Consider the following 72,089-nt stretch of genomic DNA (forward strand, 5'->3'; position numbering starts at 1 on the left):
AATTGTCATGTTTCTATGGCAAATGGAGCTTCTATGAAAATAAATCCAGAGAAATTAAACAAAAGAATGAATGTTCTGAGCTTGGATACAGAAGGCAACACTAGAATTTTAGGAAAGGCATTCAAAACATGTTTCTATTGTTCATTTATTTAATGCAGGTGCAAAAGTAAAAGTATGTGGGATTATTTGGACAGGAATAATAAGGTTGCAAATGTTTCCCCACAGGGAATTTTCAACACCAGTTCCTGCAAAATTTGTTTGGTGGATATGTTAATAAAAGTAGTTTAAAAGAACAAAAGGTACCCTCATACCTGCCAGGGGGGGTAATAGTAATAGGTAATTACAATGTACTTTTCTTAATAGCACAAACACAGACGTCCCATAACACTTTACTTGCATATAAATATATATAATTAAACTGAAATAGCAGACAACACAAACATCTTATAGGGGTTTTAGACTGTATATGCAAAATGCGCACATTAAAGGTATGTTGTTTATGAGGTTGCAACATGGCACCATTTGGTAAAAACATGTTAAAGGGGCAATAAAGCCCATAGTTTCAGGATATATGTTGCAAACCGTCTTTGCATCACTGATGCAGTCTTGTGGCGGATGCCTCCAAATGTTGCTAGTCTATAAGACAACACAGAACATTGGGGAACTACGCATGTACAGGTAACACGTAGACATTTCCACCGCGGCCGTAAAAGCTAACGGTACTCTGCCTGGAATTGCTTAATAAATACACACACTTAACTGGGATGGATTTGTGAAAGGCTTGTAATTTATGAAAGCGTAAAAGACATGATTCATATAGGAGGTTGTAGAGTTGTTGATACAGTTGACATTTTACACAATTGGGTGGTGTTTGCACGTCAGAACAAGGAGAAGACCTATCTCAGCTTCCTCACTTGCTTTATTCACTAAAGGGAGAGTTTTCAGGAAAGTTAGGAATTCAACTCCCACACTTCACAATTCATTAGGAAGGGCCAACGTTGGAAAGTTTCTTCAGTGGCCCTGTATAAAGCATAACTTAACGAGTAAGCAGACTTTGAAGGAATCAGATGAGCAGAACATGACTACGGGTTATAACTTTATAATACATAATCAAGAAGTTAAAACCACATTTTGGATAACCATGTTTTAGAACTTTCTTCCCAACGTCTTTACTTTGACCTGGGGGTAGGGGGAGCAAGTTGTTCCTAACAAAGGATACTCAATGGAGCAGAAATCCCTGAAAAAAGGATGGTGGAAAATAGAAACTCACCCATTATAGAACATAAAAGATTTTTTTTGACAAATGGTATTTAGCAAACTAGTTGGTCCTGTCAGCGATTTTGGAATTATTTAATATTCGTAAAATTTAGTGCAAAGTAAAGGTGGCTACTAGAATGTTAAATACTTTATAACAACTAATTGGTCTCAGTCCCTTGCCAATAAAAACAGTGTTTCTTCATTGCAAAGAAAAAATATTCCTGGAGAAACAGAAAAAACCCAGAGTAAAACGTTGTTTCTGTTAATACTTTATTAGTGTAATCATTTATTCCAGCTTTTCAGTTGGAGAAAACATAATGCAAATGGCAAATAAAAACATGGTTTTTTTTTCAACCCATAAAATTTAGCACAACATTCGGTTTTGCTCTTTGTTCAGAAAAATAAAATTAAAGGAAAAAAGGGATGGAAACAGTATTGTTAGAAAAAAAAAGTTAGGCACATAGCTAACATTTACTGTACAAAGGTATTGTCAAACAGTTATATTTGTTAATATAGAGTATTTAAATACTTGGAGGGACCGTTGAACCATTCTCTAAAAATGCAAAAGACTAAGGAGCGATAAAGACGACTTTTAAAACAAGTCCTGAAATAAAAAGAAAGTGGCGCATCAAAACGAAGGAATGTACGTTGCAGAGGATGGAAGGAGATAACCATGTTTAAAAACATAATTAAATCTGTATTTCCACCCTTACAAAATGAATGATACACTCGTTTAGTTAACCATGCGTTTAAGCAGCAGTTTAACCCCTTGAGAACTTTTAGTTATGCCGCAGATCGGATGAGCCTATCTGTGTACGCAGCGCGTTATTTACAAATGTTTTCGCTATAGAAGAAAGAAAGGGCGAGCGAAATGTGTCAAACTTGCCTGAACGCTAACAGAATGGCTCCATTTACCGTGAAGAACTGTATGGCTATTGCAGACTGTTTAACAAATTGACATGCTATTTTTTTTCCAGCATTGTTTCAATCTCAGCATTCTTAACTCAAAGTTTACGCTGAAGTACAACTGCGTATGGGAATGAGAATATTGCACTTTTGTTGTTGGACTTCAAATTTTCTACGCTCTTTTCCAGCATTACAAAGGTTTAGCAAATATCAGCAGCACAAGTTTGGAAACCAGCTAACGGAAATGTTTCATTCCGTGGTATGTTATTATTTTTTTTTCTTTAACTATTAAGGCTAAAACAAGTGCATTTATTTTCAACAATGGCACAATAATTTCCGGCAGCTCATCAACGCACCCGTATGCTAAGTGATACTTGGCCAGCCATAAGTCCTTCATACATGTAATATACAATCAGTTTGCAGGGTTTTACAGTTCATTAGTAGGAATTTCGCACAATTTCATAGTCTGGAACATAATATCATTGGCTACATCATGGTGATTCCACAATTAAAGACATCTTTTATTAAATAGGATAAAACTTTTTCACTTAAAAATTAGATCAGATCCTTCTACGTCAGAAGATCTTGCTACACCCAGAATTATGCAAATTCCACACAATGTGTAGGGACTGAAACAGAATGTGACATCTTAAAGATCTGCGTCATGCGTAGTCTATACGATGGCAGTACGCTTCTTTCTATAAGGCTGAATCCATAGGCCCCACCATCGTGAGAGAATGGGAAAGGTATGCCTGTAACACGGTCCCTGGCAGCTGTGGCCCACCTGCTGTCGCACTATTATTCCCCAAAACCCTCTGCTGCGGCATCAAAGGCTGGCTGAGAAAAATAGTAGTTGGAGTTGAACAGCTGTGGGGTTCCAGATGGACTTGACAATAGGAAGAGCAGCAGAACGATCTGTGGCATTATCCATGTTCTACACAAAATGCTTTCACGCAACCAAAGAAAATTGTAGCAATGCACACAGCCCTCTACAAGATTCAAACATGTAGTGAATGCTGTGCAAAAGGTGTATTTTGTACGTAAAAAAATAAAATACAGTTTATTTTTGTACTAAAATTAGCCGGGGATGTCCTAATACAGTTCAATACATTTCATGTGCAAAAATACAATGCTTCTAACACAGAGTCATCAGAATAAAGGAGTGCTATACATATCTACGATGCAGACGGATGGGAAATAACGTAACGGATAACAGAGTTGCTCCATTTGAGAGTTTCTTAAACACACATATACACGTTCAGAAAGTTAGCTTTTATGCGGATATGACAACCCCAGAGAAATCCTTTCTACACCAAAGGTGAACCAAATATTAAAAAGGGTGAAAATCAGGTTCTTTCCTTAATTTTACAACTATATATTTTCAAGCACATATTTTTTGTGAGTACAACTCCAAACCAAAGGTTTCTTTACTTAGTAAAGACAAACACCACCATGGTCCTAACATCACTGTCAGGCCAGCTCCAGCTTCTACAATACACGGCTCTATTATGTTTTAAAAGAGCAACGCATTAGTATTGTGGGTCAAAGGCATGCACTGAGCACATTCATTAGATCCTAAATTCAATCTGTATTAAAGTTTATTCATTGATTTGTTAAAACCGATTTGTTGAGAGGGGGAAAAACCTGCACTGGTGACCACCAAGCCTGATGAGAAAATGATGGAGAATATAACTTACTCCTCATTAGGGTTAAGCTATTAAATAGGCTAAAAACCCCAGGCAGGGACTGTTCTGCTTTCAGCAACTGACCTGTGGAAACAATGTGAGATACTACTAAGTATATCGTCACTTCTCGAACTCCGTGGGATTCCAATACGCAAACTCACCTCATCCACATCAATGCTGACCTAGACCTACCAGGCCACGATGTGAGCATCACAATGAATGATACTAATCAGCAGTTACATTGCACAATCTCCCAGCTCCAGCACATGCCAGCTTGACTCTTCAGCATTCCTCTGTATTTGTGCTTGTACTTCATGTAGAAAAATACAATCTGGCACATCTCCAACACCAGAAATCCCACATTCTCATTCCCCTTTGTCAGAAATGAGAGGCCCAACATTGCAAGCTGAACATTTTGTAGATCAGCCGTCTTCTCAATGTCACAAATGCACCAAGAAACGCTTAGACATACAAACCCAACCAGATGATGATCGAACAGTAGGTGAGAAGAGTAACACGTTTTATGGATGTGTTCGTAATATCTATGACCGTAAATGACTGGTGCAGAAATATCAGGAGATGTTTCTAGGCCCCAGCAAACATCCATGATATTGTTCAGCATTTCTTGGATCAGTCTATAGGGCAATGCTTTTCTATTTTTATTTTGGAGTGTCACCTTTTCTGTAAGGAAGGCGCTTGAGAAGACTGTAGTCTCTGTTTATATTTCCGCATTCGTTCTGACCTGGAGTGCAGTTTATTGAACAGCTCGCGGAATTTATACTGTGAAAATAAGGTCTCCAAGAAGCCTTCTAAAAAAACATACACAACTCTCCGGTTCAGCTGGTTGTGCTGAAACATTTCAAAGACCCGAAGAATGCCTTTTCGCGTTGTTTCTGCCCCGATAATGTGTTTTAGTTCATCTAGAGAAACAAAAAAAAGCAAGGTAAAAACACAACTATGCCACATGTACACATTTCAGCATAGCTACGAGAGATAATCTACATAGATGGGATCTACTGTAGACACAGTAATGATCTTTGCAAGAAATAATACATAAAATACACAAGAAAAGTTAGGATTTATAAAATTTGTGTTTCTAAATTTCCTACATAGAAATGAATAAAACAAGAGAAAAGTAAACTGTATTCTTTTAATTGCAGGTGCTCTTTTTCTTAAAACAAACACGATAATGGCTTAGGCTACCTGGCATGATCTCCAATAGCTTTGTTTTAGCTGCCACTCTTGTTCTCATACGAATGCTCCGGTCTCTTCGTGGAGCCGTCTCGGCTAATATCCCATTTGGCCAAAATGAGTCCCTGCAAAAGAAGAATATACAAATGAATCAGACATGGACGGCAATCTGCGGGATAGGCCTCTTTAGGAAGAAAAAAATCCTTGGATTTAAACTTAGGCTGCACAACAACAACTACGGGGGCAAAGTTTGTGTTCTGTCATAAACCGTCCTGTCTCCTCTCCAAGCTATATGTAGAGTCCATGGTTGTTGCCACTCATAGGCTTTTTAGCTGGCATTTCATAAATAGGTACCGAAATTCCACAAGCCCTGTATGGACACTATGCCACCAGGTTACACACACACACACCATCTCTGCAAAGCCTCATCCAGTCTTCCGGTACACAACAAGATGTCAAGATGAATTATAAATATAAAATCAATACCCAATTCTGTTATACAAAAGGCTGTGGGGCTATTGGTAGGGATGGCTGTGGCTAAAGGGGAGGGACATTCAGCAGTGCTAGAAATGATGACATTAATGCAGCATTTAGTTTTAAATAGGTTAATACATTTCAATAACACATCCTTATATAGCATACTCATATTTTAGACGCCATTGCTTATAGGTATGCCTAGTCTGGAAAGAGAAAAAAAAATGGGTAGATGTCCCTTTTCAGTAATGAGCAGGTGAAAAAAGATAAGGTGATCATAGCCAACGGCATAACCACTTAAGAGCCCCAGTGTGAATGATCATTTCAGTAAAGAATACATATGCATTTCATTATAAACATCCATTCTGAATAATATTATCCCTATGAAACTATTTAAAATGTATCTTTCTTGCCTTCACCTAAAATCTATACCTGAAATGCTTCACATAATCTGCTACTTGGTCTGGTGATGTCATCGATTCCACATGATCAACAATTTTCCTAAAGAAAAAATGAATATTAACATTTATCAATGTGCCATTTATCAGGATACTTCATTTCAAATTCACTTAATGAATGACATTCCGACTACAGAGTACATTATAAAAGGGTGACTAAATATTAAACAACATACATGTATTCTAATTCCATGTTATCCCGACAGACTGCAGAAGACACTTACTAATGCAAAATGGCTAAAAACTGAACTTCAGGAAATCACAAGGAAAAAAATCACGATAAGCATGACTCTAGACACTGACTGCAATGAAGAGGTAATGTAAAGTAATATATGGCACGCAAAAGATAAACTAAACTCAAACCTATTAATTGTGTCTCCATATGTGGCTCTAATTAGCTGCTGAAGGAGGCTTGTAATCTGCCTTCTTAACCACTGATTTCGTTCTTTTAGGTCAAAGACTTCATCCATAAGGAGCAGCATAACTCGAAGAGGAATATTGTCATCAACCTATCAAAATAAGATTGCTTACAAGTTAATCTGCTTTTAAAATTATCAGTTTAGAAAATGTTTCAAAATAAGTATTTATATATATATATATATATATATATATATGATTTTTTTTTATTACTGTTAAAACTATTTAGAAAAAAATCTCTAGTAGAGTCAGGTAATTATTTGAAGCATAAGAGAATAGATTAATTTTAAAATTACATCTTTTACTAGATATTAAACAACAGTTATACATAAAGTTGTTATAACAAACCAGTCAGTAAATAAGACATACTGCAACATTAAAAAAAAGAAGATGCAAAAACATCCGGAAGAACAAGTGGCCCCATGACCATTTTACAGCCATGACGGAAATTCCAAAGGACTTTAATACACAGTCATTTGTCAAAGTGATGGGAACATGGGTATACCCAGTAAGACATCACGGAATGCTTTGATGTGACATATAAAATGTATAGGAGAAGACAGGTGCAGAATTAATGACGATGACCAATATGCATAGAATCGCCAATCTTTGAGGCACAAGTTCTAGTTAAAGATAAAAGATCTCCTATTGTATTCTCTGAGCTACGAAGGCTTCTTTCAAAAACACGGGGGGAAATTCCACATCTTCTTTTAAAAATGACAGCATTTTTTTCTTCTAAGCCAAACACCTATATTAGTTACAAAGTTATGTAACCTATGCACTGTAAAAATAATGACAGTGCATCAGATAAAGATTTAATTGGAATAATAAGATACTTACATGAACTAAATGCATTACAAACATCCCTTTAACACCTTTATTCACCCACAATTAATATTACCAATCCCCCAAAGATATAAGGAAGTTGTGAGGGAGATTTACTTAAATACAGAAGGAAAACTGTTATGTTTACTTTCAAATTAGTTTACGGTGTTTCATGGTTCCTAAACCGCGTAGTTCTAATTTTGGGCGTTATCAGGGTAACTTTGTCACTGTATGCACACATTCACATTTTGTGCTTGTTTTATTGAGTTTGTTCTAACATATCAGGTAGTGCGCCGTGTATTTGACCCTTCCTGATATCTTGTACTTTTGCATATTTGTTACACTGAAATGTTTTAGATCAAACAAATTTTAATATTAGACAAAGATCACTTGAGTAAACACAAAATGCAGTTTTTAAGTCATGATTTCATGTGTAGAGGGAAAAAAAGCTATCCAACTCTACCTGGTCCTATGTGAAAAAGTAATTGCCCCCTTAGTTACAAAATCATCCAATTAACTAATGTAATTAATTATTGGGTTGAATTTCACTAGACAGATGAGAAACAAAGTCATTATGATCTATCAGTTTGGAGAGGGTTACAAAGCCATTTATAAGGCTCTGGGACTTCAGTGAACCACAGTGCCAGCCATTATCTACAAATGGCGAAAAACGGAGGGGCCGGCCTGCCTAAATTCCTCCAGGAACGTATTGACGATTCATCCAGGAGATCACACAAGAGCCCAGACATCCATGTAAAGAAATGCATGGGAGAGTAGCAAGGTGAAAACCACTGCTGATTAAAAGGCTCATCTCACATTTGCCAAAAAACATCTTCATGACCCTGAAGACTTTTGCTATGATATTCTGTGAACTGATGAGTCAAGTATAGCTTTTTGGAAGACCAATAAGAACATTATACCAGCAAACACGTTGTTGTCTGGGGCTGCTTTGTTGCTTCGGGACCTGGGCAACTTGTCAATTGATGGAACGATGAATTCTGCTCTCTACCAGAATATCCTGAAGGAGAATGTCCGGCCATCAGCTCATGACCTAAAGCTCAAATGCAGTTGGGTTATGCAGCAAGACATTGACCCGAAGCAAGTCCAACTCTGAATAGCTCAAAAGAAACAAAATGAAAGTGGTCTACTCAAAGTTCTGACTTAAGTCCAACTGAGATGTTGCAGCATGACCTCAAAAAGGGAGTTAATGTTCGGAAACCCTCCAACATGGCTAAGGGCCAAGAATGGGCCAAGATTCATTTGCTGTGATGTAAAATACTAATTGCCAGTTATCGCAGCCAAAGGTACACATGGGTGATATTGGTCTTGATTAACTCTTTACCTTCGATAAATGAAATGATCATGTAAAAAAGCTGCATTTTGTGTTTACGCAAGTTGTCTTCTATTAAAATTAGTTGGATGATATGAAACAGTTAAACGTGACAAATAAGCAAAATAGAAACCAGGAAAGGGGCAAATGCTTTTTCATAGCACTGTACAAATTATATTTCCTATAAAGATGGGGTAATTACAGAGAGGGAATTTATTACAGATATCTTGAAGACAACACAAGTAGGTTTTTCATTTATTTAGGATACGGATAGTCCAGAAATAATTGCTCTGTAGCAAACAGCAGATTCTCAAAGGGAAAACTACTTAAAAACAGAATCTCAATATTATATCAGAAAAACATAATTACTATCAAAGATAGAAGTGAATTATCAATAACTGTATGTTATACAAAACTTTAATTCATTTAAAAGAGGTTTAAAGCTGAAACTCACATTGTCATCCAGCTGTGCTGATATTCTAAAGTGCTCTGGATCATCGGGTTTTGGTACAAGGATAGGAGCCTTTGAGGTAAAATAATATTTAAATGTTATGTCATAGCTACACATACAGCTACATATTTAAATAGGTCATCATAAGTATAAAGCAAAAGAACCACAGCAAAATCTTGCATACTAAAGCACTATTACAACGTTAATAAGACAGGGACCAGGTATTTAACAGTCTCAAAAGGTATGACATATATAGTCGGCTTAGACAAAATCTAGCATGTTAAACAAAGAAAGCCTTGGTGGTGATTTTTTTTTTTCAATCCACTGAAAACGTAATCTTGCAGAACAAGTACTGAAACATTACAAATGAGGAAAAACTGACACTGTTAATTTGTGTGTGCAGGGTTTGGATGTTAGTACTAGATTTGACTTTTTTTTTTTTTTAATAAAGGTTCAGGACAGAAGGTGGAATAGCACCTTTAAATGGCATACAGTATTGGGTACAAGCAGTAGGAAATCGCTATTGCTAGGCATCGCACCCGGCACCTTGATGACGTAAACTAGGTAGTGATTAGTGTCAGGGTGAATAGGCAAGTGACAGGTTACTGTGCTGAAGGCCATCGTCATGCTCACTCAGACAAAGCATGGGTTAAACACCAGAATATCAGACAGCCACATGGAGCCCAGCACCCACCGCCTACCATGTGTCACCCGACTACGTCCAAACACCAAAAATATAGTACAGATACACAGTTGAAGTATGGGGACCAAACATACACTTATAGACGTGCCTTTGACGTCGAGAACCGTTTTTGAGCTGCACGTACCTTAAAAAAGGATTGCTTTAAATCTTGCCCTATTTTTTCTGACATTTTACCCATGTTATCAGACATTTTATTCATTCCTTCAGCCAAGCTATCAGGGATTGATTTAACGGCATTGGAAACATTCCTCATAGAATTGCGTAACGGATTCACAAATGTGTCCATCTAAAATAAAAAATAAACAGAACCTCAGAATGATAGATGTAAGTGAAGTCAAAGGAGATGCACAAAGCCCAACTTTGGCAAAGAATATTAAAAGAACTACTTTTTTTATACATTAAGACTTAAAGTTCTTGACATAATTTGATTGATGTTGGAAGTTTTGTTAGAGACCAGGTACATGGAATTCACTGCCAGAAGAAGAGGATGGCATTGACAGTCCCTGTTCCGTAAAGAAAAATAGTTACATAAATGTGTTTCAACATACTTAAACCCTTCTTTTCTCTTTAAACAAATCACCACATTATCTAATCTCTCTCTCTCTCTCTCTCTGAGGTCTAGATTCAAAAAAACACGTAGGTGAGCAAAACTGAGGCATCTACTGATTAAATTATAATGATTTATAGTGCTGAATATATCCAGTTATTTAGTGCACTAAAGTAGGTTTTCTGCCCTTGGTAGTAGTACCAACTACAAATGAGACACCATAGAGAAGCGCCCTGGCTCCAGTTATGGTGCCGTTTTATTATATTTTCTATTAGACAGAAATTGTGCCCCCTGGTGTTAAAATCATGTCATATTTTAAGGTTACAGCAAGCAGAGGACAAATGTAATCCATGGCAACAACATACTGTGGGATGTAATAAAGAAACAAAAAGAAATAACGCTTCAACAAGACCCTTTTCATAGTTTCACTGGGACCATTAAAATAATTTTTAATGAATTGTGACAAGTGTTTCTTTAAAACAGTTCTTTTGGCAAAGACTGGTCTCTCTGTTTTTGATATAATTAAGACACACTATTAAACTAATAAAAGGACACGTTCACTTGGTCCAGTGACACTTAAATCCGTACCATAAGGACCCATATACGTCCCATATCAAAAGAAACACAAAGTACCAGACACAATACAAACATACAGGCTTGCAAAATGTGCTTAAAGCCACACAAAAAAAGGCAGAAAAAATACAGGCTGCAGGCGGTCACACACAGTCTTAAATGTGTAACTGTTACTAAAAAACACATTCTTGCAAGAAAACATTTTAATGAGGGTGAAAAAAACAAAACACGTAGGTGAGCAAAACTGAGGCATCTACCGATTAAATTATAATGATTTATAGTGCGGAATATATCCAGTTATTTAGTGCACTAAAGTAGGTTTTATTTTATGTAGTTCCAATAAACCTTTATCTACAGACCTATAGGCTGCCATTGTAGGCAGTAGATTTGTGCATTCAGATCCAAATTTTACCTGTAACAAAATTTGGCAATTTCGTTCATATGAGGGACCCCCAATAAAACAAACAAAAACAAAGTGGAGAGCTCTGAATTTTCACTTGCATCTTGGAGTACTTCCGCAAAAGGGGCAGAGCCATGGGCACTGCCTTTCCACCATTCCGCCAATCAGACGAAGAAAGAAGACAGAAGAACAAGAAGAAGCAAGAGAGGAATCGGAGCGGTGAGGTCAAGGAGACAAGGACATGGAATCATTCGACGGACAAGGTGGAAACACATTGAGAGAAAGTGCGTAAGACTGACATGTAGACTTTGAAATTGGTCATTATAAATTCATGATTTGACAAGCCTGCACATACAACTTTTATTGTTCAGGAACGGTGTCTAACTTTATCGCGGGAATTACCGGTTTGTTTAGCCTTTTTAACTGAAATGAAATGGAAGCCATACCTTGCGTGCAAAGTCTCCTTTCCCCTTATTATAGGCTTTGTTCTCCAGAAAGTCCATTACGTATGGAGCAAGTGCCGGGCATGCTTTTATCAGCTCAGGGTTTAATAATAACTAAATAGATTGAAAAAAGGAAGTGTCAAGACAAACGCTGTATCCGACGACACATGAACATGAATTAACAAAGCAAAACAAATTATAAGGTTTAATGCAAGTCTATTACTCTTGAACATGGTAAGGCACAGTCCTAGAACATGCTATTACGAAATGGAAAATATTTATGCCTAAAATTAGTCAGATGTCGGACAATTACCTGTAAATATGCGTTCAGATCATTTTTTCTCTTTTCTAGAAATTCCTTATCCATATTGTTGAATGTTTTCTTCCCTGGAAGCTTCAACAGACTGCCAAGGTTTTCAAACTGAAAACATAATTTTATTTTATTTTTTAAAAGAAAGCCCTTGAAAGATAACATGGGAGATATTAGAGTATAACTGGGTAAAAAAGCATCAGAGGACAGGTACCAAATTCTAGTATATTCCCAAGCTGGAATCATCCGCACAGAAAGACATACAAACATTCAGCACAAACTAGACTAAATAAACACTGTGGGAACGGAGAACAGTCATTCCGATTATAGAATGTTTAATGTGTGTTTATAGTCTCCCTGAGCATTTTCCTGAGGTAGAGATGCTTGCTGAAAACCAAATCCTGCACTTCAACAATGAATGCAATAGAGGATACAACAGAACAGCTTTTAGAGAAGATTATCATCTTCAAAACGTATACCGGACAGACTTCATTAAGTTACAGACTCTGAACCGTTATTATAAATGTTTTAAAATGACTGATGAGGGCTTGAACCAACACAATCATTTAAATGCACGCTTTAAAGAAAGTAGTTGAGATATAGAGCTGCAGTATGATACTGGTTGGTCACACTGATAGCCCTGAACAACATGGCCTGGCTTACATCACGTTTTTGCCAAAATGAAGAAGCCCTGAACACAGATGCACTACAGTAAGCACTATATAATCTGAGAGCGGATTCAGGTCGAGCCGGGGCAGGCAACCTTTTGCTCTCTAGCACCAGCATACTAGAACTCTCATGACATCCTGACAGCAATATGTCAGCATAATGAGTTGTAATCAGTAGCAGAAAAAAACCCACCAAAAACTACCATCCTGATGCTAATCTGAGCATCTAGTAGTATATAACACACTGTAAGGCAATAAGCAACACATGGATGTGTTTGGTGCTTTGGTCTAGTGTAAGAGCCGACACTCAATCCAGTGGGTAGGAACTTGTGCTAAGCCCTAGGATCAGGAGTTTATGGACAGCTGGAAGTACAATGTGTGTTCACATTGCCTCATTCACTTTAACAATGGCTTCGGTGAGTTCATATGGGGTTCATATCTTTGCTGAAACTATTTTACAACCCAACTGTACCCAATTCTAATCTTAAAGGAGGGTCTCAGGGGTTTATTTTAATATTACAAGGGGAGCTGATTCTACTGCAGTGAGGAGATACTGAACACCTACTCTGATGGTCCATTTTGTCAGAATGTAAAAAAAAAATACAACATTATAGTATACGGTATATTTGGATTAAGAGCAGACCAGGATTAAAAGAAAAAATGTACAACTAAGTGCCTAGAAAATGCCGATTAAATGAAGAAAAAAAAAAAGAATAAAATGACAGAAGAGTTAAATGGTTAATCGGCCACTGAGCCTCCTAAAACCAGGGTGAATTGCGTTACACGGTATCCATTTCCACCATGCTCTGAGCTTTGATCATTTTGTAGCCTGATCAATCAAGCTCATAAGACCATATCTTACTGCACAGTTGATAAGAAATTGCCCTGCTCTTAACCCTCAAGGAGGGCCACTTTACTAATGAAGGCATCAGAGGGAATGTATTACTAATCTCTGACATGAAGTAATCATCTAGGCATGGGTATGACAAACACCAGAACAAACTAAAAACGTCAGCTCGCAGTCAGCATAATAAAACTATTTCCAATGCTTTAGTGTACTTACAACTTTTATACATCCTGGGACTTTGCCTTGAGAACATTTGACTTGATAATGTGTAATTGCTTTTAGACTATTACTAAAATGCCTGCGTGTGTCCATTTTGTGATATTTAGGGACATTAAACCCCTTCCCCCTCCAACATGGCGCCACAGCACTTCCACCCAACTTAGTCTAGAGCTTCATTATTCAGTCTCTGCTACACCGAGTCTCAGATAAACTGAGATCACCTGAGTCTGGGAACTAGTAACTAGAGATGGGGTAACTGGGGATGAAACGCAGAGAAAGACAACAGCAGTGTTTTAGGAAATTAGAATAAAAATGGAAACAAAAGGCATTCCTCCTATATAGTGAAACTATGGAGAGAAGATGATAGCAGGTAGGGCGTGGGACATCTTCATCACATAATGTCCTGCCCCGTACATACCATATTGCACAGGGAAACCTGCTATTACGATTGTAAGAGTGCAGAATCCATGTGAGCTACAGGGAATAGATATCAAACTTTTCTTTTAATTTGATCTTTCATATATTTGAAAAACAAGCAAAAAAATTAAATAAAATAAACATACATTCAGATACTTCAATACATAAAGATGCTTAAATGTATTTTAAGAATCTGCTGGTGCTATGCACTTACCAAGTAGACATATTTTTTACTCAGGGCTCTCATCACATGTATCGTATTAAACGGCTTCACAACAGTGTCTTGTATCTTAATTAGAGGTTAAGCTTTGTATCTAAAACATACTTCTAACAGGCCCCTCTTCTGCTTTTGTACCAGTATATCATTATGTTTGTGAACGTTATCGTCAATTGTAACTGCTGCCACGCCTTAAAAATTGAATTTGCAATGCTTTGAGATTAATAGGCCAGCTTCTCAAATCCTTCAAGGTATGGAAAATGGCCTGCGAAAAATATATCTGTGTTCCAGATAACTAAAGAGAGAGCAGCAACCCAAAAGTCGTGTATTTTAACAACTCAGCGCCAATGGAAAGGGTTTAGAAAGTTCCATAAGACCGTGCACATGATAACTACATGTAATAGAATGAAACAGGAAAAGATTTACACAAAAGATACTAAGTCTATTACAGTTTTAGGCAGCCAGAACGTAGATTATAAGAAATGAATAAATGAAATACAACAGTTTTGCATGTCGGGCTATGACCATAAAGAATGGCCACTCAAGCGCATACTAGCCTGGGACTGAGTTTGTATTTCATGTATTTGAAGCAATGAAAAAGGCAGATTTCTGTTGGTACACAGGCATGTCCGCAGCTGTCTTGAGCCTAGACCTCACAGATCCGTAAGCTTTCACCTAAAGCCCGTCTGATCAATTCCCAAGCTCGGTTTTTACATCCTAAGCTCTGTGACCAATACAACAAACGACCCAAACCACTGTTACACACCCATTACTCGCTTACTCAACATTCGTCTAGATCTCTGGACTAATAAATGACCAAAGGACTTATGTTACAAGAAAAATAGAAATTTACTCTGCTGCAAAGCTCTGCGATACATTATTGTCAAATTCCATAAGTATTATACCACGAGAATGCATTCCCTGATGAAAAATCAGGAGTGCAGAGGAAAAAGAATACATAAATTCAGGCACTGCATAGATTCCGTCTGTTGCCAGAAAGCTATTTCTGAACTATAAGTAAAGGGGGCTAGAAAATGTGAATGTTATTGTGTCCCTACACGGTGCTATAAGTATGTGCTAGAGGTGTGAAGCAAGATGTTTTGCAATACTGGAGTCTATCCACAAATAACAGAGAACGCCGAGTTACAATAGCAACAACCTGAGAGAATCTATGTCAACTCCAGCTAACCAACATATGGGGTTAATACCCTAGAATTGGCATGCTTTTCTGCCAAACTTACCCAACTAAATATACACTATATGGACAAAAGTATTGGGACCCCTGACTATTATACCAACAGGAACTTTGACATCATATTCTAAACACATAGACATTAATACGTAGTTGCCCCCCCCCCCTTCTATGCAGCTATAGCAGCTTCCACTCTTCTGGGAAGGCTTTGCACAAGATTTTGGAGTTTCTGTGGGAATTTTTGCCCATTCATCCAGTAGAGCATTTGTGAGGTCAGGCACAATCAGTTTTTAAGCCCAGAGGATTTGGGGATTTACCTGCTCAGTGATCCGCATGTGGAAATCATGGAAGTCACTGTAGCGGCGATAGGTTTTCCACTGATCTTCGAGACCTTCCAAGCTTCGTCGCTGGACAGTGATGGCGTACAGTGCGTAAGTTTTGCCGTGCTCGTTACAAACCCCTGTCACAGCATATGGGTCACAGTCAGCATGGACTATCAATGTAAATACAAAACATAGAGAGAAAATGCATGGAAATAAAAGTGAAAGGAGAAGAAATAAACAAGGAAATGGTTGCAGACCTGGGTATGAGTGTTTAAAACAGGAGAAAGGGATTTGTAAAAGGTTAATGGATAAATTCTATCCAGTATGTAGATGACAAAAAAAGGAATCAGTGTGGCAATACTTAAACATAAATATATTGGTTTATATATTTTAACCAAAATACGTAAATAAGGCCACTATATTGGTAGTCTACCTTCAGAACCTCAGTGGTAACTATTTGCTGTACTAAGCATTACCTTAACAGTCTACTGAAGGCCAGAGACATTTAAAGGAACCTCAAGAATGTGTTGGCTTTTGATCTGTTTAGTCGCCGGACACATATTTCATGTAGAGCTGTTAGTTTCATCTTCCATATGGTATTTGACTTGAAAATTAAAAGATTTATGGTTCGAGGAGAAACATTTAACTGTCAGGAACTTTAACTGTATTTCAGCTAGTTAGATTATACGCAATTATTTCTTATTCTTTCATACACATAAACTGCATAAATCCGAGGGCACGTGTAAATACAATCTGACGGCACAACTTGATTAAAAAATAAAATGATGATGTACTTTAGCTTTACAAGATAACGAGAGCAAAAGATGGGAAAGGACAAGGCCAGTGCGGTGACGGAAACATCCAAATGGTTTCTATGGCTCGATATAGTCCTCTGGACATATTTAAGCAGCATTTTTTATTTCAGCAGGACATTTTCTTAGTCTTAGCATTGTGGAAATCCACTTTGATGTAATTTATTGTTGTTGTTTGGTCTTTTCGACCTCAAAGGGTCAGTCTTACCATAGCATAACACGAGTCTCAAGAAAAAAGCCAATTATGAAGAATGAACATAGTAGATTCACATTGAACACACATTTATTTTGTGTGTAAGGCGCAATGAAGTACATTGTTAGGCCACTTTTCCCCACAAATGATTTCCAGATCTTTTTCCACAATTTACAGAAATTCACTGTTCAGCTAAGGCACTTCTCTCTTTCCCAATTTAAAATACCTTTCTTATAAAATGGTGCAAAACTGTATTATATAATGTATGTAATAATACACATACATACACACACAGGATAATGTATAAAAAGAATGCAATCCATAGCTACAACTGCTCTTTGGGATATTCCATTAGTTGCTATGGTGGCAAGTCCACTTTCACAACATTGTGCCAGAATGGCAAAGCATGTCTATCAATTAATATGGGTTACTTTGCTTCCCATAAAGTATAATATTCCATTCTCCATTGCTGTTCTCTAGGCATGTTAGTAGCAGGTTGACGGCTTGATTTAATCAGGGATATATACGTATTAAATGAAGAAAAATAATAATCAAGGTAACCAATGATTTCATGCAATTCTGCTAGATTTCTGATGTGTGATTACAATTCATGGGCACATCTGTAAACTCTATGCATGTACTATGGATACAAGGTAAAAACAAACGCATACAAAATCTCTACTTGTTATTTTGGTTTTTACTATACAGATATATCATGGATAGGGCTGCAACTAACGATTATTTTAATAATCGATTAATCGGCCGATTATTTTTTCGATTAATCGATTAATCGGATAAAAAAAAACAATATGCAAATTTTTCGTTTATTTAAAAGAATTTAATGAACTGGATGTTAAAAAACAACTTAAAATTTACATTAACATTCTTATTTTGTTATGATGTAATAAAAAACAATATTTTCAAAGTACAAGAACCCAAACACAATATTTATGAAACAAAATAACCCCAAACATTCTGAAAAGAGGTGGACTATTACTGTTCAAGAAACTTTGCCCCAGCACTTTGCACTTTGCACCCAGCACTTTGCACCCAGCACTTTGCACCCAGCACTTTGCACCCAGCCCTGGCACTTTGCACCCAGCACTTTGCACCCAGCACTTTGCCCCAGCCCTGGCACTTTGCATCCAGCACTTTGCACCCAGCATTCAGCACTTTGCACCAGCACTTTGCACTTTGCACCCAGCCCTGGCACTTTGCACCCAGCACTTTGCACCCAGCCCTGGCACTTTGCACCCAGCACTGGCACTTTGCACCCAGCACTTTGCACTGTGCCCCTGCACCCAGTCTCTAACTCTGCCCTGCACCCAGCCCTGCCCCCACATTCTGCCCTGCCCCCACACTCACACTCTGCCCTGCACCCACTCTGCCCTGCACCCACACTCACACCCTGCCCTGCATCCCCACCCCCACTCTGCCCTGCACCCAGTCTCCCACTCTGCTCTGCACCCACACTCACACCCTGCATCCCCACCCCCACTCTGCCCTGCACCCAGTCTCCTGCCCTGCACCCCCCACCCCCACTCTGCCCTGCACCCCCACCCCCACTCTGCCCTGCACCCACACTCACGAACCGCTCTGTGCGAATGGAGCCACTCGCACAGAGCGAACCGCTCTGTGCGAATGGAGCCACTCGCACAGAGCGAACCGCTCTGTGCGAATGGAGCCACTCGCACAGAGCGAACCGCTCTGTGCGAATGGAGCCACTCGCACAGAGCGAACCGCTCTGTGCGAGTGGAGCCACTCGCACAGAGCGAACCGCTCTGTGCGAGTGGCTCCATTCGCACAGAGCGATTCGCTCTGTGCGATCCGTGCACATAGACATGAAGAATACTTACCTCCGGAACGCGTCACATCCGTCACGTAGCTAAAAGAAGGCGGAGACTGCAGAGCGTGTAGCAGAAGCGGGGAACGCTCGCGGAGGTAAGTAAAAGGAGCCGAGTGCTCCAACAACGAATTGATCACTCGATTAATCGATAACGGAAATCGTTATCGATGATTTCCGTTATCGATTATTATCGATTTTATCGATTCGTTGTTTCAGCTCTAATCATGGATATTTTGGTAAATCACTTTGAATACCTCTTTTTATTTAGGATTACCCTAAATTTTTTAAATAGCAATTGTTTACATGGAATATGGAATAAGGTTTGGCACCATTTTGTAAAAAAGGCAATGCTAAGGAAGCATGAACACGAGCAAGCACAAAGGTACAGCGCTGCAGAATATGATGGTGCTATATAAAACAATAAATAATAATAAAGAGGCAATGCAACATGAATAAAAGTAATGATAAAAAACAATGAAAACAATAAACCTGTGCTTACATAAATAAAATAACTTACCAGTGTCGGAAATGTATGCACTAATTTGCACTAGCTCGTCAGGACTGACATTCGACAGGTCATCCAGAGACTGAAAGAATATAATGATCGTCATTTATAGCTTCCAGAACAGGAATATATTTTATATATTAGATATATGTATATATTAGAGACACACATGCATATATTTTTACTTAAAGGCACTTAAACAAATCCAAATGCCTGCATGCAAGATCATTTTCCTATTAAAAAACGGCATTTTACAATTACAACTTTTAAGCAATGTGTGTGTGAGGAATTTTCATTGTGACGATGAATGCATGCAATATAATTATAATAAAAACAAAAACTAGAACATGATGTCTTTTGAAACAGTTTGGAAGTTGGAGGCTTTTTTTTTTTTAAGCAACTTTATAAGAAAAAAACAAAAAACTGTGGAACATCCCTTTGAAATGACTGACCTTAGGAATGCCCTTGTCCCTATTCATTGCCTGCTCTGTTTATTGTAACCGCGTGACACAGGGGAGCTGTATTATTTGAGTAGGCATTTACTCCAGACATGGAATCACGCCAGAAACAACTAATCTGCTGGTGTTCAAACACCTGCACAAGCACGGCAGTCCCAGAATAGCACTAAACATTACAAACCAAGGGAAAGTAAAACGTTCCTTCATAGATATATACACGCTATTGTTTCCCAGACCTCATACCAACACCAATGTTTCCTTCACACCCCGTGAAATAATGCCTTTAATTCACAGGACACAAAAAGTGCCATTCAAAAGGGCAACCTGACACCTTCCTTTCCCGGAACGTTCTTACACCAAACAGGATGGTAAGGGCTCGGTTTGATTACTTGTGCACAAGAGATCAATTAGATCAAAAAACAGATATATTTTAATTACATAGAAAAGTTAACTATCAAATTGCCAAATTTTACCTAGCTAAGGAAAATCGTTGCAAGCATATTAATGTTAGTTTCATTAATAAATGTGTTTTTTTTTTAAAAATCACTATAGCTTTCATAGTCATTTCACAACCTATTTCATTTTTATTTTATAGCTATGTATTTTACATAACATAGTGGTTTTAGCTCCAATGAGAAGTAAAGACAAGAAAAATTAAGATGTAAAATTTTATATAACTACAAAACATTAAACAGCTGTGTGTATGTATGTGTGTAATATATATATATATATGTATATATATATCCACACACACACCAAATATTAAAAACATGAATTTATTGTATCAACATTAACAAAGTATTTCAAATAAATGATTAAAGATAAAAAAGCTTACCAAATTTATGCTGCCTGTTGGAGACCCATTAAAAGATTCTATGGGAAAAATAGCATGTATTTTTTAGTGCTTAAAAAAACAGCAATTTTATTCGACGCTTACTCAAGGGTAATCAAATCACGTCAACAAAACATTTCTAAAAAAAAATAAAGAAATTATGGCACACAATCTGAATTTCTAAATCTCATGGCCGCCAAGCAAAACATCTCAAAGAAAATGTATGTGGCACCTGCAACAAGCAAAGAAAAGGGCATTCATAAAACGGAGAGTGCTTCATAGGTTTCAAACTCTGGTCTTTGATAAGGCCGTCTTATATTACAAGAGAAACAATTTAACTGTTCTGTTTCTGGGAAGAGCAACATCTTATAAAGTGTACAGAAAAAGTGAACAAGTTACAAAATAATCTTTTATATAACAGGATGCAAACTGCACCACTAGGGGGCAACAAAACACAAGCGAACACATCAGAGTTCAGTATTTCCATACACGTAGGTAACATTTATAAAAACAACATATGTCACCGGCCCAAAGTCATCTCATAAACCATTAGATAACAAATATTTTTAAAATATAGAGTGCATGTTCTTGCTGGTGAATTTATTTTTAAGTAGAATCACTCCCATCCTTTCACGTTTATCTGATGGTCTAATGAGAAGTATATTCGGTCTAATGGCCCTCATGTGATAAGGGACACCGCAAGCATTTTAATACCTGTCTATAAGGACCAAAATCAGCTGTACAATTGGTTTACCGAGTAATATTGCGAAAGATGAAGGTTACCATACAAAACAAACAATGACAGACCACCATGTGAATAACTTAAAGGCAAACAGAACCACCTGCCACTTTTAAGGATTTGGTTCTCAGGATTCATGCTCGACTTTTAAATAAAAGAGTTAATATTTGCTTTGGCGGTGCATCTTACTTCCTTAAATAGGTTTACAAAAATGGGGCGTATTCACTAAAGGCAGAGCCGACAGAAGAGTTTTGGTTTTCCAACTCTGTCCCTTTACCGGTCATTATGAAGGGCTAACGATGGCAGGTTTCTCTAGCAAGAGGAGTTGACTTAACTTTTATTACACAAGGTCAGCCATGCTCTTCCTGCACCTTCATAATGTAAAGCGAGTACAAATAGTACAAGTCAGAGTAACAACTTCTTCCCAACTGAAGAAGGAAAGCTTTGGTTACGGGTTCCCTACTTTAAAACGGGAGCATGATTTTTAAATGGACATCTACTGAATAGTATTTTGACAATATCCGACTATCTCGGGTGGCGTAGACAACATTTCTATAGCTTGTATGATGACGGACTTGAAATGTGAGGGGCTGTTGATATAATAATAATGTTGGTGAACAAAAAAAGTAACATTTGCATAGTCTGTGTTCCAAAGCAGAGGTAAGCCCTTAATAAACAAACACTTTTTCAGAGCCAGAAATTATCTAGGTTTAAAAAAAAAAAAAAATTACGTTCCATATGACTAGTGCATAAAAAGATTACATGCAAAAAATACGTTAACCAATTACCTCCATCGCCATCATCAGATCCTTTAAAACTAGGCTCTTTTAACATGTCTAACTCTGCAAGCATTCGGACATAAAGAGCATTGTAACGGAAAGAAGGGTAAAACCGCTCGTCTCGCAGCATCATGTCGTACACCTGGTGGTAAAAAAAATAAAATAAAAAAAAAGCAAAAAAATAAAACAAGACGTATAAAAGGCTATATACAAAATTCAGATTTGACACTTTAACAAAGTGTTGCATTTTTAAGAAAGCCAACTATGATAATGCCGCTATTTTAAACCACACTTTTGCAACCCAAATATATTAATAAAACAGACTGGCAGCATCCAACATTAAATTGAAACAGACTACTAAATACTAAAGAAATTAGGAGTTTAACGTACAAAACCTCATCAATGCACAAGATTTCACTAAACGGTTTTCACTAAACTGAAACTTTACATCAATTTGCAGAAGACCAAAACACTTCAACTCCATAGCAGCACTATACATTATTAAGAGCCGTACAAGGTAAACTTGTCTTGCGAGAAGGGCTGAGCCGGCCTGAATAATGCATATCAGTAAGATGACTTTCACTTAAAATATGCATTGTCTACCCATCTCCTCCAAACCATTTCCACTTAGGGGTGTACTCACTTTTGTTGCCAAGGTTTAGACATTAATGGCTGTGTGTTGAGTTATTTTGAGGGGCAAATCTACACTGTTATACAGGCTGTTCACTCACTACTTTACATTGTAGCAGAGCGTCATTTCTTGTTGTCACATGAAAAGATATAATAAAATATTTACAAAAATGTGAGGGGTGTACTCACTTTTGTGAGATACTGTGTATTCACACTCGTTCCGCAATATAAATAACACAACAAACAATGCAATGGGATTGGCTTGTTACATCTATGTGCAAGCGAAGAGCCGTGCGGATCAATAGACTTATCAATATTGCTTCAAGTAGACTGACCTTTCTCTGTATATCATCAAAGATCTCAGGCGTTGGGTCATCACTGCTCAGTACAATCTCCAATTGTGTTAACAAGTACTCATCCGTGTGAACTCTTGGTGACGCCTGTTACAGATTTTAAAAGATATAATAAACCTTTCTGATTTTATCATTACATTAAAGAAATATGTAGAATTTCCTAGGGAGGAAGTAAACAGCTCACTTCTATTTACTGGAAGCTCTATCTATATTCTGTTGATACATCTACTCCCACTGTGCTGCTTGCTATAGCTTATCTTGAATTTCATATTACTACTCAAGTTGGTGGCTATAAAGTCCGACTTTAGCACTAGTGACTCATATCCTGAACAGAAGATAGGACAGATGATTGAGTAAGTAGAAAATAATGGCAGACTAGATGAGCTAAATGTAAAATAAGGAAACATTTATTCGTCCAGACCCAACAGTTAATCTCCTGCACATAGGTCAGAACTTCTGCAGCAATGTATCTGTACCTTCTCAGATAAGTACTGGTCATAGATCCCGACAGCCGCTGCTCGTAACAGTCCCTTCGTTTGGTTGGTCTGGTGCTTGCCATCCCTTTGTCGACTAAGTAACACCTCAAGCTGCTGCTTCGCGGTGACCCGGTAACCTTCCACTGTTAGCCAGAAAAACAGATGAGCTTGCCCTCCGGTCTGCTGCATAAAATCTATGGGAACCAAAACATACACAACTGAGACAGATCACCGTTTTATAAAGTGCTGCACTTGTGTCTTAGGTCACTGTTATAGGAATGACAGGTACAATTATATAATCTGACTCTATAGATGGGTATGGAAGTAGAATGATCTGATTATGTTTGATAAATGTAGACTACCAGAACAGAAGAAGCTTTAGTGTATGATACAAAGAGATACACAGCAACGGGTCATTATAAAATATTTGCAGGAAATCCAATAAACCAAATTAATATTCCACTTAAATTCCAATATACTTCTCTCATGCCTTGGAAAATAAGAATCTACCAGAATCCAGAAAACATCTACCATGCTGGCCTCGCTGCTTTAGAGTAAGAGCAAAACGTACTGGCAAAGCAATGGACACAATTAATATTTAAATAGCTAGCCAAGAAAATGCTAGCCAGAATTCTGAAGATGCCTAGTAAAGGTACCACTGCATTTTGTGTATGTTTATTCTGACTTATGTTAAACACCATAATTAATAATTACCCATAAAAAACTGTAGTGCAACATTGTCTACAAGAATTTTGTCCAGGGGGACTGTGCAAAGTTTTCCAAAGTTTGCAGCCAACTTCACAGCATCGATTTCCTGGAGTAAAAACATATTAAAAACACATATTAATTAATAAAATGAAGGAGGGAAGTCTGTGCTGCTTATATACACGGGCGCAGTGTGCACACCTTTGTTTCACTACATACTAATTCATTATCTACACAATTGTCATGGTCAACAAAACAATTCAAACTGCTAATTATTATCAGATAATTCTGCACATTCACTTGAATTGTGGCCGCATCGGATGTTTTTTATAGTCCAAGAAACTTGCTGCAGAAAAGGGCACAGATTCTTGTGTGTTTGGGAAACTACTGATTTTAGCTGGAAATGATGAGAATCTGCCACATGTTAATCTAAAGATTCTTGGCACTTATTACCTTGAGGGCTTGTACAGCAAGATGACATCATAATACACAAATGTGAAAAGTGCAAAGTAAATTCCCTTGCCTCCCATGACTTTTTTATTTAACAAAAAACTAATTGAAAATAATACAAAGTGTTCTTGCAGCAAATACTAGTTTTGGCACATTGACACACCTTGCTGGAGTTCCAGGATATAAACCCAGAGGCTCCTAACAACCATAGTTGACATCATTTTAGTTGACAAACAATAACTAGTAAAATCAAAGCTAAGAAAGCATATCCCCAAACTTAACAAAACTGTGATAATAAATTGAGCACAGGGTATAACAATAAATCTGAATATAAGACAAAAAAAGCAAATACTGTTATTATTGTAGAGCAATAGATTGTTTTCCTACAACTTACTTTTCCAGACTGCAATCTCTGTATTCTTGTTTCACATACTTTCTTCACAAATAATAAACTGTTTATTTGATTTTTTATCATGTTGATATCTAGAGAAACAAACAAAAAAATAGAATGTTGGTAGTACGGAAAACATCTTCCTTGCTGTTGAAAAACAGTGGCTTTTAGATTATATGTGTTCATATGTACATGTTGTTTCCAAGAATTCTTGAAGTATTGCAAAAAGTATTTCTAAAATGTCACTCTAGATACACATTTCCGCACTGACAGAAGGGTTTACTGTTACTTCTAACATGAAACTATTTAACTCCTTAAGGACAATGGGCGGTCCCTAAACCCATTGAAAACAACGCATTTTGAGCCCGTACATGTACGGGCTTTGTCATTAAGGGGTTAATAAAGTAGGCAGCATATCAAATAGGACATCATAAAGCCAAATGAATCAATGTCCCAACCTGGATTTAATTTGACAGTAGTGTTTCCCTGTAACCGATTATGAATAGAGCATGGAGCAGGGGCGTAACTAGAAACCTGAGGGCCCCGGTGCGAGAATCTGTTAAAGGCATTCCCCCACCCCCATCTATCCCTTTCTCACGATCTACCCTCTCCCTCCCTACCCCCCCTTCTCACGATCTACCCACTCCCTCCCTACCCCCCCCCCTTTGTAGGTCACTTACCGTCAACTCCTGTGTTGAGAGCGTGAGGCGTTTGTCTCGGGTGCCGGCGCTTCACTGCCGAGCGCTGGCATATGACGTCATATGCCGGCGCTCAGCGTGAAGCGCCGGCACCCGAGACAAACGCCTCACGTTCCCAACACTGCACTCTGGGCAGCGCTGAGGCAGGCAGCGGCGGCAGCAGCGGCGACGGCGGCAGCAGCGGCGGCGGGGAGCGGAGGCATCCTGGATTTCTGTCAGTCAGGGGGGCCCAAGAGTTGCCGAGCGGTCGTTTTCAGCAACCGCTCGGCACCCCTTGGCCCCCCCTGACTGGCAGAACTCCAGGGCCCGGTCGCAGTCGCGACCCCTGCGACCCCGGTAGTTCCGCCACTGGCATGGAGAATGAATACATGTATGAAAAGCCATTGGGACCGTCTAACATGTGTTTGCAAAATAAATCTAGTGATTCCTAACCCAACCCTCAAGACCCAGCAGTAGTCCAAATCTCAGTACTGGATCAAAATGGGATGACCACCCTGTTCGTGTGCCTTAAGGGCTGAGAACCACTATTCCAGTGACATGATCAAAAAAGAAAAATGGTTCTGTCCAGTTTCTTCCATACAAGCATGCATGTAAATCACTCACATAGATATTCTTAATGGGAGAACAGCAGCGAACAGGATCTTTTGGTCTCCCCAAAGTAAGTCAGGAAAGACAAACTGAGACCTCTATGAATTATACGTGCTCATGTCCTAAAATCCTTTATTATGTTTTCCATTAATTTAATCATGTATGGTGGAAGAGACTGGAGGAAATGGGAAAACCTATACTGTAAGGCCTTCAGATAAGATGGATTCCATATTCAAACTTTTACTTATGTTGCATACCATCTCCCCCTGTATCCAATGAACGAAGATACTGCAGTTCCTCTGCAGATTTGTCTCTCACAGCTTCCAATTCACCAACATTATCACTTAACTTGATAACATTCATGAAGGCCTCATAGTTGCAATTGGAGTCATGAATCTGGAAGTAATGAAAGAAAATTTCTTAGAAAACAAACGTTAAAACTATATGGAAATTTGAAGAATATTTGCAGTACAGAAGTCAATGAATTACTGAAATGTACAGGCAGACGTTTCAGTACATGAAGTGCACATTACACTAAGTGGTGGGATGAAGACTTAAGGTGACCGCATCCTACTAACACCACATTGTTTAGTAAACAAAGCTCTTAACAAAATTATTCTCAAAGAGACCAAAAATGTAACGTCATACAAAAAAAAAAATATCTATCCCAGAAACCAATTCTGACATAAAACATAACAGTATCATGATTAGGTAACAGGGAATAAACCTATTTAGTAAAGACCACTCCTACTAACTAAGCAAAATAAGATGAAAGAAACAAAGCAGGCCATCAATCCAAAGTTCTGGTCTGAAGTAAATACAATAGAATATAATTGTATCAAACCCCCAAGAAACAGTGCTCATCAGCGAGGATATAATGCCCATTTATAACGTGACTGCAGCTTTTTCTACGTTGGCACAATAAACCCGTATCACCCACAAATAAAGATCCATCTTTTCTTAAGCCATTACAAATATAGCCGTTTTCCTTATTAGGTATAAGAGTGAACTGAAACACTTAAATAGATGGTAAATCTTGGATCCTCTCATTCAAGTTCCACAATTATTTGGGTCCAGGGGGGATCTTAAAGTGCAATACCTTAAAAAAACATTAATATAGTTTCATGGACCCATTATTTATGCCTCCTTATATTTCCTGAGCTTCCATAATCCCCAGGTTAACTAGCCAACACAAAACCCCGCCTGTCCTATCTTGTGCCATAAAACCCCAAAGTATATTCATTTTATACAGTATCATTATTCTAACCAGGTTTTATGGCTTCTTCTGCAGCGATAAGAGCAGATATTTTACCAGCCTGCATCATTGGTCAATAAAATGATTTTCCAGCACAAACATCGAAAGGGAAATGAAGGGCAAAAATCTGAACTCTATAGAACTTGTCAAATTCCTTCACTAATCAACAAGGGAGGTATGAGGAAATTGTGTTACGTACGAAATAACGTTTCCATTTCCCAGTTCACTTCCTTTCTTCTTCACCCCTTTAACTGTAACTGTATATGCCTTCCTCTTTCGTCAGCATTATTTACCCGTACTCGCTTGCTGGTTACGTTCTGTATCCCTTCACTCCATTTCATTGCCTAAGCTAAGCACGGAAAACATAACCGCTTATAATGTGCACTCATGATTCACGTGTGAACAGGGGACAAAAAACACAATTGTCTACGTATGATGACTCTTTCTCAAAGCACAGCGAGTGGTGCTTTCGTTTACTCACCATCCAAATGATATATTGATTAATATAATCAGGATCACTGAGTTGATTTATTAACGGAAGAAGAATTCCTTTTGAAAGGACTTCCTAAATGAGATGCACAGGAAAAACAAAATAAATACAAAAACTTTCACAGGAGTTTCAAAATTACAGCCCCAGGGAAATGAGCTCAGTTTCTGTCATCATTTGCATTGCCTGTATGGTGAAGTAGATATCACGGGATTGCTTGCGATGTCACAACACATGTTGGATTCATCAATGCTCCCGAGGGAGTTAACGGGGAAGCAGCATGATGTCCACAGTAATTCCCGGTGCAGCATTTTTCCATGTTTCATCCCGCTAAATTTAAAATATAGTCCTGCCCTCACTCAACATAAAATTCTATGAGCATACAAAGTACGGTACATGCGATGAATAATATACAACAGTACAGGGCAATCTTAAGAACCTTTTAACTTGGCCTACTCACTAACTGGCTGTTCCTTGTTTACTTTTCCTTAGCCTCTCAGGTTATTACATTATTCAATAGTCACTAAAATATGAAATTAAAATGACTCTTGGCTCACCCCAAAAAATTTGGACAGCACTGCGATAGTCTTACCCTCACAAAGTATCGCATGATCTTATTTTGGAAGTCTCCAGGAGGTAGCAATAGATACAGTAAAACTTCACACAAATCCTTTAGGAAACCTAAAAATACATGCAAAAAGCTGTCACTTCCACCTTCAGTAACACAGATATGTAATCAGTATTAGCGTTCTATGCCCAGAGCCACCTGGTTTCATACAACCTTCTTCGTCTTTGGAAGACGTGCAGACGAGATCCCGGCAAACTGTTTTTTCCATCTCAATTTCCACTTCAAAAAAGGTATCTACTAAATCTTCGGTCACATCTGCAAAATACAGAAGGGAAACAAGCTGGGTCATATCAAGCATATATGGGCTTTCAAATTATGAGACAACAGTAGATTCATACAATGTTGAGTAGGCTACGTCTTGGTTAGTAAAAGGAAATGTACCTTTCTTTTGCTCTTCCTTTTCAGCCATGCGTAGCTGGGCTTTTCTAAAAACTCGAAGGTGTGTGGCAAAATCATCCACCAAACGTGTAGTAAAATAAGGTTGCCAATCTATTTCTTTTGACCTTATGGGGGGAGGGGGGTATAAAAAGGGCTATTTAATACAGCGAGAGCAATTCCAAATTTCTATATTACATACAATAAAAGCAGCTGATATTAACTTACCGAGTAGAAAACTGAACAAGTGCTTTCTGTACAGTTTGCCTGATTTCAAGGAGAAAAGATTCGTCCTCACTCAGTGTATAATACCAATACTGGACATAATCTCTCAAGGAAAACTGTATTACCTAAAGCCAAAACATACATGTAAACATTAGCCCTTCTACAGACAACGGATACATTCCTACATAAAGCCAGCGGTTCACACATACAACACAAAAGTGACTCAAAATGTCTACTTATATATGAAATATAATTGGAGAACGTATCGGTAGCAGTAATCTGCCGTTATACACTTCTAAGTTAGTAATTTGACATTAAAATTAATTTTGCCGATATAATATACAATGTGCAGCAGGGTGGTTAAGACGACAAGTCTGTTCTATTAATATTAATGTTTTTCTTTGTATCGTTTTTAAACATTGGGCATTGACCTCAAGATAGTGTCTCCTAATCCTCCTATTTAGGAAATTATTCACAAAACCCATGTGTTTGTTGGTGAAATGACAATTCCGGGCTTTTCCTTTTAGGAGCGCCTCAACAATTGTGACTTATGTATACAAATGTTTTAGGCAGGTGTAAACAAATGCTTTCAACTAAGAATACTTTCAAAAATAGACATGTTGATGGCTATTTTTCATCATTTAACAAAATGTAAAGTGAGTGAACTGAAGAAAAAGATGTCCAATCACTATCTGCTGTGACCAACATTTGCCTTCAAAGCAGCATCAATTCTTCTAGGTACACTTGCACAAAGTCAGGGATTTTGTAGGCATATATTTAGATTTATGATTAACCAATTATAACAAACAGACGCTAATGATCATCAACTTAGCATGTAGGTTGAAATACAATCTTTAACTGAAACAGAAACAGCTGTGTAGGAACAAAACTGAGTGAGGAACAGCCAAACTAAAAAGAAGTTGTTAAAGACAGTTTAACCTCAAAAGTCATACACATTGGCAAGACTGAGCACAGCAACAAGAAGAAGAAAAAATATGGGCAATGTTGAGGACTGAAGATGCAGTGGTTCTGCTAAGGGAACCGAGCAGATGAAAGACACACCATGCTCACTTCTCTTTGCAATCCGATGTCTAGCAGTGCCATCAGCTCAGCGTTGGCAGAAAAGAGAGGGACCCTGGTACACCCATCTACTGTCCAAAAAGTCTGGCCAGAAGTGGTCTTTATGGAAGACATGCTGCCAAAAAGCCATACCTCTGACACGGTAACAAGGCCAAGTGACTCAAATATTCACAAAAACACAGGAACTGAGGTGCAGAAAAATGGCCTAGAAGAATTGATGCTATTGTGAAGGCAAAGGGTGGTCACACCAAATATTGATTTAATTTTGATTTTTCTTTTGTTCATTCACTATGTATTCTGTTTAATGATAAATAAACTATTAACATATATATTTTGTTACTTTATAGTATATATTACACACAGACATTAAATCATTTACCATTCACACAGTTTATATATGCACAATTATTTTCACTAGCATTTCAGGTTATATAGACAAGTTTTAACCAATAGTGTAAAGTGCTAATAAAAAGGAATATAAGTATTATAAAACCGGACATCAAGGGCTAATACCACTTCAAAAGGTTTAACTAACCAAAACCACAAAGCAAAAGCACGAATGTCATATCTATAAAGGGAGACCTTGCTAAGTGAATCATTAACACAGGATCTGACTGTTTAATGAAGAAACCACTTTGCATGGCTTCGCCTTATGAATGAAATGACGCATATACCTCAGATGAACAATATAACATTTAGGAGTCAAGACAAAAACAGCAGGTGGAACGGGTGCTTCCCATACAGATCATAAAGAAGTAGTCCTAAAAATGTAGGTCTCAGCAGTAGCATTCAGAAGCTATGACTATCAGTGTCCTGAGATTAGTGCAACATGGCATCACAAGGTTCTGAACACTACTGGATCACGTCACTTTTTATTTTCTTTTATATCTTTTATTTTCTTTTTATTTTCTTTTTATGTGCTGTTATTTCCATAGTAGTTTTAATATTTCAGACACACTAACCAGGCATAGTAACGTTAGCACAGGGCTTGACAAATTTGTTGTGAATCTAGGCGCCAGCTAAAAAAAGTTAGGAGCCAGGATATTTTTTTCAACTAACAGTTGGTTAGGAGTGATCTGATCATTATCAGCCCACTTACTAAAATCACAGCATTTGACCTGGAAGCACCCTGGACTTTCAGGTCAGTGCTGGTTTTTGTTGTTTATTTTTTTTTTTAACGCTTTCAATGCTGATGTTCCATTGGAGCACAGCATTGACTGATATTTAGTCCCCACAAGCTTGTGGGGACAAATGTTAACCTCTGCAATGCCACGAATGTGTTATACACAATTGTGGAATTGAAGGGGTTAACGCTGCATTGTCGCTCTCATGGAGCGATCAGGCAGCAGGGGGGGTGTTGGGGCTGGTCTCTACACTCACGTGGAGACCAAAGAACCCTCTCCCCCTGTCCCTGAAGCTGCCTCTGGCAGCTGGGATGCAATTGCTGGTCTATAGACCAGCCATTGGAGGGGGGAGTCTCTTTGATGACTGCTGTAGGCTTCCATGCCTACAGGAGTCATCACAGGGCTTGTGGGGGCTCGTTTTTGCTGTTGTTGGCCTGCCTGGGCTTCCAGGCAGACCACCAGCAGCAGAGCCCCGTACAAAACAGGAATTAACCCCTAAAATGCCGCGATCATTGAAGGGGTTAACGCTGCACTTTCGCTCTCATGGAGCGATCAGGCAGCAGGGGGGTGTTATGTCAGGTCCTCACACTTGTGTGGGGACCCAATCAACACTCAACCCCCTTTCCTGAAGCTGCCTGTGGCAGCTGAAAACGCGATTGCAGGTTTTCATGCAATCGCGGTTTCAGCCTACAGGATCACTCCGTGGGAGTGATCTCAGGCTCGGGCTCTGAGTGGCTGTGCCCCCCCGCGATCACAGGCTGACAAACACCTAGGCGCCAGGACAAAATTCTGAGTCGCCATGGCGACCTGGGATTTGTCGAGCCCTGCGTTAACAAGTTAGAAAATAAAGTGTACCTTTCAGATCTAACTTCAATGTTAGGTCATATCTCTACAAGCACTGCATTTTATTATGTTCTCATAATATGAATCAATGAATAATTGTAACCTATTAAGCACTAACCTGCTGTAGGGGTTCATCGATCATACTGGCCCCTGTAACCCTTCGGTCAATTTTAATAGGTCCAGCTTCACGTTTCATTTCCTCCAGACACTGACAAAAAATGAAAAAGAGGTCAATAAAAACAATTTGTAATATATTTAGTGCTAGTTAAGATGTGAACGGTTTCCAAAATATTAGAGAAAGAAAGAATTCTTACCTGGGAATTCCTTTTCCTTGTCCATTTCCAAGGTGGCACATGAGAAGAAGGCTCCGCCTACCAGGTAGGGCAGGAAACACTATAAAAAAAGGAGACCTCCCCCTTCCTCCCCAGTGTGGTTAAAAAGAAAGACTCAGACAAATAAAAGCCAAAGAAAGTAAATTTAATGGGTGGGAGAAAAAGTGTGCCACCTTGGAAATGGACAAGGAAAAGGAATTCCCAGGTAAGAATTCTTTCTTTCCCTTGCCATTCCAGGTGGCACATGAGAAGAATTAGCAAGATAGGGAGGGAAGGATTCCAGTCTGTAGGACACGACGACCAAATTGAGACTCGTCTGAGAGATGAAGATTCAGCCTGTAGTGCCTTACGAACGTATGAATCGACCTCCAGGTCGCAGCCTTACAAATGAGAGACGGAGACACCCCGGAGAGTTCAGCCCAGGAAGTCGAGACGGATCTGGTCGAGTGAGCCTTCAGGCCGGAGGGAGGTGCTCTTCCCGCGGAGACGTAACATAAAGTGATTGCGTCTTTAAGCCAGCGGCTCACGGAAGCCCCCGCAAAGGACAGAAAGAGAGAATCGGATTTCTTCCAGGCAGACGTACGTGAGAGATAAGACAGGATACATCTCCGCAGGTCTAGCGAGTGGAGTTCCAGTTCTTTGGGATTCTTGGGATCCGGACAGAGAGTAGGCAGGACGATCTCCTGATCCGAATGGAAAGGAGAGACTACTTTAGGGAGAAACTCCGGTGGCAAACGAAGGATAATGCAGTCCGGCAGAATCCTGAGAAAAGGTTCTACTCTGGAGAGAGCCTGGAGCTCGCTCACCCTACTAGCAGAAGTGAGGGCTACTAGGAGGACAACCTTGTAGGTGAGCAGCTTTAGAGAGGTATCCTCTAGAGGCTCGAAGGGAGAAGTGGTGAGTTGGTGCAACACAAGGTTAAGGTCCCAAGGCGGGACCGACGGACGGAGCCTAGGGCGAAGTCTACACATTCCCTTAGAAAATCTGGAGATCCAAGGATGGGAAGCCAGATGGAAGTCCAAGAAGTTGCTCAGTGCCGAGATCTGGACCTTGATAGTAGCAGGTTGGAATCCTTTATCAAAGCCATCTTGAAAAAAGCGCAGCACCTCACGGATAGATGGAGAGGATACTTCGTGCACATTGCACCAGGCGATGAATGTTTCCCAAACCTTCTGGTACTTGGCGGTCGTAGAATTTTTGCGGCTGGAGAGAATGGTGTTCACCACTGGTGCAGCTAATCCTTTAGAGGTCAGGATCTCCCTTTCAGAAGCCATGCGGAGAGGTTGAATCGGGAGGGATCTGGGTGGAGAACAGGACCTTGAACGAGAAGATCCTTCACCTGAGGAAGAAGCATGGGTTTGTCTATGGACAAGGTGGTAAGGTCCGAGAACCAAATTCTTCGAGGCCAGAAAGGAACAACCAGGATGACTTTTTGAGGATTTTCCCGAATCTTCCGGAGCACTCTGGAGATTAGGGGAAGTGGAGGAAAAACGTATGCGAGATCGAACTCCCAGGTCTGCGAGAGTGCTTCCAGGCCTCGGGGACGGCCGACTGGTGAAAGAGAGAAAAACTCCTTTACCTGAGTGTTCAGATGCGTGGCCATCAGGTCTATCTGGGGAGTACCCCATTTCTTTGTGATGAAGGCGAAGACCCTTTTGTTTAAGGACCATTCTCCCGGAGGTACTGAGTTCCTGCTGAGGTAATCCGCCTCCTGATTCAGTGAACCCTTGATATGGACCGCGGAGAGAGTACAGCGACTGAACTCCGCCCATCGGCAGATCTGAGCAGTCAGGGTCTGCAGGCGTCTGCTTCTGGTGCCACCCTGCTTGGAAAGGTAGGCCACCACGGTGACGTTGTCCGAAAGGATCCTGATGGACTTGTGCCGCAGGATTGGAGACCAGAACCTTAGAGCCCTCCAGACCGCCAGCAGTTCTAGAAGATTGATGTGCAGGCTTGATTCTTGAGGAGACCAGGTTCCCTGGGTAATAAGGCTTCCCATGACAGCACCCCAGCCTGTCAAACTGGCGTCGGTGGAGATTACCACCCAATCTCTTGTCTGCCAAGGGAGTCCCTGTGAAAGCTTCTTGGCTGACAGCCACCAATGGAGTGACTCCCGAAAGAAGGGAGAAAGCCGGACCTTCTTGTATAGGGACGTCCTGGAGCGGTCCCAGTGATCCAGTAAAAACTGCTGAAGAGGTCTTGCGTGAGCCAGTGCCCAGGGAACCGCCGAGATGGAGGAGGTCATTAGACCGAGCAAAGACATGACGGATCTGAGGGACACTGACTTGCTCTGTAGGACCGCCTGTGTGAACTCCCGTAATCTTAGGATTTTGTCCTGCGGGAGAAACGTCTTCTGTACTTCTGAATCGAGGATCATTCCCAGAAAGGTCCGACGTCTGTTTGGGAGTAACTTTGACTTTAGAGAGTTCACCAACCATCCCAGGTTGTGGAGAGTCCTGAGGGAAAACTCTAGATGGGATTGGAGCAATGATGCTGATGCCAATCGTCCAGGTATGGGACCACTTTGATGCCTCTTTGCCTCAGGAAGGCCACGACCACTGACATGAGTTTCGTGAAGATCCGTGGTGCTGAAGCAATTCCAAAAGGAAGGGCCCGAAACTGAAGATGACGAACACCTTGAGGCAGTGTAACGGCCAGACGGAGGAATCTCTGGTGGTCTTCCCTGATGAGGACATGTAGATAGGCATCCCGAAGGTCTATAGTGACCATGAAGTCCCCCGATGAAATAATCTCTGTGGCGGACTTCAGGGATTCCATCCGAAACTTGTTGTATTTTATACAGGCATTTACCAACTGTAGGTTGATTATTAATCTGAATTTCCCGGATGGTTTTGGCACGACAAAGACGTGGGAATAGGTTCCCTCTCCTATTTCTAGATGAGGTACCGGGACTAGAGCCCTTTCGTGAATTAAGTTGTTGAGTGTGGAGAAAAATCCCGCTCTTTCCCAAGGATCTGCGGGAGGCATGGACAGCAGAAATTTCTGGGCAGGTAGGTGAGTAAACTCCAGTGCATAGCCTTGATAGATGATGCGAAGGACCCAGGGGTCTGAGGTGATCTCTTCCCAGGCATGAAAGAACCCGGTTAACCTGCCCCCTACTTGAAGCCTGCTGGCGTCAGAACCTTCCTGATTTACCGTCCCTGCCTCTGCCTCTTCCTCTCTGAAATCTACCTTTTGCGTAGGGTTTACCCCGAAAGGACTGGTAGTCTTGATTGGAGGTAGAGGGCCTGTAGAACTCCCTGTCTCTTGGAGCTCTATAATAATTAGACCTGAAACGAGGTGGTCCTTTCCTCTGAGGTAACCAGTGCTTGTCGCCCGTGGTGGATTCTAGAATCATGTCGAGGTCGCTGCCGAAGAGGTGATTCCCCTGGAACGGAATGCTGCACAGCTTGTGTTTTGAGGCATTATCTGCAGACCACGACTTAAGCCAGAGCGCTCGTCTAGAAACCGCTGAAAGTGCCGTAGCTTTAGCAGATGCACGGACAGATTCAATGGAGGCATCGGAGATGAAGTCAATTGCTAAGCAGGTGTCGGACAGGTTTCTTGCGACCTGCTCAGTTCCTGGAATAGATGCCAGGTCTTCCACCGCTTGTTGAAGCCAGATCTTAATGGCTCTAGAAGTTGACGCTATTGCAATGGCTGGACGAAAGTTCGCCGCTGCTGCTTCAAAAGCCCTCTTGGCGGCATTCTCAGCCCGCCGGTCCATGGGGTCTTTGAAATGGGACGCGTCCTCCATCGGAATGGCTGTTTTCTTCGTGGCCTTGGCTACTGCGGTGTCCACTTTCGGAACTTCCCAGGCATCAGAATTCTTACCATCAAAAGGGAACAGCTTTTTTATTCTGGAAGACGTGAAGAATCTCCGGTGAGGATATCTCCACTGCTCCGTGATTATTGCTGAAAGTGAATCGTGAACTGGAAAGGTCTGCGGTTTCCTAGAGTGACCCTGAAAAGGATCCGGTTTTGAGACTGGTATGTCATCCTGTAGATTCAAAGTGGATCTGACTGCAGAGATGAGCTTCCCTGTTTCTTCGACTGGGAAGAAAAAGGTTTCCTCCTTAATTTCCCCCTCCTCATCCGAAGACTGGGGGTCATTCGACTGGTAGTCGAATTCCGAAAAAGGAGCCGAATAATCTTCCAGGGTATCTGGAAGAACATTTGGTGGACCCTGCTGGTAAAGTTGATGCTGAGGCACCGGGGCCTGAGTGGAGCTTGCCATGGCCCGAAAACAGTCAAAGGTAGACTGAAGTTCTCCCTTCAACCAGGAGGTAAATTCTGTTGCGGAAACGTCTTTAGGCCGAGAGCAGGAGCTGCACATTTTGGCCGTAGGGTCATGTAGGGTCTTTTTACAGGAAGAGCAGGCTTTGTGTTTCGTTTTTCCCACAGACTTCCTATGTGGGGAGGCCTCAGGAGGGATGTCTGGATTTTGTCTGACATGACTGAGGAGAAAAAACACAAAGATGAGACCACAGAAAGCAATGGAAATAGGCAATGGAAATCTCCTTACAACCCAGGAGGGAAACACCTACTTGAAAAAGGCAATATACAATCCTCAGGCACAGGCAGGCACAAAAAAGGAGTAGAAAATGCAATAAAACAGCACAGGAACGAGAGCAAGGAAAGATCTCACCCATTCTGGCGTTTTTATAGAGGCATTTAGGCGCCCAGGCCCGGAAAACGTCACATCCGGAAATTCCCCGTCAATTGACCTCTCGTGACCCCGGACGCAGTGCCGGAAGTAATGCAGATAGGAGAATAATGAAAAAACGGGTGCCGTGAAACCGGCACAGCCGGCTATAGAGTCCCGCTCGCAGCGCCTCCGGAGCGCTCTCCTGCCGTGCCTCACGCTGAGGATTCCTCCTCCCCGGGACGGAGAGAACCGGAGCCCGGGGATGCACGTCCCAGTGAGCCCCCTGGGCTGTGGGCAGCATATAACGAGGACTGAGCCTCGAGTAACCGCGAGGACCGCGGAGTTACAGCCTCCTGGATCCACCGGGATCACTATCGGGGATCGGAGAGAAAGGACGCCCCCCCGGGGCTCCAAGAAAACAAAAAAGAAGAGAAAAGGTAAGCTACAGCCTAACCGCTACCTGAGTAGGGCAGGAAACAACACTGGGGAGGAAGGGGGAGGTCTCCTTTTTTTATAGTGTTTCCTGCCCTACCTGGTAGGCGGAGCCTTCTTCTCATGTGCCACCTGGAATGGCAAGGGAAAAATGTGTATATATCTTGGGTTAACGATTTAAACCGACCATAATCATCCCAACACTACAGCTTCTAGAATATTTATTTCCCCAGAAAGGACACATTAAGGTTTCTCTTGTTTTAAAGTACAGGATGTCATGGAGAGCATTTCCAATTGAAACAATAAAGTACACTGCAATACGCTACACTTGTAAAATCATTAAACAGAAGGAACAGAGTAAAACTGAACGGACCAAAGTAAAAAAATAATATTGTCAGCGTTCCTACAGCTAGATCTCATTAATCGAGGAGATGACTTCTATAAAAATGATTCTGATCTGAAGGGGCAGTTTACCAACATCCCCACTAAAGAAGGTATATTAAAGTACTGTGTAAATTCTTTACCATTCATTCCTCAAAACATAATAAAGGGCTTATCTGAGGTAGAAGCTGCAGCCCCTGCACAGCATATAACTGGTGGATGGGGGAAATGCAGAATCCGCCCCCCCCACACACATTTGCAAGAGGGGCGTCAAACATTTAAAGGGATCACACCGCTACATCTGCACTAAAGTGAATGTGATGGCTGGAGTTTCATCTTAACCGAGTACTGTGCAGGGTCAGCTCTTCCTACCCGTAAAGCTCAGGTTACAAAACAAAAAGTTGGTGATGTTAAGATTCACAACATAATAAGATGTCATGAGACAAAATACAAAAAATGAGAGTGCACTGTATATCTCCTGGACCTTAAATGGTTAAAAGAACCCACAATACCATGCATGGCAGCTGCAGTAAGATGTGTGTTAGGGTATGCAGCACCATGATTACGTTCATGAAAACTTACCCTTGAGATTCCAACAGATGTTGGAGGAAGAAATGAGTGTTCACACCTTTCAAGGTACCTCTCAGAGTTTGTCTTTCCAAACAGCATAACAACTAGAAATCCCCTGGGCAAAACAAAATAAAATGCATTTACCATAAATAATGCTAGAAAGGAATATAAATACACACACACACATTATATATATATATGCTTTTTTAAAGAAATTTTTTTTAATAGACATGCTGCCACTGTCCCCCCCCGAGATATGCTACCACTGTCCCCCCCCCGAGATATGCTGCCACTGCCCCCCCCGAGATATGCTGCCACTGTCCTCCTCCCCCCCGAGATATGCTGCCACTCTGCCCCCCCCCGACTTACCAGAGCAGACTCCCGGGTGTCTTGCGGGGCCGGCGGGGACACCTACGCAATACGCGTATACAACTTCCGGTGCCGGGACTCACCGGATGTGCCGGCACCGGAAGTTGTATACGCGTATTGCGTAGGTGTCCCCCGCTGGCCCCGCAAGACACCCGGGAGTCTGCTCTGGTAAGTCTTGGGGGCAGAGGTAAAACGCATCATGCGGACGTTCACTGGCTGTGGCGATGCGCGTAAACAACCTCCGCTGCCGGCACGATGTGCTTTAACAATCTCCCTTGCCGGGACTCCCCCCGTGGGAATTCCCGGCAAGGGAGATTGTTAAAGCACATTGTGCAGACGTGCCGGCAGCGGAGGCTGTTTACGCGCATCGCTGCTGCCGGTGAACGTCTACACGATGCGCTTAGACAACCTCCCGTGCCGGCCCTCCCCTAGAAAGGAATATAAATACACACACACACATTATATATATATATGCTTTTTTAAAGAAATTTTTTTTAATAGACATGCTGCCACTGTCCCCCCCCGAGATATGCTACCACTGTCCCCCCCCCGAGATATGCTGCCACTGCCCCCCCCGAGATATGCTGCCACTGTCCTCCTCCCCCCCGAGATATGCTGCCACTCTGCCCCCCCCCGACTTACCAGAGCAGACTCCCGGGTGTCTTGCGGGGCCGGCGGGGACACCTACGCAATACGCGTATACAACTTCCGGTGCCGGGACTCACCGGATGTGCCGGCACCGGAAGTTGTATACGCGTATTGCGTAGGTGTCCCCCGCTGGCCCCGCAAGACACCCGGGAGTCTGCTCTGGTAAGTCTTGGGGGCAGAGGTAAAACGCATCATGCGGACGTTCACTGGCTGTGGCGATGCGCGTAAACAACCTCCGCTGCCGGCACGATGTGCTTTAACAATCTCCCTTGCCGGGACTCCCCCCGTGGGAATTCCCGGCAAGGGAGATTGTTAAAGCACATTGTGCAGACGTGCCGGCAGCGGAGGCTGTTTACGCGCATCGCTGCTGCCGGTGAACGTCTACACGATGCGCTTCGACAACCTCCCGTGCCGGCCCTCCCCCCGTGGGAAGTGCTGGCAGGGGAGGCTGTCTGAGCGTATCAGAGAGTAGGATACAGGTCCCCTGCACCACTGCGGGGGATCTGTATCCTAACCCTGCTGCCTGCCCGGCGCCCGGAACTGCATGTCTCGGGCGTCGGGCGCTAGACCCCGAATATAGGCCGCACCCCCACTTTAAAGACTTAAAGACTTGCGGCCTATATTCGAGCCAATACGGTATATACACACATAGAAGTTTAATAGAGTGATTCTGGCAAAAGTGCCTTTTTAGCCATAACAAATTGACTGATCACGATACCAACTTTGCAAAAGAATCGCTCTTTGTAAATAATATCCCTTACCGCTGGAAATAGGCCAGCTTTGTAACAATAAATGTTATGTGAAAGTACTGGGGGTTTTTTTAAAATGTTTTTACTGGATTGTTTGAACTGTATGCTGTTGCAGCTTGCTGGGTTCAGCCTACGGAAGACGCTCAAACAGTTCAATGACCTCCACTTGCTTCACTTTTTCTTGTATAAGAAAAGGGAAACGCAGAGTTTGACAGCAGATTAGAAGCATTCAATAGTCTAGTCTGCCTGTTTCCCCCCCCGATTTTAAGACTTAAACCTTAATTAGTGTTCAGTCTCTTCTTACAGGAGCCATATGCATTCCCATACATGTGTAAATTCTCCCACTGTGTTAACCTAGAAAACGTCTGCTGGGAGACTCACTTCCCTTTTTGTGTGTCACATGACTATAGGTAACAATTACATTTTTCATAAAAAATTAGGAATGTGGCAAAAATGTGATTATTTATTAGGAGTAGTGGGGATTATATTCTTATTTTTATAATTGCTTATAGTATAAACTGGGCAGGGACCTCCTCACCTAATGTAAACATACCTATTGTACCCTGATCACAATGTACGTTTGACTACTGTACATACTATAGAAGGTATTGTTCTTCTCCTTTATTAAGCTGCAATCAGTAAAGCACCAAACACACAAAAAAAAATTGAATGTTGCATTTATAGAAGAAGTCTGTCCTACTACTACCCTCCATTGTTTGAGGCAAAGGAATACAAAGATGGCCCAAAGGTAGAGATATAGGGGGGGAGCAATCTAAGACTGCTGGCTTATACTGTAAATACACGTAAATAATTGCATGGAAGAACAGAACATACCAAGAGTAACAGTAACGGAATCATTTCTGAAACATAGGATTTTCTACAATATAAATATGAAATTGTTGCCATTCGGTTACAGGGTACTTTCCTCCAAAAAAAAACATTTTGACTAATTTAAAGTCAAACGTACATTGGAATTCTCGGTTTTGTGCTTCACGTTTTGTGTTTGTCATCACTGCTTTAAAAACTATGTTTTTAATTATGTGTTTCCTACTTTAAAGCAATTCTAATTTTCACAAAATGTAACAGTTGCATATTATATCATGGATATGCATTACAGGTCCACCCCTTATCTGACTGTCTTTTGGTAAACAATAGAGTGACTCAGTCTTAAGCACCCAGAGATATTCTCTTAGTATATAGAGGAGATGACTTCATTAACATTGCCATAAAGACCAGCCATAACATCATGTTAAGTGTGTGCTTAATTGTCAAATAAATGGGGAAAAAAAACACAGTGTTCTGGAGCTAAACTACATGACTATATACAGTGTTGTATGTAAAGAACAAAGCTAAATACAGTGTGCTATTTATCTATAGACACACATGGGATTTCCCAACACATGGGATATTTAAAGGGGCAGTCTAATGTCACTGACACCTCAATATAGAAGAACAGATATTAAAAAGTACTCTGAGTAATTTTACATGCATTCTTCCAAAATGAAAAATCATTTTTATCTAAGCACTGACTGATACAGAAGGGGCTACCCTGCTTGAAGCAGTCAATCAGTGGCAGGAATGGGATGTGCTCCCATTAAAATCAAGACCTGGAGAGGACTGGAGAGGAGTATATCATGTGGTTGACCAAACACATTTCCAACACAATGGGGTGGGGAAAAGGATTTGGAGGATTCTGTAAAAGACAATTAAAAAGTGCTTGTGATGTCTGGAGTGTCCCTTAAATATCGAATGATATTATGCCACTTATACTCCACTGATAAAGGTGCAGGTCCTCGTTTCCAGGGTGTCTCAAGTCAAACCGAGTCCTGGACAGTTTGGTAGACGGCTCCACATCATACATTTTAAGCTCTAACATTGTTCGATAAACTCAACTGTGCACCACAAACAAGCAGCAATAAAATGTTCCCAACAAGGAGTAGAGACTTCAAGTGAATTCAAGTATTTAATAATGTGGTTAACCTTTTCAATGCAAGCAAGGTATTAATTGCAGAAGATACAGCATGTCATAGTGGGGAGACAATTTCCAGTTCTACATTAAAAACAAGATTAGTTCTAAAAGGATTGATATGACAAAGGTGCTGGCCAACATAAATTGCAATCTTGCCACAAACTGTTTAAACACATAAAATCAACACACCTTGAACAACCTTCTCCATTATTGTTACACGATATAACCATCCATACATTCTTATCCTTTAGGTCTATTCAAAAAAGTAGGGATTTACAGGTGTGGAACTCCCTGAAGCACACAAGTCCACCTCTGAAATTAAGGTTCTGTGGTGGCCAAGTAAAAGTCCTAATTTGATGCTGTGTGCTGACCTTAAAAGGCAGAAAACCCTGCTCGAAATCCCTCCAATGTGGCTGAATTGAAACAATTCTGCCAAAAAGTGTGGGCCAAGATTCCTTCACAGCGATGTAAAAGACTAATTGACAGTTATCGCTAACAATTGATTACAGTTGTTGCCGCCAAGGGTGGTACAAACAGTTATTAGGTTAAGGGGGCAATCACTTTTCCACATGGGTGATATAGGTTTTGAGTAACGCTTCGCCTTCAATAAATGAAACAAGCATTTGAAAGCCGCACTTTGTCCTATATTAAGATTAGTTGGATTATCTGAAACATTCAAATGTGACCAATATGCAAAACCAGAAAACATCAGGACGGTGGCAAATAGCACTGTAAAGCAATATGGATTAGTTATTCATTAACTGGTTTGGAGCAAGACTACTATTTCAAATATTAATCATATGTGACTGTGTTTAGGACATATAGAGGTTTGATCAGCAAACTTGCATTTACACAATGCAAAAAAAACATGCAAAACATTCACGTTATACTTACCCAAACACAAAGCAGATGATGTAAAATGCATAATAAAATAAATAAAAAGGTCCAATTCCTATCAAGAGCAGCACAACACCAAGGCCTCCCCATCCCCATACGGAACGGCTGACCTGCAAGTAAGCAAATATCACATAATAACACACTGACTGTGGGAATCACTTGGCAATGTACATGACAATTGAATATGAAAGACAAGGTGAAAATATAGCATTTATTTGCATTAAGCAAGAATAGAGGCCGAGACTACTGAGTGAACACACCAGGCATACAGATAAAAGGAGATCATTGATCATGAGACTTTCGGAACCTTCATCGCGCTGCACCCCATAGGCTTCAATAGAGATTAGGCACTGCAAGTAACACCATCTAGGCTCTCTCAGGAACTCATTGCAAGAAAATGGATACGTTTAGAATTACTTTATAATATCGGTTTCAACAAAACCACTTTTTACTTGTTATTGTGAACTGAATACTATTTTAACTCTCCGACATAATTCTTCTGCAAGCCACATTCTATATTGGGAGTTGAAGGAAAACCAAATACTGAATTAACATTTTTGGAAACACAACAAATGAAGAGAGAGGTCCGTGGCAGTTTCTATTGTGATTTCATGGAAAATAAAAATAACCCACGCAACAGATCATTCAAGAAAATGTAGAGCCATTTCACTGGCCCCGTTTGAAGCATTAGAGCTGGAATACCAGAAAGGGGGATTTGATACTTGGCCATATTGTCACCCTGTCTGTGTGTGTTCCATATAGTATACGTTCATAAGAACATCTCTGCCCAAGGGCTAGCAATCTACTTGAAAAAAGAAAACAGACACCATCAAGGATAACATCGTCCTCCATGGTGTTAATCATATGGTACCTCGATACCAGCCTCCTCGTCACAAGGCGCCCTCATCTGCTTCAGTCCAGTCACCCCTACTGAAGTTTCTGAGGTCCTCTCGTCCTCCAACCTCACCACCTTTCCCTTTACCCCACACTTTCACATCTCCCACCATCCCTATATAGTGTCCTTCCCCATTCCTAACCAACATGTTTAATCTTTTTTTTTTTTTCTCTGATGTATTTGGCCTAGGGATGCACCGAAATTCTGGACCGAAACCGAAAATTCAGGACTTGATGGACGCATCTCTTTTTTCAGCCTATATAACTATGTAACTTGGCCGAAACCGAAAATGAGCCCCCTCCTTAAAAAAAACACACACTTTTATTAAAAGTAAGTAACACACCAAAATGGGACAAAATGGTTGCCTTACTAAATTTTCTCCTTGCAGCTAAAAGAAAAGTCACTAATTATACTCATAGACCTCTCTGTAGCCTTTGACACAGTTGACCACCCACTTCTTCTACAAACCCTCCATGGCATCCGTGACACAGCTCTTTCCTGACTCAAATCCTACCTCTCTGTCCGTACTTTTAGTGTCTCATTCACTGAAACTTGGTCCTCAACCCCTACTGCTATCTGTTGGTGTTTCTCATGGCTCATTCTCCATCTACACCTTTTCCCTTGGTCAATAACTGGTATCTTCCTTTGGCTTCCAGTACCCTAATCTTTATTTCCTCTCACCCTCCCTTCTAACTCGCCTCATTCTCCAAGACTGAGTTCATGGTAATCCCGCTATCCGTAAAGACATGGAGCAAAAAACAAAACAAAAACAAAAGCAATTTTATGTTCTCCAGCAGTATGTACACAGAAGAATAATGTGTATATAATACATATATAACATATGTTACCCAAACATGCTTTTACTTTTATTAAAGGCTTGAGAAAAAAAAACCTCTCTTCAGGAGGTTCAGCCACAAACCAGAATGGTTGCTGTGTATCAATGGCCCTAAAAACAAACCCCCACAAAATTGTGATATCACCACTGATGGTTTGTTTAATCGGTGAATAATGAAATAAGTTCCCCCTCTCCCACCCAAGGCTTTATTGACTTTTATTAAAAAAGTAAGCAGAAGAAACAACTGCTGATTCCACTTTCTTTGAATTAATGTTTCTGATACATGCATCTCTGCAGTTGAGGGATGAACACCTAGATGGTGACTAGCTACAGAAATGGTGGCAATGGTGCTACTCAATTTTACTTCTAGATATTATTATTATTACTGATTTAAGTGTTTTGTGATGTACATCTTTCACAAAGAAACACTAGCATTCAAAGGGGCTTTCCTAAATTTTTTTTTGTATTAAATAACATTGATATCAATTGTTTTCAGCAAAAAAAAAGCACCTGAATTTTTTTTAGCGTTACACAGCCTCTTCTCATTACAGACACCCAGCTAAAAAAACAATTACAAAATTTCAATAAAAAAAGTGCACTACAGCTGAGGCTCTACCCAAGCAGTCAATCACTGCCAAGTGTTCTTGGACCAGGGAAGAGGAGCAAAGTAGCAGCAAAGGAACAGCTTCTACCTTTTATATACACAGAGTACTTTAATGTGCATTCTTTCTTAGTAGTGCTGTCAAGGACAGTAAACTATTCCTTTAATATTGAGGTCTGCAACGATTAAATACGATAAAATATTTCTTGCTCTCTACAAAAGTGATACGCAAACACACCAGTAACTAAGCGACATTTTAAGACCATTAAAAAAAAACAAAAAAAACCTTCAAGGGCATATTTTAGCATGAGATCACACAAGCAGTTGTTGAACTAGAATGGTTTGTTTGAGGGCTAAAGAAATCACCCAGTAACCTTTCACAGGCACCTGTTCAAAACAGAAACCACACTGTATACACGTATGTGAGTCACGAACAGAAGCAACTAAAAAACTCTTTACCTAGTTACCTTTCTATGCTATGCACAAATATGCAGTTTGAAAGGTCATTATTAATATATTAGATTCCAAATATTACATGGTGCCCCACCATGCATCATAAGCACTCCCCTGTGTATGTACAGGCACATCCACAAAAAAGGCGAGAGGTTGCCTTTTTTTCAACAGTTCTGTCTCATGAGAGGCTGTTAGCATTGCTGGCTTATCATTGACAGATTGGGTGTAACGGTGCTTGGTGTGAGCACCAATACATCGTTGCAACATGAATGTGCGATAGGTCATTGCCATTCAGAATGGGTCAATGCCGACACCTGTTGGAAGGTCTCGGGAGGAGAGAAGAGACACAGGAGGCATCTATGGAGCCCAGCTTGCTGATCAAAGTGCCATCAGCATTGGATAAATCGTAGGGAACAGAGGGAGAAAGTTTCCCGCTATAAATATTTTTTTTTAAAATGTAAACGTTTTGAACAAATCTATGTATAATCTATGTGCCTACATCAAATAACAAACATGGCAAATATTACCGAAAACCTTGCTTCTTTAGGTTATGAAAAAACCCAGTCCCTAAGGGGTTAATATATACCTATACACAATTCTCACCAAGCCTCATACCCACACTGCTGTGTCAGAGGCAAAGAGGTGCAAACGCAAGCTTTCTATATTAGGAAAATCTTATTGCATGTGACTTGAGAAAATCAAGTGACAAACCACCTTCCTAAAATATCTTGCAAGTTGCAATATGCTTACTAGCCGAATAATATAAAATGGGCCAAAATGTAGGCTGCTTAATGTTGAAAGTACAACATCCTTAAGTATTTTGTAACAAGATAAACTACCATATTTTAGGGACACTTGGGAACAGTAAAACCTGTATATTAAAACAAGGTACCAATGCTTTTATTCCTGAGGTTTGTGTGTATTGTCAACTCAGGTTGCCACATCTATTCCATAGATCCTAAGCATCAGTTACACACCATATTTTCGTTTGGTTTGGAGTTTTCAAGTCTTTCCCACCAAATACAGAGGTGGAACTATCCTAGAAACCCCAAGTTAAAGAATAACATATCATAATGTCCTTTTAAGAACATTGTCCGCTTGCCTATTTTTTTCTTTTTAACTTAAATATGCTAGTTCTCAGATGCTGAAGGAGCAGGTGACCGTATCAGAGGATACTTTCTTTTCATGACGCGTGTTAGAAAAATGCTTATGTTATTATAAATATTATTGCTGACAAAGTAGACAGTAGAAAATGTCTAGTCTATGATATATCACGAGTTGCGCCAACATATCTACTAAGAGGCGTAACCTGCTTAAAAAGTAACCAATCAGAATGATGCATGCTATTAGAAGTAGATAAGAAATATAAGAAGTTATATAAACCATGTAATCCAAATACGTAATTAGACAACCCTTCGACTTTTGTGTGTTGTGTGCCTTGTCTCGATTATGCGCATAATCTAAATAAAGGAAATAACTTTTTTCTGAGGAGAATTCGACCATTAATTCAACCAACAACGTGTTTCCTTAGTTCTAATGTAGAAGAAATAAGCTGCAGTATTGAAGGAGCTTGGGTATAATTCCATATTTTCTTGAGAAATCTTTTACAGCAATGAGCAAAATAACTATTGTGTTCAATATTACAAATAATTCTGACACACTGAATAATTCACTTCATTATAAGCAAACTTATAGTAGAACGTATCCAAATAAGCTAGTCTTAAGGATCTTCAAAGATCATTGAATAGGCCAAACAAGAGGTCACCTGCATATACCCAATATATTTCATTAGCGAGCAGCTGCAGTTTAAGAAGAGGAAAGTACAATTGAGAACCACTAAGCGTTAGATAGTACAACCCAAGAAAAGTGATCACAGATATTGGGGATTCATGTATGGGATATGTATTGATTGATCCATATTCCTTTGGACTGCTGCTTTACAGCTTGGCATCCTATTGAGTGACTTCTGACCAATCCCGAAAACAAAAAAACTGATTACAGAACAGATGTACAGAACAGATGTGCATTTAATCTATTAAAGATTGTATAACACAATCAAAGCCTACTAATAAACTTGCAATTGAACAGACCTGGAAGATGACGTTTATTCATTAGAGCAGAAGATGCAGGAGGGTTGTGGTTTCAACCAAGTGACTTCCCCAGGACTTGACAAATCCCGGTCGCCAGGTCGACAAGAAACCACTTCCTGACGCCCAGGGTTTTGTAGGACATGAGGATAAAAACTGTCCAGGGCTGCTACGCGTTGCACCCTATGCTTTCCTGCGGGGGCAATGGCGAAGCAGGAAGATATAGGGTGCAAGATTCACGATGGCCGAATATATGCAGCGGGGTGGTATTTCTCCACTGTGGGGAAGCTGGGGAGTGTGAGTGTGTGTATACAGTAGCGTCAGTGTGTATGCGTGTAAAGGTACAGTGCCAGTTTCAGTATGTTTACTGTACTGTAGTGTATTGTTATGTATAGTGTTAGCCAGGGCATGTGTGTGAGTGTATGTTGTTGGATAGCGTGTGTAAGAGTGTGTATGTTACAGTATGGCATTAGCATGAGTATGTATATCAGCATATAGTGCTAAAGAGTTTGTGACCATGTCAGTGTGTTTAAAAAGGTCCAGGTATATGCCACAATAAGTCATATTTAGCATGAATACGGTTTAATATGAAACCTTGAAGTAATTTAACCTCTGGCAGTTACACTAAAAGACAAAAAAAGGAATAATGGTTAAACATTTTGAGATTTTTTGGTGTAAAATACCCTTTGTCATTTGCTGGCTCCTAGATCCAAACCAAATGTGTTGACCCCTGGACTTCACTATACATTGTGAAGAGCCAATGCCATTCCCTTTCAGCTGTAAGAGCTTGGTTGGCACCAATAATTCCACTTTAGTGAATAAACACAAAGTCTACTGACCTGTATGCTCTACCTTCGTACAAATGTCTAAGCATTAAAGAGTTTTATGAGGATGAACAAGAAATGTATTGCGGACTCTGCAGCAGCTAATTACAATAGTATCAATTCTCCATTTAAATAACCGCAAACATAAGCCCAACATTATCCACATATGCGGAGAACCTACCAATATACAGCTATTTTGACACTGGACTCAAGGCTCAACAATCCATCGGTTTAACGGAGGTGAATAAGAATGGAAGGCGATTTAACAGCCTGCCTCACATCCAAATCCCAGGGGCAGCATCAAGACAATCACAGCTAGAAATGCTACAATGAAAGCTAACGGAAACATCTGCACCGAAGCCACTCAATGAGGTCCATACAAAAATGGCCCATCTAAAACTAATTTTAGTCCCGTTTTCTAGATGATCAAAATATACACCTACAACATTTTTGACAGGTCTAAATTCAATTAGCGCTCACCCTTAAAAAGTAAAGATCACATTCAGCACATATGTAGAGGCGCCTCAATAAACTTTAGCACCAAACAAATTAACTTACGTTCACTAAACACGCACACGAGTGACTAGCGTGTTGCTTGACCATATGTCCTGGGAGTTAAAGCACTTTTTTTTTGTTTTGCCCCAAAGTGTTGAAGCGAGATGGGTCATTGAATCGTGCCCTATTACTCGTTAGAGCTGTCTAATGCATTAAACTGTCTTCATATAAAGTTAAAGGCTAAACATGTAACGGCTTGAATATAAAACAAGGTTTTTGGATTTTGCCGCATCATAAAAAGCAAAGCTTAAAAACGCTGACTCGACATCAAACCTATTGTAAAAACAAAATGAATAATAAATCAGATTGCCATCAGGGCAAAGTAACAGGTTCCATAAGATCTCTGCGGAGTACTCAAGTACATTTTGAGCTTGATCTGTTATCTCATATACTGCTCAATTGTTTGGAGCAAATCAATAAAGCACTCATGTTATTACTGGCAGCAGACAGACATTAAAAAGAAAAGAAAGAAAAAAGATATCATGCAAAGAAACACACGGGGCTAAAAACTTTACGCAAGGCTGGATATGTTAATTTTCAGAAAGCCAGACAACAGACACCTGCACAGATACGCAATCTAATTATAATTCTTCAACATGCCAACTGCATTGTGGGCCAGCATGGATAATAAGTAATTGAATAAAGTATGTGTGTGTATATATATATATATATATATATATATATATATATATATATACACACACACACTTTTTTTTTTTTTTTAAAAAAAAGCTTTGAACATAACTAAAATGAATTTAATAAAAACCACCTATTGTTAATACACTGTTCTGATCTGTTCTGATCACTCTTAGTAGGGAGAAAAGGGAAGAGAGAGAACTTTGGGAGAGGAAATTTATCAGTTAATGTTGGCTTTGGCACTCCGAGTCATGGATTTCAGCTTCCATAAGTGAACGTTTAAACTTCCAAACAAAAAAGTACAAACGAGTGGTTTAAGCATATTAATTCAGATATGCTAAACTCTGCAACAGTCACAGCTCCCCTTTCACTGTAAAATTTAACAGATCAGCTTTTTACAGATTTCACACTTTACAATTCATGGATAACCAAAATGCCTGTAAGATTTAACTATTTTTGCCTCTTTCATAATAGATTCCACTGACAATCAAATTTAAAATGAACTGTTTGCACTTTGTGGGTCTCCTGTGACAGTGTTCCTGCCCCCCCCCATAAACTAGTAGCCCTTATTCAAAGGATATACATGATTGGCGTGCATGTCAGATCTCGATGGCTTTAAATTGTTTGAGTCTTGTTAAATCAGTAATTCTTTGGTTAACATCCCAGGGGAATGGACAGAAAGACACGCTTTGTCAATCTATTGAAAGGGATTAGCCTCTTTATTGACCCCTGTGGAATATTATTGGAAACCACAAACCTCTTATGGCTCACTGCTTATCAATACATGACAAGGAACTGTGTTTTGCGCACCCATAGCACTACAATGTTTGTTAGTGGAACAGAATGAAAACCAGTTCTAAAATCTTTATAAACCACTACTTAATCTGAACAGCTTTAATAAACCATTGAAAACACTCAATTTTTACAGCATTAAAGCTTTTAGCAAAACTAATTTATAGTTCAAACTAATTTATCAAAACTACCTATTGCTTGAGGCATTTAGTTTCACCTTTGGAAATAGAAGGCCTTCTGTGGCACAGCTGGGATTGGCTGATTACGGCCCATCCTGAAGCTCTCTCCCTTCTCCCAACCCACTCTTGGATGTTGGGCCAATCAGCTTCAAACAACAACTTAACAAGTCATAATATAATGTAAGATCATGGGGAGGAAGAATACCTACACAAAAGAATATGACCAAAACCATGCGGACAACAGACTGTTATACCTATATGCATGTGTTGGACAACTGGAGAAGGCCTGGCACAAAATCACAGTTCCAATTAATCTCAAAGTTGTTCAATGGGGTTAAGGTCAGAGCTATGCACAGGCCACTCGAGTTCCTCCACATGAAGCCATCTTTAGACCTTGCGGTGTGCACTGGGGCACAGTCATGTCCGAAAAGGAAAGGGCCTTCCCCAAACTGTTCACACAAAGTTGGAAGCATCGCATTGTCCAAATTGTCTACGAATGCAGTAGCATTAACATTACCCATCAATGGCACTAAGGGGTTCAAACCCTGAAAAACAGCCCCGCAGACCATTATCCTTCCTTCATCAAACTAGGGCTGCAACTAACGATTATTTTAATAATCGATTAATCGGCCGATTATTTTTTCGATTAATCGATTAATCGGATAAAAAAAAACAATATTTAATAATTTAATGAAATGCCCTGCACCCACCCACACTCTGCCCCATCAGTTTCCCACCCGGCAATCAATCTCTCTCTCTCTCTCTCTCTCTCTCTCCGTACCTCCGTACCTCCGTACCTCCGCTACCGCATCGTTCCACTTACAACGTTCAACCGCAAAACTTTATTCAAATCTTTATCGTTCACGCGCGTCACATCCGTCATTACGTAACTTCAAGCAGACGGACACTACAGAGCTCTGCAGCAGAAACGGGGGAACGCTGGCGGAGGTAAGTGAAAGGAGCCGAGCGCTCCAACGACGAATCCATCACTCGATTAATCGATAACGGAAATCGTCGACAACGATTCCCGTTATCGATTATTATCGATTTTATCGATTCGTTGTTTCAGGTCTACATCAAACTTTGGTGATATGCATTCTGGTAGCCAGTGTTCTCCTGGCCTCCACCAAACCCAGATTCATCCATCAGACTTCCAGATCAATTACATGTTTACACTGCTCCAGAGTCACCACTCCACCCGACACTTGGCATTTAAAAACATAACATCCCTACGCAGTCAATATTTTTTCTTGCACACCGATGAAATGATGAGTTCGTTCTGTTTAAATGGTTTGCTTATTAGTTAAGAGTTAACCTGGCAGTCCTAGATATCAGGTTTCAGTACTGTCCTGAGCTCACAGGCTTTCCCTTCCTTACTACTGTACCCTGTTTGCCTGTGGATTATTTGTGACGGCTGTCAACTAAACATTTGGGTTAATTTACTAATCGTGGAGTTGGCGTAAGATGAATCTTGCCGTCCTAAGTATGCATTATGATTGAGCTTGCATAATGTATAGTTATTGCACTGGCATTAAACTATTTAAAGGGACACTCCAGCCATCGTATAACTTAGGTGGTGTTCCCCATATGCATTTCCATCTTTGGCTGCCTCTCAGCTATTTTCCGCAAAGTTTGACCAGGGTATTGTGTGTGTTCCTTTAGCCAGACATAATAAAACCTACAATCCTCGTGTAAAAAAAAAAAAAAGTACATATTGGTAAGAGTCACCAACATTTTTATACAGATAAATAATACCTATACATATCCTGAATAAACAACAAGCATGGCTAAGTGTTACTCTTATTTATTGCATGGATTGGAGACGCTTTATAAATAAGCTACAGCCACGATACACAAACTGCTGCACCAGAAGACTTAATCGCTTAGCGTTTATACATCAGTGACATTCAAACATATTTCCGGAAATCTCTCAAACATTTCCTCTGTATTAAAACAGCTTTCTGATGCTGCAGTTTTAATCTGCTCTTCATTGTTTTACAGAAATGAAGATACTAAATGCATTTTTTAGAAGACTTGTTTCTGTTATATGACCTGAAAGATAAATATATCAAATCAGGCAAAATCTTCTGTGATTCAATAATTATATCTGAACATGAATATCTGCAGTTTAATATTCGTATGGATATTTTCCCTAATGTTAGATTTTGTTGTAAAAGTATGAACAACACACATCTTATGTTTATACCATGAAGAAACTGATCTTTACTTCCTTAGCTTGTCTTCTGAAAAATTATTCCTCACCTTTGCAGCTAGCTAAATCGTTTTTCCAGAACACCACATATAAATTATCCTGTGAATGCTCCCTGGGAGACGTGCTCATTGCCCCGCTGGCTGCCCCTGGGAGACATGCCCATTGCTCCGCTGGCTGCCCCTGGGAGACATGCCCATTGCCCCGCTGGCTGCCCCTGGGAGACATGCCCATTGCCCCGCTGGCTGACCCTGGGAGACATGCCCATTGCCCCGCTGGCTGACCCTGGGAGACATGCCCATTGCCCCGCTGGCTGACCCTGGGAGACATGCCCATTGCCCCGCTGGCTGCCCCTGGGAGACATGCCCATTGCCCCGCTGGCTGCCCCTGGGAGACATGCCCATTGCCTCGCTGGCTGTCCCACCTCTCAGTACCATGGAACATCTGAGCCCAGTAATGAAATTCTTGCAGATATTCACACCCCATTGCTGGAAAGCAGAGCCCGGGATGACCACCTGCTCTGCGTTATCAGCCAAAAATATTGACCATTTTAGAGATAAATTCTGAGAAAAATAAAAGGAAAATGTCTAAGCATGATCACCCTGCCTACATACAATTGCATAATATCGGAGAGCAAGTTAAAAAATATCTACAAACCGCTCCCATCACACGAGTGCAACTGTGAACAATGAAACAATACAACGCCCCACAGCCATAGCAACTGCTTTCAAGCGTTACTACGTTGGATGTGCCACCTTCCTGATCGCAACACGCAAAAGTGGGGACAAGGCATATGAACAATAAAAAGACTCATAACTTCCTGAGGCCAAATATATTGCTGAGTTCTAATTGACGTCAGAATCCCCAAATGAAGTAACAGAGTGCCTAAAAGTCACGTGGCTATTCATTATGTTAATGACAGGTGCGCCTGTAATTGTGTGCCCCATTGCTAATTTAACGAGTTATTGTCTTATGGTTTAATATCCAATGCCTGGAAAACAGGAGCTTAGTAACGAACCACAGACTTAGATCTTTTATTTCTGTTCTAATGTTTTGGAAAAATGCATCCAAAATGGCATGAAGCAAATTGGTGTTACTGGTGCTTTCTTCTGCAATGGTCTGTGATACAACAGGCCATAATACCGGTATTTTGTCTCCCAATTTAAAATATTCTGGTGTAAGTATTTTTGTTACTAATTATGAGATGGAACCCAATATGTGTCCACTGGAAGTGATGTTTTCTCCTTACTCCCAGTGGCTTGTGGAGTCTCCCAAGACTTAATTGTTGGGCTCCTACTCTTTTCACTATTTATAAGTGACCTACTTAAGTGCTTATGCAGATAACACCATAAGCTAAACTACAAAAACAAGCGTATGACAATGTTAAGCTCACACAGGACCGGTTTGCAGATGGATCCCAAATCCCTAGTTGTGTATCAAAATAAACTCAAATTATAAATTGCCCAGTTACCTCTTATAAATAACTTGGCGTGTAGTTAGACCCCCAACCCTTCACTTAGTATTCATATTGATAGAACAACGGCTAAATTGTCCTAAAACACGTCTTTCTTAAATCCCTTTGTAAGAAAATGAATTCTGAAACAAATGCGTGTGCCAGTAAATGACTATGTGGGTACAGAACATGCATCTTCCACGCGAATCCATGTTAAACTCATCGCTTCCAAAAGCTCTTTCAGCCCCCTTATTTCTATGATGTATCATTGTGATATGCTAAAATATCTTAACCGGTTAACAAATGGTTTCCAGTCCTACCCTTCACCTTTAGTGCCTTGTGCAATAAAACTGCCTCTCCGTCTGAGCTGTATAATAATGCCAGCTCTTCACAACTCTTACAACCTCTGGTCCACTTTCACCAATTTACTCACCGTGCCATATTACAACATGGGAAAGGGCGAGCTTCCTTCTCCCAAAGAGCTCCCCAAATGTGGAATAAACTTTGGGAAAACTCATAGGAACAGCAAACATTTAGTTTAGCTTAAGAAGCTTGTCTATAGCAATCACGTGACAATACATAAAATCCAAACAGCTCCCGAAAGCAACAGGAAGATAAAAAAAGGGGTTTGTAAGAAACTCTAGGCTCACTGCAGTTTAAATATTATACATACATATTACGCTTGTGATCCATTTGTATATAAAGTTTACGGACTTGTTAAAACTATACCTCTCGCCCCACCCCAAATAAACTTTACATACATCCCGTACGCTAGAAAATACCCAGTGTGAATGCCGACTGACACGGCTAGAAGTTTCCATTAGTCTATTACATGTAACAAAAGAGTTGAAAAGCAAACACAAATGACAATGTCGACACTATATGTTTCCCATTTTACTGACTAGTTACTTTTTGCCTTCCGTACTGGGGGACCAGGCACCGGAACCTATCAAAGAAGTGTTTATAAAGCATAAACATCAAAACTTCTCTCTCACCCATTTACAACCCTTTTCTTGCCCTACATTAACACCATTCACTACCATGCAGTCCTCACCTCCTGTTTCTCACCCCTTATCCACCTAGATTGTAAGTTCCTGCGGGAACAGGGCCCTTCACTCCTCTTGTATCTCTATGTCAATTGCTGTATTGTACTTGTCATTATCTGTAACGTTTTCATCTTTGTACAGAGCTGCGGAATCTGTTGGCGCTTTTTAAATAAAGTATAATAATAATAATAAAGCAGAGTATTCTATTCAGAGGTCAAAAGAGACTGTTTAGGAGACCCACATGCCTCCCTCTGCCTGTCCTCTTGGTAAATGGAAACAGAATCACACATCCCGTCATAATCACTCCGGCTCTTATTAATCGATTGATCTTTCAATTTCAACGGCAGAGGTCACAATAAAAATATGACACTTTTACTGAAATTAAAGCAGCATGTCTTTTAGAATTTCTAAACATAAATAACTTCTGATATATCACGAGACACTAATTTAAGCGACAGAACTTCTGGATGGATCAGATTCAAAGCTGACTCTTAAGTCTTTATGGCTATACATGTTTCTCCTTGCTCTATGCATCGATACTGAGGTCTAGCAGTATTGATCAAACAGAAAACACAATTCCCAAAAGACGATAGCAAAACACGATCAAGTGTGCAAACACAGCTCATTCCAAAGCGTCACCTTACACCAGCAAGATTGTCACTAAGTTATCGGTGATGTTACTCTGGAGCAGTTACTAAAACATTCACCATCGAGTCATCAAGGGGAGTAGATGACCACACTAAAAAAAAACAGGATGAGGAGGGTGCAAGCAGACAAATGACTTTCTTCTTTATTCTAAAACATGTTGGACATCTCATTACAAGCTGCCTGAGTGACATCGATATACAAAGACACAATAAAAACACTACAGAACATCACAGAGGTCTAATACAGCAATTACATATAACGCTCTAGAGAAAGCTAGCCAGAGATGATGGCACCAGTTACACTTGTGGGATGTGAACTATAAATAAGAAAAGCACCTAAAAGTCAATAGGATAAGGAGCCGCCTGCCAAGAACAAACTCTAGATGGACTAGCGTAAGGTGGGTACTTTCCGAAATAAAACCTCTACGACAGCGCAGAACGACAGTCTGCCTAAAACCGGCTGTGATAACCTACGGCTCCTGAACCAGCGACTAACTCCAGCTATACAGCCAAATACAAATGAGGGAGGTGGCAGTACAGCCTATGCTACGGATCAAAATTAGGACAAGACGGGAATCCTGCAGTCGGCTGATGAAAAACAAACACGGAAAAATAATCCAACTTTTATTTACAAACTTTCCCTCTCCAATAATAATAACAACAATAATACATGGGGCGACCTTCTCGTCTTTTGCAGCCTTTCTTATTAAGTCTTCACGTCATCTACTGACATTGGGTCACCTCGCTGGTGGCCACCGCCGCCTCCCCGACCTGCCTGCACCTTGTCATACCTGATACCCTGTACCATTCACACTGGCAGCTGGCTCCGTGCACTCCTGCCCACCTCTTGCCATGTCTATCACCCCTGTGCCAGTCTCCCCAGGCAGCCCATTAGTGTCGCCTGTTCTGCAGCTTGTGACATCTGTCATCCCTGTCACAGACTCGTAGACGTTCTTATGGCTGCTCTCCACCAATACTGCCCCGCCTGCCCCCAGCCTCTGGCGCCCCTCTAACACCCCCTTATTCTCGTCACCTGTTTATTCTCCTCTCTTATGTCCGTCATCCCGTCCGCTGCCTCCTTATCTCTTCCCCTCGGTTTCGCCTCTCGCGGCCGGGTTCCCTCTCTACCCGAACAGCATGATAAATGTTTTGAAGCAGCGCTGATCACGCCACGGCTTCTCTTCCGGCTTCCCGTGATAGCCCAGACCCTGTCTGGTCCCGTGTATCCGTGGCCTCCGGTCCCTTCACAGTCTGACCCGCCCCTACCCTCCGGCCGCCTCCGGAAGAGCCGCCATGTTGGAGGAGCTCATAACACACTAGACACTTTTTTTTTCTGCTCGTAACACCATTGGCTGGTTCCGGCCGTGACGCAATCGTCTGGTCGGAGTCAGCAGGGTAGTTTGTATCCGCCGATCTCTGCCGCTTGTGTAGCGAGTGAGGGGAGGACCTTTAGTGGCTGGAGACGGTTGGGCAGCTTGAGCGTCTTCTTCAGGTTTCCTGCACAATTAAAGGGGAACTCCCATCTTTTTATTCCTTGTACCTAGTAATGTGTGCTGAGTGGGGATTTTGTTACTTGAATCAGAAGAGCAGGAAAGCCTCAGTGTAAATCCATAATTCGTTATCTATCACACTACTGGCGATACCAACCTATGCGCCGTATGTGAAAGCAGCATACTGCTCCAAATCAGAGAACACACTGTTATTTTTACATGGTTTGCATAAGGCCTGATGTTTTGTGACGCAATCAGGGCCATTCTAGACTCTCCGGATGCTTTGCAGAAAACAGGATCATGGGAAGACGATGCCCAAATGAAACACAGAAATAAACTATTTCTATGAAGGTCTTTCAATAAAGCGACTGAGATTTTTTGTGATAAATATATCCATCTTCCTTACAATTGAAGGACGATAACTAATGCCTATCAGAGTGCGGTGGGAGTTCCTCTTAAGATGAATTGGCTTCCAGTAGCTGTTTGAGTTTAGGAGGATGACCCCAAAAAAAGGGACAGAAAGGATAAAACGTATATGACATAGAAATGGACATTATTACATTTACTAACGTGAAAGAGTATATTCCACTCTTATCCAGAACACGTAAGCTAAAGTTCCATTTCATAGCATTGCGTTGAGGGAAACATTGGAATTTGTTATATTCATACTCATGAATGTAAATTAGAGAAAATACATTAACAAATGTTAAATATTTGAAAAATTACTATACACAATGATTTAACTCTTGAATTGAGGATTAAAGTGAAAATAGATGTGTGGTTATTTTCATGGGAGAGGTTTGGGGCAAAAAATCAAATATTTATATGTTAATTGCAACATTTAAATGCTAATATACCATCCAATTACTCCACCATAAGAGGCAGCGCTCCTTCCCTGAAAGGTTCCTAGGTATGTGTGTCAGAGACTTGCTTTGTAAGTCGACTTTTCGTTCATGGCATAAGTTCAGTTTTCTCTGTAGAGCATTGCCTTCTGTCCATATGGCTTTAAGTGGTCAAGTTGAAAAAATATTTTTCAACCTGAGCATAAAATGTAGGCAATAAACTCTTTGGGTAACTTTTCCTGCATAATCAACCCATTGAGCATATTCTGTATGGTAACGCTATGAAGTCCTTCTTAGATAGAATGTCCAGCAGGTGAATAACACTGAGACATTCTATTGTTTACCACAGACAGTATGATACGGAGTCAGTGTATTTGTCTATTATATTTGCCTACTAGAGGAAGAAAACATACAAATGACTAATATGTGGCTACGTGAAAACATTCTATTATGCAAAAACTAGAACCTGCACGGTATTTTTGAAAACTTGTTTTTAATCTGATACTAGTAATAAATTGTGGGACTTCCCCTTTTAAAAACCACAATAAGAAGAGAAACTCTTTTTATGATTGAGTCAATAAAAATAAATGCAATTTTCCATGGGACTTCCCCTTTAAAGAGCAGGTGATTGAATTGGTTAATGCTAGAGGAGGCCCCTGCCGGCGACCAATAAAGTTGTTCTTATGGACATCTAACGCCTGACGGCACAACTTGGCCTGGGGAGACCCCGCTCCAAGAGTTAATGGTCCATACAAGTGACTCTATTGGTCGTTCGTACGGACCTTTAACTCTTGGAGCGGGGAGACCAGTGGTCTCTCCCCGTCATGGTCTGGGACATCGGGGTCCCGGGCCACAGCCGATCCCCCGAGTACCCGCGGCTAGCCAAATGTGAAAAAAATTAGCTTAAATTGTAGTAGCCTCTAAATAAAACAACAGGATCATCTAGGTCTTTGCTACCACTTGAACATACCGTAAGTTAAGAAATGAGGGCAAAGCTATAACTAAATATCGTGATCCTGGGTAAAAAGTGGATAAAAGCAAGAAGGGCTAAAATGAGAGAAAGGGCAGCTCTAGAAGAATTAGAAAGAAGAGCTATCTGCAAGAGCAATTTAAATTCAGTATACCAATGGCCCAGAACTAGAACCTTCTAGTTTGCAGAATGGGAACAGTAGCCAAACAAAACAAAGTTATGTCTTTGTCCAAGACCAGATGACCACGATGAAGAAGGTTTTTTTTTTTGGTTTTTTTTTCCTTCTTACTAAAATAATTGGCAATGTGGTGAATCAAATGCTATCGAATCAGCCACTTTTGCCAGATCTTATACCGTATTGGCTCGAATATAGGCCGCACTTTTTCCCCCCACTTTAAGTCTTTAAAGTGGGGGTGTGGCCTATATTCGGGGTCTAGTGCCCAACGCCCGGGACATGCAGCAGGTTTAGGATACAGATCCCCCGCAGCGGTGCAGGGGACCTTCATCCTACTCTCTGATACGCTCAGACAGCCTCCGCTGCCAGCACTTCCCACGGGGGGAGGGCTGGCACGGGAGGTTGTCTAAGCGCATCATGCAGACGTTACCGGCAGCAGCGATGCGCGTAAACAACCTCCGCTGCCGGCACGTCTGCACGATGTGCTTTAACAATCTCCCTTGCCGGGAATTCTCACGGGGGGAGTCCCGGAAAAGGAGGTTGTTAAAGCACATCGTGCAGACGTGCCGGCAGTGGAGGCTGTTTACGCGCATCGCCACAGCCGGTGAACGTCCGCACGATGCGTTTTACCTCTGCCCCCAAGACTTACCAGAGCAGACTCCCGGGTGTCTTGCGGGGCCGGCGGGGGACATCTACGCAATACTGTGCTGGCACATCCCCGGGAAGTTGTATACGCGTATTGCGTAGATGTCCCCCGCCGGCCACCGCAGGACACCCGGGAGTCTGCTCTGGTAAGTCGGGGGGGGGCAGAGTGGCAGCATATCTCGGGGGGGGCAGTGGCAGCATATCACGGGGGGCAGTGGCAGCATATCTCGGGGGGGCAGTGGCAGCATATCTCGGTGGGGGCAAAGTGGCAGCATGTCTATTAAAAAAACTTTTTCTTTAAAAAAGCACCCAACTTTTAGGGTGCGGCCTATATACGGGGGCGGCCTATATCCGAGCCAATACGGTATTTTGCAGTTCTGTGCATGAAATAAATACGTCATGGGGTCTACATATTAAAATAAGCATATATTCTTAGGAAAGGAAAAATCATTTCTTACCATTAAGTTACCTTGCCGCTTTTGTTGAGCTGTTTATTGCTATCGATTCAAGCAGCCTTTGTAAGGGAGACGTGAGGAGAAGAGCGGGAAATTCAGGACAGGACATTGATTTGATATTGTTAGTTGTGCCACAGAACTCAGCTTCCACTTTGTAACTAAATTAATGAACTGACAAAACCCACAAGCTAGATAGAGCTGTAATAATTTTATGTAGTTAAGCTAAACACTGTGACCGTGATAGTTCCACATTAATCTCATATTAACTATGCATTATGGAAAGCCAAACATGCCCATTTTTCCTTTGATGTATTATTATTATCTTTTATTTATATAGCGCCAACAATTTAAGCAGCACTTCTTACAATACATATATTCAAGGGGAATGACGACGGAAATTGACAGACTAAGACAAACCGATACATTAGATGGAGAGGGCCCTGCTCGCAAGCTTACAATCTTGAGGGAATGGGGTACTGACAAATTCTCTGAACGGTGTTATATAAAAGCCATTTCGCTCATACGGTCTGCCCATTCTTTCTACCTACTTGATAAACTAAAATCTTTGGTACCTGGCCTGTCTTACACCCGTCCCAGACATGCCTTCATTATTTTAAGGCATTAACCCCCACTACTACTAGTAGTAGAAGAAGACAATACCACTACTACACCCTTGCAGTGGATAAATATTTATAACATCACATCTAAGCCTATGACCTTCTAGTTTTAGCCAAAACTATATGGTTAAAAAAAGATTCCTTTTTAAATAAACATTATTACACAACAGTTTGCTTATTACTAGTTGTTATGGTTGTTGTGCCTGTGACTAAATTGTAACCATCGCCAATATTTTTGGCTTGGTTGCCAGATACAGCTACACAAAGCATGGCTTCCTCTGATTGTTCTGTAAGAGTAACTAAGTGCTAAACAGCACCTTCCTCCAATTTTAAGATCCTCAAAGGGCGAAACAAAAGTAATATAACAATATGACAGCAATAATAGTCACTTTTGTTTTTACCTGAAGCTGAAATAAGACGTGGTATGAAAGTTAAATATTATTTTTATTGTGCAAAATTTTAGTTAGGTTTAAAACCACTGGTACTGTGGTAAATGTACATTTAAGATACTTTAGAGATCATGCTGCCTAGTTTAAAGTCTTAAAGTTACTGCAGCTATTTGATTCTAAATTCTGTAGGGACTTGCAAGTATTCAACTTATATATTATTACTTACTTATATAGTTTTTTTTATATTTTACTATATATATACTTCACCAAAATCTTAACTTATGTAAGCTTTTTGGACATCCCATTCTCAAACCATGGGCATTAATATGGAGTTTAACCCTTTCTGCAGCTATAACACCTTCCACTCTTCTGGGAAGGAATTCCACAAGATTTTTCAAGGTGTTTCTGTGGGGTTTTGTGCCAATTCAGGCACGGATGTTTTATAGAGAAGGCCTGGGTGGCAATCTCTGTCCTGTTCATCCCAAAGGTGTTCGATGGGATTGAGGTCAGGGCTCTGTGTGGCCGGTCAAGTTCTTCCACACAAAACTCATCCAACCATGTCTTTATGGACCTTCCTTTGTGCGCTGGGGCACAGTCATGCTGGAACATCAAAAGGTCTTCCCCAAACTGGTGCCACAAAGTTGGAAGCATGCAATTGTCAACAAGTTCATTGGAACTAAGGGGCCCAAGACGATTATACCTCCTGCGGCCAAGTTTTACATAGGCGGAGCAGCAGATCTGGTGAGTATGAGGTGCCAATGGCCAGTAATGCACCGGCATTTGCCCGGTGTGCCATAGGGTCAGTCCGGGCCTGATTGCAAATGAACCAAAATCATTATTTGCTTTCTTGTTCTAGCAATTTATGAATTTAATTTCTTAAAAAATACAAACTTAATAAAATTTACTTACACATAATCAGAAAATATTTGTTTGTGCTTTCATTTATCTCACCCATATGTTTCCTAATTGTTCAAATTATGGATATCAGAAAAAGTGTATAGGATTATATATGTACAGTTCATAGACACTAGGTGGCAGTTCATTCCATGAAACAATTTAAAAAGACAATATCAAGCAGTTCTAAACATTTCTTAAACTCATGTTATCACTTTTGACACTTCCACATGCTGATTCTATAGAGACTAAGGCCCCCTTGTTAGCCATTAATTCCCAAAATTAGGGTCTTAAATACCAGACATGGGGGTATATGGGAGTTCATTTTGCTTGTTGCCTTACACTTTTCTTTAACCCACTTATATATTTCAGTACTCTGTAAATTAAATGCTATAGAGAGGCAAAACATAAAAGGCAAACATAAAAGGCATACTCATTCAGATTTGCAGACTGGTGCTGGAATAATAATGACAAATAAATTCACAAAGCAAGAATTCAACATGTACCCAGTGAATACCAGTTAAAAAAACACCTACCTGAGGCATAAATATTGGGCATTCTGTTACACTATATCGCCATATATTACTTAGCCGGCCACTACGTTAAAGTACCCCAATTTTGGCGAGTCCTATCTAATTTTTCATGGGTGTTTCTTGAATGGCATTTACAGGGTATGCTATGAATTCTTTCTTTGTTTTAGGTAATGTAATAACTTCATTTCATATCATTTTAGAATTTGAAGGACATGACATGTTTTTGCGTGGGTTGACAAATAGGTTTGTTACCTGGGGTGCTATATGATTAAGGACTGGCCCTGGTCTCCCTTAAAATATTTCAGTGCCATTTGTTTATTAAAAAGTGATTTTTTTTTAGACAATTAAGTAGCTAAAATACAATGGACATCAAGAGCAATACAGTCTTAACCTATTGTACAGTATTTACTAGTTTTGTTGACCTATACTGCACTGCTGTCCCTTCTTACAACATAGGGGAATCATCCCCCAAGTCTACTACAGATTGACCCACTTGGAGCAGTTCTCAATGCACTTTGTGTTGACCTTGGTAAGGCTCAAAGAGCCGAGAGGTGTTCTTGATAAAAATATAGCGTCTCTCATCAGGAAACTTTTCAAGGTCTTCTACAATGGGTTTAGATGCTGTAACTAAAAACGAATTGTGATTTTGCTAAATTAATTTGGAATATTCTATAATGCATGCCCTGGCTCATGAAGAGAGAAGGTGTACAAGCCCGAGACACTGATACTCTCAGAGATTTTGCATCAACTGAAAAAAGTAATATTAATGACCACAAATTTCTTATGAAGAAAAATATTTGTATAGGGGTCTCCATTTTATTCACTGGTCATTTAGACCATGGAAGACCCAAGGAAACGGCTTAATCTTCTTCTATGGTAGTACCAAATTAAAGCTAAAATTAGACTCTATACCAGCTCATCTTATGGCATTCACTGGACATCTCACACTCTAGCTTTATTTATCTGTATAGGTTTACATTTTATGGGAATTTTTCGTGCATTTTTCTTTCATTATAAGCCGGTGAATAACTGTCTTAGTATTTTATTTCTTAAAATACTACATTTTATATTTCACTACACTAAGTAAACATGTGTTATTCCTTAAATTCACTCTAAATGTGAGCTGGCCAAAATTGCATATAATATTCTTAGAAAGGGGAAACAATGGAGCTGTACAGTGCCATTTAAAAGTTTGGGGACAGTTAGAAATGTCCTTGTTTTTAAAAGAAAGCACATTTTGTGCACTAAAATAACACAACATGGATCAGACATACAATGCAGACATTGTTAATCCCATAAATGACAATTGTAGCTGTAAAAGGCTGATTTTTAATGGAATATCTTCAATATCGGCATACAGAGGCCCTTTATCAGCAACCATTTCTCCTGTGTTTCAATGGCTTGTTGTGTTTGCTAATCCAAGTTTAATTTTAAAAGGCTAACTGATCATTAGAAAACATGAAGGTATTGTAAGTTCATTATAGTTAAAGGTAAGATTCTCAATTGAAATGCCAAGCTGTATATTGGGCATATAACTTATTCTGAGCTAGCAAAATAATTAAAAATAACCTCAGCCATACTGTAAAGCTTTTCCGCAAATGTATCCTTAAACTTCGTACTACGTCTGGTGTAGGCATTCCCTGTAGCCTCTCCGTGGAGTTACACAAACAAGAGTTTCTGGAGCTATATGTCATGTAAGGGGAAAGTCTCTGAGCCTGTGACACATCTTCAGGATTAAAGAGTGGAATCTTAAGGAATTGATACTCTCTTTATCTTGTTTTAAGGTCAGACTCCGTGTTACCTCTGTAATTACAGATACCTCTTCAGCTCCGGTACGCAATGCATTATGCACAATGAGGGAGCCACCTGAGATGATTAGCATGAATATATATTCACATTTATTAAATATAAATAATATTGAATCAATAATGTATTAAATTGCAAATATATTTATGTATGATTTATGTTCCAGGGTGTATTTGAACGCTTTAAAATTTGGTTAATGGTTGTAGCGATAGGGTAGAAAATAACACATGCCTGCATTTCTATTTGAAAGAGCAAAATGTATGTGAGCTCAAAGGTGTAGATTCTCCTACACAAAAAAGAAAGGGGGCATAGTATGTTAAGAAAATAAAGCTGATGTGTAAACTTAATCTGAATAACTGAATACACTTTACATTTATTATATTAATACAATAAGCAATACAACACTATTTTAAAAAGTGAGTTACAAGACAGGATAGAAGATGGACATCTGGTGAAACATATCTAATGGTAATACTCCTGATCGCCTGGGAAAAAGAGAAGGATTGATGTTTTACAAAGAAGAAACAACCAGGCAACTGTGGCCTCCATGAGGGACAAGAGGGAAAGGCATTGGTATCTCGTTTTCAAATGATTAACCGAGCCTACCAAAAACACAATTAGAAAGTGGAAATTGTAACAATGTCATTTGTAAGAAGAACCCAAATTGATGGAATATATTGAAATAACAAAATCCCTTGTGAAAAAAAATACAGTGTAATTGGCCCAAATAAATGCAGTGTGTCGAGAAATAAATGCCTCATATAATACATATTTATATTAGGGGCTCATATAACAAAATATACTGTATGTGCACACCATCTCTACTAATTATTGAGAATAGTTGTTTCAGCCACACCATTGCAAACAGGTATATGAAATCAAGTATAGACTGACAGTATAATGGGCACTAAAGACTACTGAAGACATACTAATGAGCTTAGTGACTTTAAACACTTAAGTCAGTTTATGACTGCCCGGCTCAACTAATTGTTATTATGGTGAAGTGAAGCAACTTAGAGCATTTCTGCTGTTGATGTTTGTGTTCTGCGCTATATCACATTATGCTTTGTTTGTAGGATAAACTCAATGAGACCTTGTGTCCATGGTTTACTGTTTCTAAGAAGGTATGCCTTGCTCTCTTCAGGTTTAGTTGACTTCATGGGAGGTTCAGTCTTATACAATGATAGATTATTATTCTATGTAGTAGAGGAAGTGGCACAAAAAACACCGGGATGCTCTACCCCTTCCTAAACAAGCTAGTCTCAGACGTGTTTCCATGATTTGACTTGAAGACAGAAGTGCGTCCCAAAGTGTACAACTGATGATGCAGATGCTCGATGTTATTCCAGAAACACGAATAACACCTCACGGCACAGTCCAAAATGTCTGGATATGAATCCATAGACCATACCTATAGCAGTTGGTTTTCTCATGCAGAGGGAGGTTGCCTATCACTATTGGACTGGACTAGAGTGATCTTAAAAGTGTAATCAGTCTGACATACTAAAAATGATTTTTCTTCTGCAATGGCACAAGTCAGATACTGCAGATATTCCCAAATGGGAACTAACCATAATGTAAGCTAATACAGTTAGACATAGTCAACATATTTGTATTTACTTTAAGTGGCTACTCCCCAGTGCTGAACGATTTCCCCACTAGACATAGAAAAAACAATGAAATATATAACCGATGAAGTTTAATAACTTGCACAGTTGTGTCTCCAAGAGTATAAAGGTAATGTTTATAGTCTCCTAACCTATTTATCTCTCATACCTTTAATCTCCTGGCTCTAACCGAAAACTTGGTCTCTTTCTCTGACAATACCTCCTCTGCTACACTGTCCTTCAGGAACCTAAACTTCAGCCACATTCGTAGACCTGGTGATAGAAAGTGTGGTGGTATTGGCATCCTTCTCTCTAGGAAATGCCCCTTTCAGCATACACAGAGTCTTCCCTCCCTTTCATTCGGTTCTTTTGAAGTTCATACATTCCGTCTCTTCTCTCCACTTTCTATTCATGTTGCTTCCCCACTTTGTGAAACCCTTTACTGTGTCCCTATTGCTATTTAAGTTAAATATTAAATCCTTACACTAACAAACAAAGCCCCCCATGGATACTTCACCCCATACATTTCTGCTCTCATAACAAAATACTCAGCTGTTCAAGCTTTATGTTCCATCCTCCTCCCTTATCACCTCTTCCTTTGCACGTTTACAAAACTTCACACTCCCTTCCTCTCTCTAAATAAGCATTTTGGGGGAAAAGGGTAATTCCAAATGAAACATGAAAAATCTGGATCTGGATGCAGTTCCCTGTGCTTACCAGCAGATGTCTCCCAATAATGAGCACACTCTCCCATAGCAAAGGTCTGCAAATAAAAGTTAGTATCAGAGTGTCTTGACAAAAAGCAGAGATGCTTAACAGCTATGGAACTTAGCTAGCGTGAGACTTATTTGAATATTCTTTAAACATTAATAGGCCTCTCCCTAATAGTGAAAAGGGTGGTTCAGACATGGACCCTTCATTGTGTCTTGAGAGTTGCCAGTTGCTGTAATAGTTGCAGTAAAAGGCTCGTTAGTTAGTGCGTCTCTGCCTTTTGACTAAGATCAAGTGAGCACCTGTGAAAGCTTGGTCCTCGACTTTAAGGCTAAATTAGCTTTGAAGCACCAAAGTCGCTAGGAGTCCGCAGACTTTGGTACAAGTTGGCGCAGATGGTTTTGTGTGCGGGTTACACGCATAACCTTTTTGTTTTGCACTTGTGGTTAGAGCACCTGGCTAGTGTGTAGTGCATGTCATTTTTATCATACCAGTCTAACTTTGTGCTTAATTTGAGAGCATTTTCATACATAGTTTTTTTCACATTTCTGCAAATGTTTTTTGTGTGATTTAAATTTTAGTTTTATCTACAAAAAATAATTTTTGATTTCTGACACAGAAGTCTATGGTGGAATGGTTCCATTTTTTAATTACCCTTTTTTTTGTTGAGGGAGGAGATAGGTAGCCCTGGAGTAGCCCTCTTCTTCTAACAAAGATTCCAGTGGTCCTTATCCTCTTGGGAAGTGCAGCCCCAATAGAAAAGAAGAAAGGGACCTCACACACCTCAATGGAGCCACTGAACCTCAGTGCTTAAAAAAAAAAAACAATATTGTGTAGGCCTGGTGCGGTGGTCCCTCTGCTAAAAGGCCAGGGCGCAGATCACCTTCTTAGAGCAATCAGTGCTCTGGTTTAGTGGACTGCTTACGAGGGAGATCCCTCATCTCCTCATCTCATTTATGCTATGGAGGACTGTGGTAGGCCAACATAGCTTTTATAGCATGTGTTCAAGACGGGGAGCGCTGCCATATGAAGGTATATGAACATACCTTTGTGCTCAACAGTGTACACCTGTCCTTCCTCTAATTTCTTCCATGTTTTTTACAGGTTGATTTTATTCTCCAATGTATTTTATTCATTGTGTGGGTCTTCTAGCAAGTTTCCTCATTTCAGTCAGGTCAGAAGATATGTTCAAGCACAGAACGATGAGCTGGATACCTAAGAACCCAAATCAATAGCCTCTGTTGTTCCTTGATTGGTGGACTAAAAGTATTAAAAAATCTTTTTGTTTTAATTGGCTTCTATTGGAAGTAATACACTACTCTAGTAAAATCCCTTAAATTGGTACTTACAAAAACAGTATCTGAGTATGGAGAAAGGCTTCCAAGGTTCTCAACTTGGAGCCGCAAACAGATACAAAAATACCTTTGTTCAATGTATTTTATACTCGCTTGATATTGGATTCTGTTTGCAACTCCACTTTAAGATTCCTGCTCTTGGGTTATTTATGTATCTATTCCAGCACAAGTATTCCTGAGAAAGAAATACAGTTGAAAAACTAAACTGAACACATAAAACAGTAAAGGAATAAAATATTTAAAATGTATCCTCAATGCCTCTTTTTCCATTGGATTTTCATAGTAGCTCTCAAAATTGTTCATAATTTATAAGTAGCGCTCATTAAATGAAATGCTGGAGATCATTGGGCACATCCTAATGCTTATCGGCTAGAGTAATAGTTGAAAAACTTGATCCATACAGCTGATTAACTCTTGTTCTACACAATCAAACAATCTCAGCAGTTTTATTTACATATTTCTTTCAATAAAAGTGTTTTTATTTCCTTGGAAACTGATCTGTGTGCCATTTTCATTGTTTGTAACTGGCAAAAGTTGGCAGAAAAGCCTGGTTGTTGTCTGTTATGTGTCATTAGTCAATATGACATCTTGGTTTCCCCAAGGTTCTTAGACATCCGCTACAGGATTACATTTGCCAGCCAAATAGATTTTTATAATCCCTTCTACTGAATAACCTGACAAAAAAAGCAAAAAATTTCCAAAAGACCTGGTGTTCTGAATGTCAGGGCATTGGGTGGTACTCCATCCCAGCAGAACCACTTACAGTAATAGCATGGCTGAGTCCAACACTTGATCCTTTCCATGATGCAAAGGGGGACGTGGAACAATCATTGATTGCATTGACCGTCATGCCAAACTGTACAGATTTACAACATCACATGACATCACGTGAAATGCACAGCCTCGCTCAGTACCCAACGAGCTTATATAGCGGGGTGGACATTGACTCCCTGTGTGACCCACAGTCCCTCTTTTATGTTTATTTAAAGCAAAATGGTTAACATTTGCAACATGCCTCCACTTTAGACTTGATTTCAAATTACATTTCTGCATACTTTAACATTTACATAGTTTTTCCTAGTGTAAACCAGGGACTTTTGGTCCATACCCACTTCTTTAGTGCTTCTTCTGTGCCTAAATGTGTTCTGTAGTATAATTGTGGTGGCATAAACTAAAACAAGAAATATTGTTTCCGTGTCATCTTTTGGATCTCATTTTTTTAAATTATAATTTTTTTTTTGAGAACTTAAGGAAGTGTATATAAGTGTCATGGAGTCTGTCTTCTTCAGGACATCTTGACTCATTTAACAATACACTGAATTCTTTGTATAAATGAACAAAAGAACATTTTGTAGTATAAGAAGTCATAAACCATGAATGGTGGTGCAGTCAGTCTATTCAATTGCTGGATTTTGTTATAACAAATGTTCATCTATAATTATACTTTATATTCTGTACTTAAATGCACTTTGTGTTGGTTAAACTGATTTCTTTATGGTCCTCGAATGAACATTTTAGACTGGTGTATTGTTTATTATTCAGGAAATTGCTATACTCATATTAAATCCCATGCAATATTAATTTGTTTATTGCAATCATGATATTACTATGATCTTTTAGTTTTCAGTACAAAAGTGTTTGGTGCTAAAAGGCTTTCAAATGTTAAATGCCTTTGGTGAAGTGCTTCGAGGTTACAATTACAGTTCCCTTCAGACGGTTAACCATTTCATTAATGCATAGCAGTGGCATAACACAAAATTCTGGGACCCCTCTGTAAGCTGTGCTGAGGAACCCCCCAACCTACATGTTCTGTTTTAGATCTAATGGCTGTGTCTTAGAACATTAATTGTGTGAAACTAGTGTGTGTCACCAAAGTACACTTATATTATGAAGCAAACAAACACAATTCTGATTAAAATATAAGCCATATGGCATTAACAGCAGATAAAGGCCAGTCTGAATAGGGCTGACTTCTGCACCAAGATTCCTTGGAGAGGGAGTCCTAAGGGCTCTTGCTACCTGGAGCCTACCCTTGCGGGACACGGCCAGGACTGAACTGTGATGTCCCCGCTCCCCAGAGGATTCGGGTTGACATGAAGAACTGGAGCTTCTCATGGAGTTCTCTTGCCAAGACTCGGAGAGCTCTCAGGTATGGTGCTAAGACCTGGGGACCCCTTGCACTGCAGATGCTACAGGTGTCTGTGTTATGACCTTACTGCTTAGGGTGCACCTATAGTGTGCACCGGGTCACAACTGGGTTTTCTGTTGAATCCCTTATTTAATGGGAAAACCAATATTAGTTCATACAAAGTTTGGAATAGTGAAATGTGGTAGCTGTGTGAGTTTTATCATTGTTTCTGTAACAATTATGACAGGTAAATCTGGTTGACTAGTCAATCGCCTCGTCCAATAGAACACAAAAAAGACCCATTAACTCCCATGGTGGCATTTACCAACTGACCACTCTCTTTTAATTAGTTTAACAACCACAAACAAATCATTCACTTCTAGTTTAGGCATTCCAAATGAGCAGTTATTCTAGTAAATCCTCACACACAAAGAAACAAGACTATATGCTCTACAGTTAGATCAGCTGGTTGATACACTGAAAGATGCAGAGATTAGTGACCAAGTGATTGCACCAGTGTCCACATGGTCCTAGTGAAATACCCGACTTGTAAAGGACGTCTTCTCTCCAAAAATATATACTTTTGTTTGGGTATTTTAAGCTGGTGGGCTGCTAAACAGTCCAAAATTGTATATTTAATCTATATTGAAATGTCCCATCTTTGTTTGGGACTTCCATTCTATGGAGACAAACAGTCCTAGTTTTTCTGTAATATAATCCTTTCAGATAGCAGTGTATTAATCATTTGTTCTAGTTCTGTTACCTTAACCCAGTCTACTAGACACAACTCTTTATTATACTCTTGTTGTATACAACAGAATGGCTCAGTCACAAGTGTCTACCTTATTACTTATAAAGTCTGTGATGGAATGGATTTCATTGTACAAACAGGACTTCATTAGCATTGCCATAAAGAATAAATTCAGTGTGATGTTTGAGC

At 40.1% G+C, this 72,089-nt stretch overlaps 1 protein-coding gene across 1 annotated transcript; it reads right to left on the minus strand.

Annotated features, from left to right (window-relative positions):
• Window positions 1-4,469: 4,469 nt before the first annotated feature.
• Window positions 4,470-57,788, minus strand: SNX13 (sorting nexin 13). The gene is made up of 26 exons (XM_053466462.1): window positions 57,566-57,788; window positions 43,318-43,430; window positions 38,701-38,803; window positions 32,444-32,533; window positions 29,282-29,403; window positions 29,060-29,181; window positions 28,832-28,933; window positions 28,643-28,731; window positions 28,045-28,128; window positions 26,566-26,704; window positions 25,026-25,114; window positions 24,191-24,290; window positions 23,477-23,670; window positions 22,983-23,087; window positions 22,027-22,159; window positions 20,503-20,540; window positions 19,222-19,291; window positions 15,848-15,990; window positions 11,974-12,081; window positions 11,664-11,774; window positions 9,822-9,983; window positions 8,998-9,066; window positions 6,335-6,480; window positions 5,946-6,014; window positions 5,052-5,164; window positions 4,470-4,768 (listed from the first exon to the last, which is right to left on the minus strand). The coding sequence occupies exons 1-26, from the start codon at window positions 57,593-57,595 to the stop codon at window positions 4,521-4,523; spliced, it is 2,892 nt and encodes a 963-aa protein (XP_053322437.1). The 5' UTR covers window positions 57,596-57,788; the 3' UTR covers window positions 4,470-4,520.
• Between the last annotated feature and the right edge of the window lie 14,301 nt (window positions 57,789-72,089).

The sequence above is a fragment of the Spea bombifrons genome, chromosome 5 (assembly GCF_027358695.1).
Source record: "Spea bombifrons isolate aSpeBom1 chromosome 5, aSpeBom1.2.pri, whole genome shotgun sequence".
Taxonomy (NCBI): Eukaryota; Metazoa; Chordata; class Amphibia; order Anura; family Pelobatidae; genus Spea; species Spea bombifrons.

Bases quoted from the DNA above. Each gene is read 5' to 3' on its own strand.
- SNX13 (XM_053466462.1), bottom strand. From the start codon at position 57,595: ATGACGGACATAAGAGAGGAGAATAAACAG. The intron at 28,934-29,059 runs GTACATTTCCTT...TGTATTTTGCAG, and splicing joins AAAGGAAGAGCAAAAGAAAG to ATGTGACCGAAGATTTAGTA. The intron at 26,705-28,044 runs GTGAGTAAACGA...CATTACTTCCAG, and splicing joins ATCAATATATCATTTGGATG to ATTCATGACTCCAATTGCAA.